The sequence below is a fragment of the Sitophilus oryzae genome, unplaced genomic scaffold (assembly GCF_002938485.1).
Source record: "Sitophilus oryzae breed Bouriz unplaced genomic scaffold, Soryzae_2.0 scaffold_806_pilon_pilon, whole genome shotgun sequence".
Classification (NCBI taxonomy): Eukaryota; Metazoa; Arthropoda; class Insecta; order Coleoptera; family Curculionidae; genus Sitophilus; species Sitophilus oryzae.
This window is the reverse complement of record NW_022147424.1, coordinates 300,791-360,999: the sequence shown is the minus strand read 5'-3', so window position 1 is coordinate 360,999 and position 60,209 is coordinate 300,791. Positions and strand designations below refer to the sequence as shown.

The window sequence follows — 60,209 nt, the reverse complement described above, 5'->3', positions numbered from 1 at the left end:
AAAAAAAACGCATGACAAGACCTTGTAAATAAAATTAATATTGAATATGTCGATATTAATGCAATTGCTATTCTAAAATTTGTATCTTTTGTTCGTAATTTTTGGTGTTATTAAATTTTGTAAATATTCAAAGTCGGACCTGGTCATTCTTGTAAAGTTTTTGAACTGATCATAGCCCTCCTCAGACACTAAGTTGTTGCAGTAATTATATCGATTTCTAAAAATTTGGGTTTGCCACCAGCGACGATGTTTTCGATTTTTCTCCTTTTTAATAATTAAGCTGGGCATAACAATGATTGCAGCCTCGACTATTTCTTGGTCGTCCATTATTTTCGCCAACACAGCTCTGCTGTGCGCGCACAAATGGAGTTAGTAAGTTTTTAATTTGAACGGAGCCGAGAGCGCGAACGAATGCCGTGCGTGCACGCTCAGCTCGTGCCTGCTCAAGTAAGACAGTAAGACAGTGAATAAGACAGTGATGTAGACAGCTTAATGGAAAATTCTATGCGGTATTGCCGGATTTTGCATTAAAATTTCAAACCGCACAAGTAGGCGTTTACGAAAAATGTTGCATCTAGGGTTGCAATTTTATTTTTCACTATTACTTACTCATTTTACTACAGCTGTAATATATTATATTTAGTTTAGATATATCATCAATTTAGTAGTATACATGAAAGTTTTTAAAATAGCTTATATTTTTCTACACACATTTTCCTACAAACGCAAAAAAACGACAACGCTATATGCCGCTTTTGATTTTGTTTCTCTGTCTGACAAACGGTCATTTATATTATTCTCTGTCACATGCATTAAAATCCAGACCACATAAATTCGATGACCGGCAGGGTATATTAAAATTAAGTTAGATATGTACTAATTTACCATAAATACATTGTCATTGTCACAAAAAATTGTCATTGGCCACCAATAAAAATTTTCTAATGAAAATGTTTTCCAAACGGTTGCCGTTAGCACCATAAGTGCGTATATTATACACCAAAGATATTACAAATTTAATGATCAAAATAAGGTTGCTCAACAAAAAATACTAAGAAAAGTAATGCTTAGGGTGAATATTGAAAGATACTATGGTGTGCGAAACAACAGCTGAAGAGGAGTGACTAAAAATGAGAAGTCTTTGCTCTATGTGCTTTTACAAAATAAAAAGAAACATTGAGTATCTCTGTACAGTTTGTAAAAAAAACCTTTATCTATAGTGCGCAAGAAAATATGTTTAAATTGCTGCTAGTATAAATCTTTTTTATGTTTTAATACATCTTTTTTATGTTTACCACGTATTTTTTTAAAATAATGTTTGATTTCTGAATCACAATTGTTTCTATTAATGTATATATCGTAGTCACATAGTGTATTCCGTATTTTCATGAAGATCCTAGGTTACTTCATGAAGCGTCGGTTAGGTTAGCAGTTTAGTTATGTTATTAGGTTAGTTTTTTCATTAAGTGACTAGGCTCTTCATGAAAAAACGGAATACACTATGAGACTACGACATATATATTTTTAACTAACTCATGTAAACTCATAAAATTATAGAGATACAAAAACATTCTATTTTCTATTAAATTATGTAATTTAAGAGTCCATTTCACTAGTCCGAAAAAGTAGCAAAATAAGCGTTCGGCATTTAACGATTTATGTAAAACTGGCTAGGTAATTTTATACAAATGAAGAATGAAATTAAAGATAAAGGATTATACTATATTTCCGCATTGTAGCACATTTTTAGACAACTTCTTTATTTTTAAGATTTTGATGGTCAAACATCAATAAAATATTCCTTACGTTTGGACTAAATTTTCTCGAAAATAAAGACATAATTTTAAATTCCGTTACAATACAGAAATAGATTGAGGTTTTGTGATTACAGTGATATATAATTTATATGGGTTTGTAACAAATTGCTCGCTATTTTATGGCAAATGCTGAAGCTCTGTAAACCTTAATCAAGTCTTAATCAAAGTACGTATGTTTGGAATTTTGGGTGTGTTTGAAATTGGCTTTACACGACAGGATCGGGCTAAGCCTTAGGCCGATTTCTGGAATATAATATATATTTCCTTCGGCCACGCACTCGCTTTACCCGACCGCTGAGAGCGACCCGAAAGTACAGCGTAATAGACTTTTAATAGAGGGTCTACCAGACCGCTCTTTAGCGACTAAAGGAGAATTATTCAGTGTAGCGGTTAAGGGTTAAGAATTACATTTAGAACTTTTTTGAACTGTTGATTAATTGTTTGGATTTACATATTTTTTATTATTAGACGCAGACCGCTATATTATCCATCACTAGCTGACTCACCCAGTGGAAACGAATATACAGTAACCAACATCGATGCTGACGAACTTAGGAAATCGCAAAGGAAAAAGAAAACTCCCCAGATTTTAATACAGCAACCCACGACAGGAACTTACGATTCTGAAGACGATGACGATGATGTATGTTTCGGGATAAAATAAAAATTAAAACTTATTTATATATGTTACAGTGAAAGTCGGAAATTCAGCGATTGTTAACATTCACTAGGAAATGCTAGCAATTACGCATTGGGCCAGTGAATCTGGTATTTTAAAGAGATTTGTCGACTTTTCCTAGTAATTTCTAACATTCACTATAGTGAAAGTAACATTTACTAAAGGTTGCCAGTAAAAGTTATTCTATTGTACAGGGCGAGTGTGGTGAGGAAGAATGTTCGTGGAAGTTAGAACAAATAAAACTTTTAAGAATATTGGATCACCTCAATATTGAAGCTGAGAAAATAACGACATAACCTTAATAATATAAATATTAAAAGGGAAAACATAGTAAACATTTTAAAGCGTACAAAACAATTTAAAAAAGCATACATAAATATAAGATTAATTATTGGCACAAGGTTTTTTTTATTAAAATTCTTCATCGTGAACAAAATAAAGTATGCCCGAATTTTCTTCAACGGGAGTTATTCGTTTTCTCAAACCCGCTACTTCAAGCATATCGAAATGTTTAATATAGTCTATAAAATGAATAACTTTGAATTTTGACTGTTATTTTTTACCAACATGGTAAATATAAAATTCCTCTGTCAAAAAAGTTACTGATATTCTTTAAATTGAGTGCCTGAACGAATCAGATAGGTAACTCTTTTTACTTTCGTGAAATAGAAAGGGAAAATAATAAAACAAGTGACAGTTCTTCCTCTTCTTAAAAAATCAACACAATGTCAAAAGTAAAATGTCATCAGCTTTTGACATTTCTAAATATCAGACCAATGCCGTCTCTAATAGAACAGCCTCGGAGCGAGATTTATGACGTCACGCTAGTGAGATACTAAGGATTAATAAATATGTTGTAGAATACATGGAAAACATAATAATTCCTCGTATTTTTGGTTTGTATTTTAAAAATGATACAGTTTACATAAAATATACATAATATACAGTTAATTAATACAATATATATATACCTATTTATAGTAATAAATACCTTGGCAAATTAACTATGAACCATACAAATGCAGCAAATGTTTTACAATATACAAATAATAAATGGGTAAAATGTAAAATATATTTTAAATTTTGGGGTTTGGAAATCGATCTAATTTAACAAAAAAACATTCAATATCTACTAATAGTGATGTATTATTATTTGCATTCACAAAATGTATATGTATATTTTGCAAGTATCAATGTTCGACATATTATATTTGCAAATAATACAATATCATAGAAAAAAGGCGTCAGCGATGGCTATGAAATAAAGATCATAGATAAAGCTGTCATTTTATCTGTAAAATTATTCTAAAATTTTTGATTTTCATGGGATTTAGGTTCGGGAAAAACGTTGATTAAGTTTTTATTTGTTTTTTCATTATTTTTTTTTTGGTTTAAAAGAAAGTGGTTTAAAAAAAACATCATAGCCTTTATCAGTGTTGTCATATGAAAAAAATAATGTCGAATATAATCCAAAAAAATTACATATAAAATCACCACACACCACATAATGTTTACTGCAATTAATAAACTAATATAAACTTGTCAAAAGATGACCTCGTATTTTTTAAATTATTATTCTTAACACTAAAAACTATCTACATTGACTATGGAATACGATTTCAGCCATAGTAAGTAGTAGATATTGAATGTTGTTTGTTAAATTAGAATCGCTTTTCAAACCCCAAAATTTAAAATATATTTTACATTTACCGATGCTATGTACCTATTCGTGTTTGTGCTGTTAATAAGAGCATTGCATTCATGCTCAGTTCATAGACTGATTGCGAGAAGTGTTATTACTATAAATGGTATATTGTATTTAATGCTGTATTTCCTTAAACACAACCAAAAATACGAGGAATTATTATGTTTTTCATGTATTCTACAACATATTTATTAATCCGTAGTATTTAGCCAGCGTGACGTCATAAATCTCGCTTCGAGGCTGTTCTATTAGAGACGGCATTGCGTCAGCATGGCCGCAAGTTGCTAACCTAATAAAATTAACACTAGAAAAGCCCGCGGAAACTGTCAAATTCAAAGTTATTCGTTTCACAGACTATAGTCACTAGGTTCCCGCGCTAACTGAATCTTTCAAACTTACTGCTATCGTCCAGGGAATGCTAGCATTCACTAGTAAAAGTTGGTTTCAAAAATAGCTGTTGAACTTTTACTGGCGTAGTCTTAGCAAATCAGTGAAGCTTTTACTAGTAATTGTATATTTACTAGTAATTTCCAACTTTTACTGTAACATACATATATATTCTTTTCTCCAGGCGTCAACTCCAAGCGGTGAAAATACTGACAGAAATCCAATGTCTCTGTTCTCTGTTAGTTCAGAGTCTCTGGACCAATTGGTGAATAGAGAAAGGTATCTTCAGTCGACTTTTGAGAGTATGTCTGGAGCTGAAACTGAACATCACACACCCTGTAAGTACTTGTATGTATAATCTTTATATAGGGTGATTCACGGCGATGGCACGTTTGAGGTTTATGGAGAACCGGTGATTTAGATTTTTACATAAAGGTACCTGCTCCATCTTTCTAAAAAATTATCAGCGTTACAATGTTGTCGGTTCGTTTGAAAAGTATTAGCATCTTTGTTATTTTAAATGGAACACCCAGTATATTATTACGTTTTTGGAAACTACTTTCATGTCTCATAATCTTTCTATTATACTAATCTATACCTATCTCTAACAGTTTTCGAGATAAAAAATAAAAGATGTGTAACATTGACAAAAACATGTTCATGAATACATTGGTAAAATCACGAATTCAACATTTTTAAAGTAGCAATTTGGGGTATAAGTTACGAAAGTCGGCATATTCGATCTGACTAAATCAACTAATTGGATATTACACAGGAATAGACAAACAAACAGTAGTTATTTCCGTTTGTTATAAAATTGCGAATTCTTTGTTATTTTAAATTCAACTCTACGTATATTTTGTAAAAAATCAAGAGACTATAAAATTGCTTTTCAACGATATATCATGTTCCTATACCTAAACCTTCCAGTTTTTTAAGTAGAGCTGTGTAAAAATGAATAACTATTATTATAGTTTCATTTCAAGAATTTTGTTACCGTGAAACAATGTTTAAATAAATCGAAAATTCTTCCTGTTTTGTGAGACTGATTTTAAATATTTATTTCTAGCTAATAAATCGTCGTTTTCATCTAAATTTTTAACAAATAGCGGAAACAAAAATATCGAAGCTATTAACGCTGTGAAAATGACCAAATCCGACCCTGAAGCGATAAAGAAACGGCAAGAATTGAACAAAAGGATAGCAGAAACCAAAAAGAAGTTAGAGAGTGTAAGAAATAAATTTAAAATTCAATACAAAGAAGTTATATAATATGTGTTTTTTTATTTACAGTTTGGACATGTTAGCCCACTGAAATACAGCCAGTCCATACATGATTTGAGTCATATACCTGAGAGAGACAAGTGGTCAAAGAAACAAGGTACGTCATGTAGTGTTGTATATTCTGGCATTAAAGTGTTTTGATTTTTTTTAATTTAATATTTTAACATATTTCCCATATATATTGTCATAATTGCAGGAGAAAGTTTCTAAATTTTGATAACAATAGCTGTGCCTAATTTAATTATATATGAAAAACGTGCATCCTAAAATTTTGATGTATCTTAAAATTTAATATATCTTGTTGTATTGGACCGATTTTGATGCATTTTTAAGCAATTTCTAGCTAAATTATTTGACTTTTTAGTATCTCTTCCTAAATTAAAAATGAACGTTCCCATCTGTCAATTATACCAGGGCAAGCAAAATGTTGTTATTTTGGTCAAAGTTTGAAACACCCTGTGGAATATGTTAAGACAGCAAGTAATATAAAAATAATTTTATCATCTAGGTACATCCTTTCTTGATAGTTTGTTTTTTGGTTCATCTCAATAGCTTTATTTTTGTTGGAGATATTCGCTTTCGAAGAAGACAAACATTTTTTCGCCATTTTTACATTAAAATGTATTTAGAAACTTTCTTCGAACTTCTTAGAGTTAATCTGGTATACTAACACTAACTGTAATCTCACCCCCACTAAACAGCAGACATTGATAGTGCTAACGCTTCCTCAACTAACACTACAATCAATAAAACCGACCCATGCAGCGTTTGCACATCTATAAGTACTTCTTTCACCGATTTTGTACCGTCTAGCAAAAGCGTTCCAGTCGATCTACAATTGTGCGGTTGTTTCATGAGTGACATCGAAAAAAACACCACTCAGTTGAGTCAAATACTCAACTTGAGTCGAGATAACGATAAAACTTGCTCAAAATCGCGTCCTTTGAGTTTGAGTGGGTTAAATACGGTGAATTTTGATGCGGAGAGTATAAGTTTTCGTGAAAGCCTGGAGAAAGCAACAAAAAGTCCAGAAAGGAGTCTGGAATCACTTGTTAGACCCAGAAAATTAAAGTTAGACAAGACTTTGACTAAGTACAAAATGCACAAGAGCCTTCCTGTCAGTCCTGTCAGTGAGGAAAGACAGTTTGCTGACTTTGTCGATCAGCAAAAATGCAGTGATTTGCAACAGAGACAAAGTTTCAGGTAGGTAGAATTTGTTTTTTTTTGTCTTTTATTTTAACTGGATTATGGAATTTTCGAATACACATATTAAATAAGAAGCATTTTAATAAAATTTCAAATCAAATTCAAATGTGTCAAAAATCTGGGGATTCAAGATATCAATTTTGTTTCTAATGCGTGATTACATGGATAACATTATACTCCTTTCTTTTTATCTCAGAGGATGAAGTGAAGAAATGCGACTGTCATCTGACAGACTAAGTCATGTTACGTCGCTTTAAAAAGGGCGGAGCGTAACATCGTGACGTCAGACTTAGAATTCTATTGCAAATACTATATGTAATGTCGTGGATATATTGTCATACATTTTTTTCACGTAAAAACAAAAAAAGAATCGTTTCCCTCCGGTTTTATCACGTGAAAGAGAGATAGTACGCCAATATATTATGACATCACGTCGAGATATATTCGTACAAACTATATTTATTGTAGTTATTTTCTGGATCTCGATCCCAAATCGACAGACGAAGGTTTCAGACAAGTTTGCAGCGATATAGAGAAATTTAGTGTGGATTTTAACAAAAAATACGATCAAATTGAGAAAAATTTCCCTGTCAAAAGTGCCAAAAACGAAGAAAATAATCCAGAAGATGAAGATGGCAATTTTAGCTCGGATTCGTTAGAGGACTATAACTTTTTTTCTTATAGCATTAAAAAGGGTAAAAAGAACGTACCACCGAGGAGATGTGTGTCAAATAACGAAATATATCGGTATCAAGAAGAATATATTGGTTAGTTTATGTTTATTTTATTCATGTAATAAAGTAATATTCCTAATAAGGGTAGTATACCTACAGCAATTGATAGGTTGATTTTAATATCCTCCATCTATCATTGTTTATAGTATTCTTCATGTTGTTACCGGCGTACCTTCTTGGTGACTGTTTGAAGTCTTTACTAGCCTTCTAGGACTATTACTTATATGATTTTATGACACTCTGCTATATTCTTTTAATCTTCCAGAGGAAATTCCAAAAAGCGAATCATTTTACTTGAATCAAAATTACTCGATACAAGGTAGCCAAGAAAGTATTCTTTCGGACGAGAATAACCTCGATTACAACGACTTCTACAGGGGGGAAGCAAAAAGTTATTGTAACAGTTTGGAAAGCGTCATTTCTAACGATTCTGATTGCAAGAGTGCTCTCCTTGAGATATTGTTTGAAGATAAAAGAAAAGAACTTATATCCGAGGTAATAAAAATATCGTTTGTTATTTTTTATCCCACCCTGTATACATGTTATATATACGTTTTAGGGGAACTGCAAAATGCCTCATTCGCAAAGCCTGCCAAAAAATATATCGTGCAAGTACGACACAGAATTATCGTCTAGCCTTCCTAAAAATTTTATTGAACATCATTATACTGCATCTCAGCCAATACAAGCATCATCAGGTTTTGAAATAGATACTTTTAAAAGCCAAGTTTCTAATTAATCTTTATATTTAGGGAAAAAAAGTAAAGGCGGTTTGAAAACTTGCCAGACTCAGACAGATTTTGAGACACCTCAGCAAATTGTGGCAAAGAAAGCAGGAAGAGGTTCAGAAGATTTTCAGAAAAAATTGCTCAAGTTTGAAAGTACTATTGCTCAAAGCACTCATAAAAAACCGGTTAGTTGAATAGTAAAAAGATATGGCAACCATGTGTGATTGTATATATTTAATATTACCATCAATATTTCTTATTATTTCACTTATAGGTCGCATTTTTTGTCGAAACAAACACTAGCAGAGGCAAATCAAACACAAAACTAAGCAAAGAAAACGTCCCTATTAATTTACCAAAAAATAGTCAAAAAACAAAACACGAAAACTCAGAAATGTACATACCAACTCTAGCTTCGAAGAACAAACAATACAAAAGCAAATTTTGCAATGTGTTGAACAATAAGCCTGATCAGAACTTGGATATGTTTGAAGAAAGAGCCAATGGCAAAAATAATGGCAATAATTTTACTTTGTCCACTATCAATTTTGAGAGAAACGGAAATAGAAACAATATTCAGGTATTAATAATAGCTTCAATATACAGAACACATTGTATTTTCTGCCATTTTTTTGGATGTCGTCTGTCTAAAGCGTGATCCACACGAAACGGCTTACCGTACGAAGTTTTGTCGTACGGTAAGTCTTGGCGTGTGGTCTGCGCTTTAATATTACTTGACGCGTTGTGGTGTCTCTTATTTTAATGTTATTATTATTGAAGGAAACATCTAGTCTGGACAGGCATTTATTTGCCAAAGGCTTACTAAATGCTAACGAAAAAATAACTCACAAACCGCCAAAAGCTGTTCGAAGACATAGCTCTAAAAATAGAAAAAGTAAAACTACTTACGAGTATATACGAAAAGAGGATTTTTTCAAAAACAACACTAATGTCAAAGGAGAACAAAATTTATCTACAGGTGATAAATTATTTTTTTTTATAAAAAATTTAAGGAAGGACTATATCAAGAAACTTAGATTGAACGGCATGGGGGATTAACATGGCTTAAGACTTAAATTCCTGTTCATCTGTACAGGGTGAGTCAACGATAGGGTAAAGTCCATTATCTCATTTGTTTCGAGGTTTACAAAAAAAAAATTAAATACAAAAGTTATAGGGAAGGTTAAGATACACATTTTAAAATTATTCTAAAGTATACAAGGTGCTTCAAAAAAGTGTGGCGGATATAACATATGCTTTTTTAAATGCAACACCCTATTTTTCGTTTTATTTTTAGATTCTGCGTAAAATTTCATAACCTTTTTATATATAATGGTATATACTTAAAATTAATACTTTTTGTATAGTCTATAAAATGAATAACTTTGAATTTTGACCGTTATTTTTTACCAACATGGTAAATATAAAATTCCTCTGTCAAAAAAGTTACTGATATTCTTTAAATTGAGTGCCTGAACGAATCAGATATGTAACTCTTTTTACTTTCGTGAAATAGAAAAGGAAAATAATAAAACAAGTGACAGATCTTCCTCTTCTTAAAAAATCAACACAATTGTCAAAAGTAAAATGTCTTCAGCTTTTTGACATTTCTAAATATCAGACCAATGCGCGTCTCTAATAGGAACAGCCTCGGGCGGATTTATGACGTCACGCTAGTTAGATACGGATTAATAAAATGTTGTAGAATACATGGAAAACATAATAATTCCTCGTATTTTTGGTTTGTATTTTAAAAATTATATAGTTTACATGATATATTATATATATACCTATTTATAGTAATAAATAACTTTGGCAAATAAATTATGAACCATACAAATGCAGCAAATGTTTTTACAATATACAAATAATGAATAGAGTACATAAGATAATGGGTAAAATGTAAAATATATTTTAAATTTTAGGGTTTGAAAATCTATCTAATTTAATGAAAAAACATTCAATATCTACTAATAGTGATGTATTATTATTTGCATTCACAAATGTATATGTATATTTTTGCAGAAGTATCAATGTTCGAAATTATATTTGCCAAATAATACAATATCATATAGAAAAAGGCTGCAGCGATGGCTATGAAATAAAGATCGCTGTGATTTTATATGTAATATTATTCTAAAATTTTTTATTTTCTTGGGATTTAGGTTCTAGGGAAAAACGCTGATTAAGTTTTCATTTGTTTTTTTCATTATTTTTTGGTTAAAAAAAAAACGTTTCAATAACATCATAGCCTTTATCAGTGTTGTGTCATATGAAAAAAATAGTGTCGAATATAATCCAAAAATTACATATAAAATATTCATACCACATATGTTTACTGCAATTAATAAACTAATATAAACTTGTCAAAGATGACCACGTATTTTTAAATTATTATTCTTAACACTGGAAACTATCTACATGGACTATGGAATACGATTTCAGCCATAGTAAGTAGTAGATATTGAATGTTGTTTGTTAAATTAGATTGATTTTCAAACCCCAAAATTTAAAAATATATTTTAAGCATTTTACCCATTATCTTATGTACCTATTCATTATTTGTATATTGTAAAACATTTTGCATTTGTATGGTTCATAGTTTATTGGTTTTATTTGCGAAAGTTATTTATTACTATAAAAATAGGTATATATATTGTATTTATTAACTGTATATTATGTATATTTCATGTAAACTATATCATTTTTAAAATACAAACCAAAAATACGAGGAACTATTATGTTTTCCATGTATTCTACAACATATTTATTAATCCGTAGTATTTAACTATCCTGACGTCATAAATCCCGCTTCGAGGCTGTTCTACTAGAGACGGCATTGCGTCAGCATGGCCGCAAGTTGCTAACCTAATAAAATTAACACTAGAAAAGCCCGCGGGAACTGTCAAATTCAAAGTTATTCGTTTCACAGACTATACTTGGTGTATACCTAAAATTAATATTTCAATTTGTTTAAACAAATGTTCAATTGCAGTGTGGTAAAAATTGTCAGTGGTGCCATTGTTTCTGAAATTGGAGTACCAAAATTTGGTAGGAGAGTTTTATAGAGATGAAAAAAAAGATATAAATGTTAAGATATTTTAGTTAAATGATACAGGGTGTTCAAAATATATTTATGAATTTCAACTACTTAAAATTAAAAAATCTCAAATTTTTTAAATGGGACACCCTATATATTATTTTTTTTTTCTGATAGATTTTACAAAACTTTTATTAAGTATATCATATACGTATTTTTAATAGTTTGCGATTTATTCCAATTTTTTCTATTTTTACCCATATTTTTAATACAATTACCCTATAAAATCATAGTTGCCATGACAAAACAAACGATTTATTACTTATCTTTAACAAGTACCTTAATAATTGGTTACAATTGCTGGTATTAGTTAAGGTTAATTAACTTTACTCAAATAAACTAAAATCGCAGTCGTGAATTTCTTGGTGTATTTCTATATTATGAAAGATGACACTTGGATTTTCTGTCGGGGCGAATAGCCACAGATTAGGGTAACACTGGATTACCTAATTGTTGAAGACTACTGATATAGGAATTTTCTTCGACATACAGTAAAGTTTTTTTTTCTCGTAGTAATGCTGGTTTATAATTTCATTTGGTAAAGCCAATATTACTACGAAATAACGAAACCGTCCCATTACACACCGAAGATGTTTTCTAGATAATCTTCATCTATTCTTATAGTACTTAGCAAAGTACTATATAATATATAGTACTGAACCAAAAATATGTTTTTCTTGGCTTGTTCGTGTGTATCAGTCACATTGACTAATTCATTTCAGGAAAGTCTGTAACTATTATCTCTACCATTTATACTTATTACAAGAAATTAAACTAAAATTCAAATTTTGTTCTTAACTTGCTTAACAGACAAGAAATTTTGATAATTATTACTTTTTGTGATGGTAACTGTGATATTATAGCGTAATTCTATTAAAAATAGGTATAAGACATACTTAATAAAAGTTGAAGTGTTTTGTAAAATTTATCAGAAAAAATGATAATATATAGGGTGTACCATTTAAAAAATTTGAAGTTTCTTAAGTTTAAGTAGTTGAAATTCATAAATATATTTTGAACACCCTGTAGCATCTAACTAAAATATCTTTACATAGGTCGTTTTCTATATCTCTATTAAATTCTCCTACCAAATTTTAGTTGTCCAAATTCAGAAACAATGCCATCACTGACAATTTTTTATCACACTGCAATCTACCATTTGTTTAAACAAATTTAAATATTACAAAAACTATTAGTTTTAGGTATATAACATTATATATAAAAAAAGTTATAGAATTTTACGCAGAATCTAAAAATAAAATAAGAAACGGGGAGTTGCATTTTAAAAAACATATGTTATATTGGCCACACTTTTTTGAAGCACCCTGTATACTGTATAATAATTTTAAAATGTGTATCTTAACCATTCCTATAACTTTTATATTTCATATTTTTTTGAAAACCTCGAAACAAATGAGATAATGGACTTTACTCTATCGTTGACTCACCCTGTACAGTATGGAAATTTGGAAAAGTATAAACGGGATTAACCATTTTAGAATAAGCAACATGTTTATGAAGAATGCATTTTTCTCAAACTGTCGATATGAAAAAAGTTTTTCCTCTTGTAAAGACAATCCAGGGACATACTGTATATATATTTTTCTAGGATCACTGAAAAATTCATCGAGGGTATAACAGGGAACAGTGATTTCCCATCACAATGTTCCCTAGCAATTAAATATTTTTACAATAGAAACTTTAACATTTTTCTGAGTATAGGAGAAGTTGCATAATTGCATACTAATTATATAATAACAAAAATATCAAATACCCTACTGAAACACCTGAAGTCAAAAAGAAGCGTCTCTAATGCATAAATAAATTGATAATTATACTCCTTCCTTAATATTTTTTTTATTCAAAGCCTTTTTTATTGACCAATCGTATTTCAGATGAAATTAAAGGCAGTGCAAGTGTTCTAAATAACAGAACGAAAGATTTAGTAATAACTGGTGAAAATACCATAGAATTAAGGTTTAAAGAGAAAAATATTGAATGCGATGTGGAAGCTGGGTCTTGTAGATCTAGAAATAACGTGTTAAACGTAAAAATTGCAGAAGGGTATCTATTTTATGATATGTGTAAGCTTTATTTAGAACCCTCGAAATTAGTGGAATAAATTAGTGGTTTCAGTTAGCCTAGAAGTTTGTTCCTCTAATTTCAATGTAAGCATTCAGAACGTCAAAATTAGCGGTGGTAATTTTCAGTTAGTAGAAAAAGTTTACAAACGTAACTTTTTTCACTATTATGCTTCAAAATTTGTTAGTAATGTCATTTTGGACCTTTGATTATCATCCCTCAAGAGAAATCTTGATTAGACTTAATCTATAAAATGAATAACTTTGAATTTTGACCGTTATTTTTGACCAAAATGGCAAATATAAAATCCCTATACCAAAAAAGTTACTGATATTCTTTAAATTGAGTCCCTGAACGAATCAGATAGGTAACTCTTTTTACTTTCGTGAAATAGAAAAGGAAAATAATAAAACAAGTGACAGTTCTTCCTCTTCTTCCAAAAATCAACACGAAATGTCATTATTGTCAAAAGTAAAATGTCATCAGCTTTTGACATTTCTAAATATCAGACCAATTCCGTCTCTAATAGAACAGCCTCGGAGCGAGATTTATGACGTCACGCTAGTTAGATACTACGGATTAATAAATATGTTGTAGAATACATGGAAAACATAATTATTCCTCGTATTTTTGGTTTGTATTTTAAAAATGATATAGTTTACATGAAATATACATAATATACAGTTAATAAATACCATATATATATATATATATATATATATATATATATATATATATATATATATATATATATATATATATATATATATATATATATATGGTATTTATTAACTATATTGCTAATATATTTCATAAACTATAACATTATTTATAGTTTATGAAAATATACATAATATACAGTTAATAAATACCATATATATATATATATATATATATATATATATATATATATATATATATATATATATGGTATTTATTAACTGTATAATATATTATATTTCATAAAAACTATATATATATATATATATATATATATATATATATATATATATATATATATATATATATATATATATATATATATATATATATATATATATATATATACCTATTTATATTAATAAAAATACTTTGGCAAATAAACTATGAACTATACAAATGCAGCAAATGTTTTACAATATACAAATAATGAATAGGTACGTAAGATAATGGGTAAAATGTAAAATATATTTTAAATTTTGAGGTTTGAAAATCGATTTCATTTAACAAAAAAAAAACATTCAATACCTACTAGTGATGTATTTATTATTAATTATTTAATAATATTAATTTTTTAGTAGGTTGTGATTTTTATGATACAAACCAAAAATACGAGGAATAAGTATGTTTTCCATGTATTCTACAACATATTTATTAATATTTATTAATCCGTAGTATCTAACTAGCGTGACGTTATAAGTCTCGCTCCGAGGCTGTTCTATTAGAGACGGCATTGCGTCAGCATGGCCGCAAGTTGCTAACCTAATAAAATTAACACTAGAAAAGCCCGCGGGAACTGTCAAATTCAAAGTTATTCGTTTCACAGACTATATTAAAAATTTTATAAAGTATAATAAGCAAATTATTAGGCTATCTCTATGGATACAACTGACTACCGTAAGTTGTTGCTAGGATATTCTATTAATTTTAATTGTATCTTTTTTGACATTGTGAATGATTGTAATAGTCTAAGAGCTAGCAACGTTTTCGAGAAAGTATTTTAAGACGTCTGGCTCTTTGATATCTTTTACTATGCTCTCTGGAACAGCATGCGGCCCAACGTCTGGCTGCCGGTAAACGTTGCGTTCCCTACTGCGCATTGAAAGAAGATCCTATATTTTTATTAGTCCTTTAAATTCTAGTATTGAATATAAATCGAACATGTCTCCATAGCGCAGTGCGTAGAATTTCTGACCACGAACCGAAGATTCAGAGTTCGAATCCGAGTCAGGGCAAAGACTTTTTTATTTTATTTTCGTTTATATTCTGATAGTAAAGTATTAAGTAATTCTGGTAATTAAATAAAAACAAATATTTAATACTTTACTATCAGAATATAAACGAAAATAAAATAAAAAAGTCTTTGCCCCGACGGATTCGAACTCTGAATCATTGGTTTGTGGTCGAAGCTCTACGCACTGCGCTAGGCGTATGTTCGGATACTAAGAACTAAAGGACTAATCAAAATATAGAATTTTCTTCAATGCGCAGTAGGGAACAACAACGTTCCTACCGGCGCAGCCAAACGAACAGGCCGCATGCTGTTCAAACAAAAATATATCAAAAACCAGACGTCTTAAAATACTTGTTTTTCCGACGTTGCTTGCTCTCGTACTATAAGCTAATAAGTATAAAGTATAATCATTGAAACCACTAAATTCGTGGTTCTGAACGAGGCAATATATTTGAAAAAAAAATTATTATCTAGTTTAAATTCTTTTAGTGTATCAAAGTTTGATAAGAAATCAGAGCATCAGAATAATATTTTAACAGAGTTATATGATAGTTTAGATAAAAAATCGCCACCCTCTAAGATGGACCTAGATTCATTAGATATAAACTTGAATACTACCAATAATTCTGATACTGAGTCTACGAAGAATTTTTTTGGCAGTCTCGAATTAAATGTTTGGGGCAAAAGTTCTTGCGTTAGCAAAAACGCCGCTCTTCATCTAGAGAATGTCTTGATGAAGCAAAGTACCAACGTAAGTACTGAAATTCTAAGGAAATTTGAAATAAAATATTACCTAAAAACTTTATAAGCTTCTTCTAAATACAGACTGTCTGATGGGCGTTTTTTAAAAAGTGGGCCACCCTTATAATTCTAAAGTCATAGCTCTCCTTTTATAAGTAACAACTATGAAATACAATAGAGATTTTGAGTAATACTATAAAATGAAAATGGACGCGCATCTAACTACCCTAATCCTTTATTTACATCATTAATGTCACATATCATTTACAAGAGCTGTCCCAGTCACTGAAGGCATTTTTTGTATTATTTTTCTATTGAGAATGTAATTTTCAATCAAATAAATTAAAAAAATACCAGTGGTTTCATTTAAAATTCAAAAATTGTAGTCATTTCCGTTGAAACAGGAAGTGACTGAAATAAATTGAATACGCTAGATTTATGTCATACAGCACCCTACCAAATCTCGTTTTTCTTTATCTGGAAAAATAAAAAATTAAAGGGGTGGGCCACTTTTGAAAATCACCCATTATACTGATTTTACAATGATTTAGTAACCACTTTTCTATAGTTTGACCCGCGGGAAGATTCATGACAGTGATTTCGTTCGTTTTGCTGTCATTTTTTCGGGTGTAGTCTGTCGAAATCTCCCCTGTCTCGTTGGACATACTATATAAATGTAAACAAGAATAAGGATCATAAATTACTTTTAGGAAAAACCAGAAAAAAAGGTTTCCCCCCAAGACAAAATCGCTACAGCTCTTCAAAACATCAAAATCCTGAACGAAATTCAAAGAAAAATACACCAAATCAATACCCTGATCGATATATACCGAAAAAACGTGTCAAAAAGTAAAGTAAAAGCCTTATCATCGATGTACGAGAGTTTTTTAACCACCTCACAAAGCTACTACAATGATCTGACTAAACTTCAAGCAACCCCATTGAAGTATAGACGAAGAAACTTGAGTTTACCGAGTTTCGTTGAAAGAAGACTGAATTCTGACAGTAAATCTGGCAACGGTGTGCCTTCCAAGCTGGCAACACCGACGAATAATCAAGATGACAGAAATATTGAAGGTGATGCATGGAGAAAGATATTAGCTGCCTTTGTTTTCCATGTTTTTGTTGCTGAGCATAGCTGTTTATATTACAAGCATGTTATATATTGTTATGTATATATTTTAAATGTTATAAAAATAAATAAAATCGATTGTTTTTTAATGGAATTTGAGTATGTTATACACTGTGATTGAAAAGAACCCTTAAAAAGCTTCTTCATATCGCGATAGCATGGTCAATATTGCATGATCCCATTTTTTTATTGTTTAGTGTTTATACAGGGTCCGGCAATAGTGCGTCGGGCATCTGTAGCTCCTAGAATAAAAAACTTAAGAATTTTGTTTAAGTACAAATCTAAGTGTGTTCTAAGAAGTATTCCAGGAAAAGATTTTAACTTCTATAAGGTGGCTCAAAAAAGTGTGAGTGGATTGGGATGATTTTTTTTAAATGGAACACCCTGTATATTATTGCATTTTTGGCTTCTTTTCAGATCACTTTACATACTCCTAAGATATGAGTAAATATATTTTGATAGTTTCAGAGATATTAATAAATAAATAAAAAATATATTTTTTTCAGCGTTTCTTAAAAAATTATTAGAAATACAAGAGAAATGTCCTGAAATTAAAACTATTTTAGATATTTACTTTAGATGGTCTGTACTTATATTGCTATAAATATGGTAATTGTATATCATACAGGATGTTCAAAATTTTACGCCAAACTTTCTAAATTATAAAATAATTTTTCTTTGTTGTTTTTTTTTAATGGAACACCCTGTATATTATTTCTTCAATAGATGGAGAATTAAAAAATGACCATTTTTTTTATTTAGAGTATTTCAAAAAATTTAACGGTTTTGCAGATATTCCCGGTTTTATATTTCATATGGCATTTTCCATAGTAAATTTTTATCAAAGCCACCCAATGATTTTTCTCTCGTATTTTATCGTTGAGATACCGTGTATCTGCGAAACCATTAAAAATTTTGAAATACTTTAGATACAAAGAATGTTCAATTTTTAATTCTCCATCTAACAAAAAAATAATATACAGGGTGTTCCATTTGAAAAAAAAAGAAAAATTATTTTATATTTTAGGAAGTTTGGCGAAGAATTTTGAATATCCTGTATGATTCAAGATTACGATATTTATAGCAAAGTTAAGTATAGACCATCTAAAGTATATGCCTTATATAATTTTGATTTCAGGGCAGTTCTTGTATTTGTAATATCTTTTTTTATTGAAGGTTGAAAAATATAAATTTTTTATTTATTTATTAATATCTCTGAAACTATCGAAATGTATTTATTCATATCTTAGGATTATGTAAAGTGATCTGTAAGGAAGCCAAAAATGCAATAATATACAGGGTGTTCCATTTAAAAAAAAATATCCCGATCCACTCACACTTTTTTGAGCCACCCTATAGAAGTTATATTTTCCTGAAATATATCCTTGTACATACTTTAGGTTTACACTTAAACAAATTTTGCAAGCATTTTGTTCTAAGAGCTACAGATGCCCGACGCACTATTGCCGGACCCTGTATACTTTATCTATAGTTTGAAATAAATATATTATCATGGTTGAATCGTATTTTGATTTCAACTTAGCTCTAGTGTCCCATTTTCGTGTGTTCTATGAGGTTCTATGATGGTTCTATGATGGCTGTTAATCACACTCAGAAACTAGCGTGGAAGAGCCAATAACCAAAATTAGACGTCCTAATTAAAAAAAAATAAAAAATTGAATAATGCATTTTTTTAAATTAAAATAAAATTTATTTCTGTACTTCCAAACAATTATAAAATACATATTTCATTTTATCGGAAAACTTTTATAAACACATAAACAGATTGATATAATCTTGGAATTGTTCCTTTTTTGGTTCTATCAAGGCTCTCTGATTCTAAATCTTTTTCACATTTATTATGATTATTTTCAAACGAAATATACAGGGTGTCAAAAAAAATAGTGTATCTAACTTTGGTAGGTGACTCGTATAAAAATAAAACAAAAAGTTCCTGATGCCCTAAAATGCTTTGCGTGGAGAAGTTACAGCTCTCGAAAGGGTAAATAAAAATAATATATTTGGTTTATTTTTAAGAACATTGTAACTAGCGATGGGAACTATCGAATGAATTAGACTATCGAATGGTTTTATTCGAATAAAATCATTCATTCATTTGTATACTAAAGCATATGTGACAACCTCGCCGTGCGACTAAATGGTTATCGTTGAGCCACGGCTATCGAATGCTTTTGGTAAATGAAATTTAGTATTCGTTTGATTTTTGTGTGCGTCAGTGCATTATTAGTTCTTCCAAATTTTTATAACTTCGCCGTATAAATACTGTGCTATTCTTGCGTTTATTAAAATATTTAAAATACTAAAATAGTAATTTTTTTTAATTTTATTTATTGACGATTGTCTGCATGTGCAGGTGGTCAACATTTTTCTGAAAATTTGTGTGGTTTTCCGTAGTCCGATCTTTCAATTATTTAATTTTATATGGTATATGGTCTATTTTTTAATGGGAAATTTTGAGAAGTAGCAATTTTTAAGAGAGATGAGATGAACTTACAATTAATTTTAAAAATACATATTTGTACTTTAGATGTTTTAATAATATGAATTAGTTGAACTTAATAATCATATTTAAGTAATGTGGTAATGGTTATCGAACTCAAACTATGGGGTGAGAAAATTAAAATGAAAATTTTACACGTGCCAATTTAAAAAAAAGGTTAACAATGTTTGTATTTTGTTTATGCTAATTCTCTTACATGTAGGTTTTTGCGAAGAAATATTTCATTTATTTTTTAAAGTAAATGCCAGTAAAAGTAAATATAATTTTTAAATAGTAATATAAAGCACCTAATATAAATAATTTTGATTTCTAATTTTTTATTTATATTTTTATTTATTATATTATATTTTTACATTTATATTAAATGATTTTAAATTTTGTTGTTAATAGGTATAACAAATTATTACTGTTATTATTATTTATTAAACAAGTCTTTGCTTAAAAACATTAAAAATAATTTTCCTACTTCCAAAATAACAAGTATTATTGCAGTGTAACAACAGAATATTAATAAAAAAAATGCAGAATATGTAGACATACTATCCCTAACTAACTAAAGCCAAACAATAATATTCTTTGCTAATATCAACTAATACCAAAATATGGCAACAGCGCCCTTCATTATGTATTTTCTGTGTAAATACTAGCACCTTGATAAAAAAAAGAATGTGTCCATATTTTTATCTGACTCCGCAAAAAATCAAAGATGCCGGGTTCTTTCATAGCATTGCCACCGACCGCTGTCGGGTTTCTCGGAAAGAAACCTACGTCGCCGGGCGACAACTAAAATTCAGTTAATATTTTATTATAATCGATCCTGACGATTAAATGAATTTCATAAATGAATGAATTTTATAAATGAATGGTTTTTGCTGCCGAATTACTAGAATACAATGTTTCAAGGCAGATGACGGATCTATTCGATAATTTTTATTCGAATAGTTTTCAACGAATGTTTTCTTACTAACTATCGAATTATTCGAATGAATTGCAACTATCGAATGTTTCGATAGTATTCATTCGATAGTTCCCACTACTAATTGTAACCCGTTTTTCTTCAAATTTGGTACTTTAAAAATAAACAAAATATATTATTTTTTATTTAACCTTTCGAGGGATGCAACTTCTTCGGGAAGCATTTTAGGACACATGTTCATAGGAACTAGAATAAACTGTACACTATTTTTTTGACACCCTGTATAGTGGAGCAAAATTGAAAACAAAATACAATTCACCCCCTACCAAATTTTTAATTCGTTTGCGAATTCATGTTGTAAATATTGTTGTGAATTTTGTCATTACGCCCTGTCATTATCGATTTTGTTTTGCATGTTTTTTCCAGTATATTTAGACGATACCTCTAGTCCCGAGTCAAGTTTGCGCAGGTCGTGTAGCTTGTCCGATTTGAGCATGCAAAACGCATCCAATTTAGCCAAGCGCAAACCCGAACAAACAGGTAAGTCCGTGCACGTAGTTGTCCACCACTGAGCATGACAACACCTTTACTTTTCTCTATTTTGATGCTCTTTCTTCTCAGTTCTTTTTTCTGTCTTGTTAGAAATGCGATGCGGAGTTACATTTGAGTCTTTTTTTTAATATATATTAACGTTATTTTTTACTAATTCTAATATTATTAACCTTTTAATATTGTTCTCTTGTCTAAGATATATTTTTATATTTTTTTGAAATAATCTATTCTACAGGGTTATTCACCTTATTCGACACGGAGTAGTGTAGCCAAACGATTAGATTTTTACAAGTTGTCAGTTTTGGGTTCTACAATTTAAAAATATTTTTACAAGATACAGAGTGTCCCAAATAAATAAAATATATCAAAGTTGTATTTTTTAAATGGAACACCCGGTATATTTTTACATTTTTCGTTTCTACGATGAAAATAAAGGTAAATTTGATTAATGTTTACCGCACTTTAATCTTACCGTTTTTGAAATATTGACGATTTTGTGAAAATGCAGTAACAAAATTTTAATGCTTCATTTTTCTAGGCTTAAAGTTTTTAATACCAAATATTGTACTGATTTTTTTCTATTTACTAAATTTTGAAAATTAAAATAAAATTTTACCACACTGTCTAGTGTGTAGTAACACATGTAATATTCAGGTTTTTTAGTATCTGGAGCAATTATTAATCAACGCAAACAGTCAATAATAATTAATGTAGTTATAATACTGGGATCATATTAATTGGTTCTCTTTTACAAATATTTAATCAGTTTTTTTTTATTTTATAATGAAATAAGCGAAATATATCGACAATATTAGTATCTGTACGTGTATCTTTAAAAATAATCTAAAATGTCAATATTCCATGGGTATATTGATAAATGAGGTCTAAATTATAATAAAATGCATTTTCTAAAAAATGGTTTAATATAATTTGATAGACAATTAAATTGTGCATCTGATTCTCGTAAAATATATAGGGTGTTCCATTTAAATTAAACAAGTTATTGCCGTTTAAAGGTAGTAATTATTTAAAATAAATTTTTAGACACTCTGTATAAGGTGATATTATTTTTATTATTGCAAACACAAAATTTAGTAAATAGAAAAACATCTTTATTTCTCGCTTTATATCTTTCTATATCTCTCTCTTTCTCTCTTTTTATCATTTATATCCGATATACAGGGTGGTCCGAATTGTATCCGGGAAACTCGGGCAGCATACTCTGCAGATAATATTTTTGTCAATGATGACATGTATTGATTATTTCGTTTTCAAATATCTCGAGAACCATTGATCGTGGCAATTTTTAACAAGAGATCTTTTTTCCATAAAAAAACGACAGAAATGAATATTTTTTCACTCCGTAGTTTTATACAGGTACACCAGACACCGATTTTTATTCAAATATCGGCATTAGTTTAGTAATAATTTGAAAAAAATTAAAATAAAAATGAAACTTATAGACCCTGTATCTCCGAAACGAAGCATTTTAGGACATATATTTATACGAACTATATTTGGACCACTCTGTATATTTTGAATTATGGAAGTTTTACTGTATTTCTCCCTCCAAAAAATGCTTTGCTTTATCCAAAAATCTTGTTTATATTTAAAACATTTTATCTGTAGTTAAGAAACCAGCACCCCCAGCAAGAATGACACCACGTTATGTCAAAAACAACTCGATGATGCGCAGTAAATCCAGCGTCATGTTGAACCAACAGCACTCAGATTCCGAAAACGATTCTCAGGATAAGAAGATGTCAAGATTGATGAGACCTACGATCAGTTCTCATAATAAAATGAGCCAAAAGTCGTTACAGGCACGAAAGAAACAGTCCTATTCGACCAGTAAGTATAAAATCCATTTTGATTCCATTTAAAGGCGGGAAATTTGAAAATTAGGGTATATTTTTTTAAACAGCAACTTAAACACACTTTCAACAATTCTTTGCACTTTGCTATGCCTGTGCGTCTGTGTGTTTCTCCAGTGGACTGGTGATTGTTTACACATTACAAAATACTAATCGTTATTACACGTGATTTGATTTATACCGGGAGATATATTCATCATATCCCACTTCTGATGTTAGAGCAGTAAATGTGCGAATACCAACCCTGAAATATGACGGTTAACCCAAGGGATTGGGGGAAGTTAATCACCGTAATTTTATAGATGTATTGTGTCCGCCTATCTTGAGTTATAACTCATCATACAGTCTTAGGGCTTTGCAAAGCCAGTATCTGAGACGGTTTTACAGAGGTTAGTTCTCCATCTCCGATATGTCGTACCAAAGTTTATGGTACGAATGAGTGTGTTCTGGTGTTTCTCCATTTTCCCCACAGAATCTGTATTTCCCGTTGTTTCTTAGCTTCAATCGACTGAGGTGTTCAATGAAGAGACAGTGTCCTGTTAAAAACCCCGTAACAATCCGAAGATTGTTCTTACTTAAATCAATGACAATCTTAGATTTTTCTCGGTCGTAAGTTCTGAGAAATTAGAGCTGTGTATTAGTCGTTCCAAATTGTCTGTTATTATTATTTATCACAGTTTAAAACTACAAAAAACAGCAACCAGGGTAGACTATGAAGAGTAAGAATTTGAACTGAGTATTTGAATGATTTTATGAAAGTATCCATTAGATATTTTTGTCATTTTAAACCCTAGAAAAGAAGAAAAACTATGACATTTTCTTGGTTTTTAGGTAATTTGAATCAAATAGGAATAGACAACGTTTCGACGTCCGATGATGAAGAGACGATAAAGAAGCCCCAAGTTCCCCCAAGAATGAGCCGGCAACAGAGCTTCGAAAATGGACAAAGTACTAAGAGACTCATGAACAACAAGGACCAAAAGAGATGTAAGTTTATTTTCATATATCTTTTATTTTTTTATATTAACTATTAACGGTACATCAAGTTAATATAGATATATTATATATTTTTTTTAATTTTATACTAACACTACTAAAATATTAATACTTTTTGGGAACGCCATTTCAGCTTCACGACACTCAATTCATTTTGATGACACACTAACAAACGAAGATATTGACATATCAAGCGAAAGTATGGATTTTTCTTCAATTGAATGTAAGTATAATGAATAATAATCACCTTAGCGGGCGTCCTGGGCTGGTTAGGTAGAACATTTTATATTTTCTACCGTCTTTTCTACGCCAACTAAATTTTTTACATTTTTTACATGTCCAGACGTAGAAAATTAGTTTTGTATATTGTAAGCCTTTTTTGAGTTTATATTTATTTCAAATACTTCAATCACAACGATTAGTACAAAAAATAAACAATATATAACGATATCTCTAATTGTTATTTATTACAAACAAATGGATAGTATACAGGGTTGTTCACCACATACGACACGGAGTATTGTAGCTAAACGATGAGATTTTTACAAATTGTAAGTTTTGGGTTCGATGAAGGACTATTAGAGGTACAATTTAAAAATAATTTTACAAGATACAGAGTGTCCCAAATAAGTAAAAAATATCAAAGTTGTATTTTTTTAAACGGAACACCCTGTATATTATTTCATTTTTAGTTTCTACGATTAAAATAAAGGTAAATTTGATTAAGGTTTATTATATTTAAACCTTACCGTTTTTGAAATATTTTCAATTTTGTGAAATTGCAGTAAAAATTTTAAGGCTTCATTTCTCCAAGGGTATCAAAGTTTTTAATACTAAATATTTACTGAAGTTTATTTACTGATCGGTTATTGTGTTGCAATAATAAAAATAATACTACCTTATACAGAGTGTCTAAAAATTTATTTTAAATAATTATTAGCTTCAAACGGCAATAACTTGTTTAATTTAAATGGAACACCCTGTATATTTTACGAGAATCAGATGCACAATTTAATTGTCTATCAAATTATATTATACCATTTTTTACCTATCTCTTTAAGTTTCCGTAGAAAATGCATTTTCTTGTAATTTAGAACTTATTTATCAATATACCCAAGGACTATTGACATTTTAGATTATTTTTAAAGATGTACCAAATTTTTAAAGAGTACAGATACTAATATTGTCGATATAATTCGTTTATTTCATTAAAAAATAAAAAAACTGTTTAAATATTTGTTAAAGAGGACCAATTAATATGATTTCAGTATTCAAACTACATTAACTGACTGTTTGCGTTGATTAATAATAATTGCTCCAAATACTAAAAAACTGAATTTTGTATGGGCATTAGACAGTGTGATAAAAAGTAACACCTTAAAAATGATATATCATTTTTTAATAAATGCTTATTTATAACAACAAAGACTTTAATTTGATAACTTATTATTATATTGATTTCTGACTCAAAAATCCACATTTATTTATAATAATTTATTAACGAACACAATTAAGTATGTCATTAATTAGTATATGGGCGGAAATAATGGTGTTATATTTAATTAATGGTATACTCTTTTATAAAGATTTAAATAGTTTTCTTTTTGCATACAAATGGTAATATTATCGTTTTTAGCAAAACGATAATATTACTAGCCTGTACATTTTGTACATTTGTTGCTTTAAAAACAATCTAAAATGTCAATATTCCATGGGTATATTGATAAATAGGGTCTAAATTATAAGAAAATGCATTTTCTACGAAAACTTGAAGGGATAGGTAAAAAATGGTATAATACAATTTGATAGACAATTGAATTGTGCATCTGATTCTTTATTATCCGTTATTGGCGTTTAAAGCTAGAAATTATTTAAAATAAATTTTTAGACACTCTGTATAAGGTAGTATTATTTTTATTATTGCAACACAATAACTGATCAATAAATAAACTTCAGTAAATATTTAGTATTAAAAACTTTGATACCCTTGGAGAAATGAAGCCTTAAAATTTTTACTGCAATTTCCCAAAATTGAAAATATTTCAAAAACGGTAAGGATTAAGTATAATAAACCTTAATCAAATTTACCTTTATTTTAATCGTAGAAACTAAAAATGTAATAATATACAGGGTGTTCCCTTTAAAAAAATACAACTTTGATATTTTTTACTTATTTGGGACACTCTGTATCTTGTCAAATTATTTTTAAATTGTACCTCCAATAGTCCTTCATCGAACCCAAAACTTGAAATTTGTAAAAATATAATCGTTTAGCTACAATACTCCGTGTCGTATGTGGTGAACAACCCTGTATATAGTGAAATATTTTTTTTGTATTTAAATGCTTCATATTAAGCATGGTTCTTTTGTTTTCAGTCTCCAATCAGTTATGCGAAGATGTCAGCAAACACCTAGTCAGGACCGCAGACAATGTTGTCAAAATCTATGAAAAACTTAAAGAAAATGAAGAAGCAGGGGAATCACAGGCTGAAGCTATGGATTGTATTAAAATGTCCCTCATCAGAACGCATAAGGTAAAAAAAAATTATATAGTTTGTTCAACAATTGTTGAATGATCCTGATTCTACAGATAAAACTGAAGAATAACCCACCAAAGTTAGATACACTATTTTTTTGACTGTATATAACTCTTTTTATTGATTTATACATGTTTATACAGGTTGTCCACGATTGTATCTTCAACGAATTTAAGCAGAACAACGGCAACATCGATGTAAACCAAACTGACGCTATTAAGAAACTAAATGATTTAGTTTCAAAGGGTGCTTCAGGGTCAGGGTCAGTCATAGACCTGATGCAGCAATATTCGGACATTTTGCTAGACATGATGCAGCAAAAAATACATTCGAGCAACATTTGATGTCTACCCGGAATTTTTTTCGAACTCAATGTATAGAAGGACTTAAAATTATTGTTATAATACGTCCCAGATATAGAGATAGAGATATACCGGGTGATGCATTGTCTCAGGACATATAGGAAACCTCATGTAAATTTTAAGAGTGTTGTCAAGTTCAAATTTTTTTTTATTTTTAGCCCTATTTCCTTGATTTTTTTATCAAATTTATCAACTTCGTAAATTCAGTTTATTATTTAGTTTTTGGCAGGATGCTGTATGGCTATAAGACGTACATTTTGCCTAGGGTAAGAAATGCGATACCTCATAGACGTACGTTTTGATGGGGTTTAATATTTTTCGAGTCAAGGGTAAAGTACCCTTGGGACAGTATTTATTTCAAATCTAATAAATTATATTGAATCCTCCTTACCCAAGATACTTAAGTTCTAATTTTGATAAATATTGATACAGGGTGTGTTATTAAAATAAGACATTTTTATTTTTATTATTATTTTTTAAGTACTTTCGACGCCACTGGATAAACAACTACTGGTTTATTATCAATAACCAATTATAACTAATTATCAATTAATAATCGATTTAATATTTTCAATTTATTTTGTTTACTTTAAAAAATTGTTTTTTAAGTTTGCTAATACAAATGAATAAAATGAGTTACAAAATAATTTAAAACCCCAGTTTTCAATGGAATCTGCAATATGATTTTGATTCGTTTTATTGAGAAATATTTTAAAAAATATATTAATTTATTGTATTAGCAAACGTAAAAATCAATTTTTTAAAGTAATCGAAATCGTATCTTAATTATTATGGAAGCTATATGAAAACTTAAATCGATTATTAATTGATAATTGGTTATAATTGGTTATTGATAATTAACCAGTTGTTTATCCAGTGGCGTCGTAAGTACTTAAAAAAAATAATAATAAAAAACCAAGGCATGTGTTAACATGAGTCAGAAAAGAAAATGTTCAGGAGACATGGCTCTGTCGAAAAAAAAAAATGTTTTAGAATAAGTTACTCCCGAAATTATTGCACAGGGTATTTTAAAGTTAGGATAAAAAACAATCCTTCAATTAACCCTTATAATAAGCCAAATACTAAAGTTTAAAAAATATATAATTTTCAACTTGTCGACGCCCTTAACATTTACAAGAGATTTCGTATATGTCCTGATACGATGCATCACCCGGTATGTAGATGAGAATGATATAAAACTAATAATACTGTGATTTAACTTAACAATTAATTAAATAATTATAAGTGTAATATTGCTTAAAAAGTAATTATCAATCTTTTTAATTATTAAGTGCAACGTTTTTTGGCTTTAACTTTTTAGTAGTTAGTATCTGTTTTTATATAAGGTCTAAACATATATGCCAAGTTATACTAAGAAGTTTTTTATTTTGTCGATTGAGTGTAAGATAATAAAAAAAGAAATACACATCACCTTAGAATAATGTTACGTCGATAACAAAATATAAGAGAATGAGATTGAGTAGAGTCAGGTTTTAATGTGTAATAGAACTAGCCTAAAGTCGTTACGTCACATTAGTAGTCGTAAACTTGAAACATTTTAAACAAAGCGGTAAATACAGGGTTGTTCACCACATACGACACGGAGTATTGTAGCTAAACAATTAGATTTTTACAAATTGTAAGTTTTGGGTTCGTTGAAGGACTATTAGAGCTACAATTTAAAAATATTTTTACAAGATACAGAGTGTCCCAAATAAGTAAAAAATATTATAGTTGTATTTTTTTAAATGGAACACCCTGTATATTATTCTATTTTTGGATTCTACTATTGAAATAAAGGTAAATTTAATTAAGGTTTATAACACTTAAACCTTGCCGTTTTTGAAATATTTTCAATTTTATGAAATTGCAGTAAAAATTTTAAGGCTTCATTTCTCCAAGGGTTTCAAAGTTTTTAAAACTAAATATTTACTGAAGATTATTTATTGATCAGATATTATGTAGCAATAATAAAATTTTTACTACCTTATACAGAGTGTCCAAAAATTTATTTTATATAATTACTAGCTTTAAACGACAATAACTTGTTTAATTTAAATGGAACACCCTGTATATTTTAGGAGAATTAGATGTACAATTTAATTGTCTATCAAATTATATTATACCATTTTTTACCTATCTCTTTAAGTTTTCGTAGAAAATGCATTTTCTTATAATTTAGACCTCATTTATCACTATACCTGGAATATTGGTGGTAAATATTGCAAGCCTATTGGTATACAAAAAAGCTATTTAAATCTTTGTAAAACAGTATACCAAAATAAATATACCACCATTATTTTCGACCAAAAATTAGTTAGTTACATACTTTTAAATTATTTTAGTTAATAAAGTATTCTAAATAAATGTGGATTTGGCTCAGAAATCAATATAATAATAAGTTTTGAAAATGAACGTCTCTGTTTTTATAAATTAGCATTGGTCAAAAAATGAAATAAAATTTATAAGGTGTTACTTTTTACTGCAGTGTCTAATATACACACAAAATTCAATTTTTCAGTTTTGGAGCAATTATTATTAATCAACGTAAACAGTCAATTAATGTAGTTTGAATACTGGGATCATATTAATTGGTCCTCTTTAACAAAAAATATTTACAATTACAACAGTTTTTTTTTTATATTTTTTAATGAAATAAGCGAACTATATCGACAATATTAGTGTCTGTACTCTTTGAAAATTTGTTACATCTTTAAAAATAATCTAAAATGTCAATATTCCATGGGTATAGTGATTAATGAGGTGTAAATTATAAGAAAATGCATTTTCTACGAAAACTTGAAGAGAAGGGTAAAAAATGGTATAATACAATTTGATAGAGAATTAAATTATGCTATGCATATGATTCACGTAAAATATACAGGGTGTTCCATTTAAATTAAACAAGTTATTGCCGTTTAAAGCTAGTAATTATTTAATATAATTTTGTGGACACTCTGTATAAAGTAGTAGAATTTTAATTATTGCAACACAATATCTGATCAATAAATAATCTTTAGTAAATATTTAGTTTTAAAACTTTGATACCCTTGAAGAAATGAAGCCTTAAAATGTTTACTGCAATTTCATAAAATTGAAAGTATTTCAAAAAACAGTAAGGTTTAAGTATGATAAACCTTAATCAAATTCATCTTTATTTTAATCGTAGAATCTAAAAATAGAATAATATACAGGGTGTTCCATTTAAAAAAATACAACTATAATATTTTTTACTTATTTGGGACACTCTGTATCTTGTAAAAATATTTTTAAATTGTAGCTCTAATAGTCCTTCAATGAACCCAAAACTTACAATTTGTAAAAATCTAATCGTTTAGCTACAATACTCCGTGTCGTATGTGGTGAACAACCCTGTATAGGGTGTTCAAAAAACGTGTGTTTCATGAGGAGATTTCTCACGTAAAAATAAGATTTATTTTATAAACCAACATAGGTCCGATTCTGCTTTGTTTCGTAGCTACATTATAATTTTCTTCCAAGTGCTTCTAGCGATTCGAATGAAATTCTTATTGCAAAAGATAAGTGTTTACACGTTTTAGTGCTAAAAATGTGTCCGCAGATTAATCAGGAACGTGCCTTCAAGTTATCACAGGAATATTTTTCTAAAAAAAAACATGGGCGCCATTGACTTTATTCTCTTGTTAGCAAAATTATCTACACCAAGATTTTAACGCCCTGTAGCTACGAAACAAAGCAGAATCGGAACTATGTTGATTTAAACAATAAAAATCTTATTCTTCTGCGAAGAACCTCCCCACGAGAGATGGCACATGTTTTTTGAAAGATCCTGTATACGTAAAAGAACATTAATCATTTTTGCGATTTTATTTATTAATTTCATAAAAATATTTGAATTTTTAAAAGTATCTAGAAGTTTTTTTACCTGGCATAGAATTAAATGTATTTTTTTTATTGTATCATAAATGAACTGTTATGGAATTTTACCTTGTTTTTTAAGGCATTTTTTGGAACCGCAACATTTATTCCTTGTATCAATGTACTTATTGACATTTTTATCTGAGGCACCCTGTAGGTGCTTTTGACTTAATGTTAAGTGTTGTATTCGCCATGTTGGCCAATCTCTTATGATAAATAAATAATTAGTAGGTATTTTTTAAATAAAATCTAATGAAATAATAGTAATAATAATCATTCCCTTTTCCAATGACTTATTGATAGTAATAATTGATAGTAAAATTAAGAAAAAAAAATACAGCAAAATGACATAAGTTTAGATAGATACTTAGACTTTTTATTGAAGTGATCTGTATGAAAGGGCCAAAATAGAAAATAATAGGTATTGAAAAATGTGAAAAAATGTTGTAGAAATTGGTGTGCTTCCATAATTTTTTGTTAGTCTCCATATTCATTACAGGGCGTCCCATTTTCGTGTGTTTTACAAAGATGCTGTGTTATTTTACAAAACTAAAGATGGTACACACAGGTTTGTCCTAACTTTCTTAAAAAAATTTCCTGAAATACAGGGCGAATTTGAAATTGTTGCATTTTTTTTTGTTATGATTTTTGTCTTAAAAAGTTAAATAATCCATTTTTACCTTATTTAAGAAAATTAGTATAGAGTATATCTTTAGAAAGCTCATAATAAAGCAAATAAAATAAAAATATAATATACTGGATGTCTCATTTAAAAAACAACATAATTTTGCGTCATATTTCGAAAATGACAGCTCCCAGCGAAAAACTAGTTACGCCACTGAATTCTACGTGAAAAACTCTACCGAACTCAGTTTTTAAATTTTCAATATCTATGAAGGCTAGGACAAATCATAAAACACACGAAAATAGGACACCCTATACAGTTTAATGTAATTTCGAAGACATCTTCCCTTGATATTATATAAAGTATACTATTATTCAACAATTCAAAAACCCTTTCGTGTTTTCTTTTAGTTTTACCATGAATGAAGTATATTTTATTATCACTATTACCTGAAATGTACTATATATACACAAACATACGGGGTGTTCACAAAAAACGCACGGCGAAAAATTCGTCATCAAATCATATGAAAAGAAGTTCTTATAAACATGTTTTATGTTTATATGAACTATGTTATGACATTGATGTTCAATGCTACCTACAGAAAATTAAAAAAAAATAATTGTATTTAAGATAATTACAAAAAAATAGTTTTTAAAAGTTTTAACATCCTCTATTTTTAAAACTCTGCATTTCTGGACCCATGTTAATAGAAATTGTTTTTGAACACCCCGTATGCAAATGATTTTTAAACTAATATTAAATTACACGTTTTTACTTTTATTTAATTTTTTTTTAAATATTTTTTTCTTGTTTCTACAATTATTTTTTTTTTTAATTAAAATCTTTTTATTTGTACACGTGTATTTGCGTGTTTTAACATATTGAGTCATTTTAAGCCAAACTTTTTGTAACCTCATTTCGTAATATTTTTTAATAAACATTTTTTTTTTGTTTACTTATAACTTTGTAAATTATAATACTTTTAATTTTTATTATGTACAGTTCATGTTTGTAACATCCCAGATATTGTAAAAGTTTTTTTCTTTATAATGAAAAATACGTCAATTGTATTAATAAATAACATCTATGTAATGTAGGATAAAACTGTTGTTATCTATAATCTTCCATATATTGTAATTTCATAAAACGTAGTTTCAATGAAAATGTGTTAATATTGCATCAAATGTTGTTTTATTTTTTCTACAAATCATGACCCAAGTAGCAAATTTTATTTTATAAAAGCTTTATAAACAGCTATGTGATAATTTTTATAGGATACCTCAATTCATATAACGTGCTATATGACCGTAATATGATAGCTTTACAACCAAAAAAGGCCCATTTTTATACAACCGTTTAGTAGTATAGAAGTTCTATAAAAAGGGTATACAACTCTTATGCAACTATTTTACACAGCGTTATATGACTATTATAAAACTAGTTTTATTGTGTATTACGTGGTCACATCTAAGAAACAGAACAATAAAAACATTTGATCATTTAGCGAGGTACAAGAGTATTTTATTATTTACCGAAGAATATTAGGAGCAAATTATATTTTAAGCGTGTCGTAAAATGAATCGAGAGGATGTGGATTGTTAAAAAGGAGACTTTACTCGACAATGAAAATGGCGGGTAGACCCAGAAGGTACAACAAATATGTAATATAAAAAATCATTAATAGGGTTTGAAAAGTAGGGACAATTTTTGTTGCGCCGAAAATTTTACTGGTAGATTATAGGTATGTATTTGGCAAAAAATTAAAGCGCTTTAATTTCGATTCAGGTTTACATATAAATTTAAACAATAAAATAAAATAAAATTTTCAAAAATTCTTGTTTTTAATTTAATTAAACACTTTATTACTGTTATGTGGGAATCTTATCACAAAATAGTTCTGAAAAATAGCATTTTACAATTTATTTTGATGTTTTTAATTTTGCTTCATATAATGGCGGCCATAAGCCATAAAAAATTCTGCCTTAAACATGGCGAATTATAATGCAACCATTTTATTACAAATGAATCCCTTAAATAAGTCTTTGTTGTAAAATAAAACGGTATAGGATAAATATCTATCATTACGCATAATTTCCAGGCACTATAGAACTATTTTGGACATATTGAGATTTGTGACAAATAGATGTTGCCAAATTTCATTTTATTGGTATTTAAACTAAAAACATGATCAGATTTTCATGGATTCATGCACGCAATGCATTTCATGCGCGCCCGAGTGAGCGGCTACCTAAGGACTTGGAAAAACAACAATAAAACAATACAAACATTGCTACAGTAAAACTTTTACATCAACGTGGCAACAATGCTTTGAGGAAGCCAGAGAACCCGAGAGATTTTGGCTTTTGAGAACCCAGGGAATTCTCGGGATTATTTGCCGTAATTTCGAGGAGTTTTTTCTTACATGCTCTTTATAACTACCACTGCCTTTGTTAACTTTTTCCAACTTTGTCCAGAATTCATAATAGCTGTGATTGATTATACTCATACGTAGATATTACTTTGGCAACAACAACAATAACAAAATAAATAACTAGGTATACCGTTTAATTTAAAATGAGGTTATATTATACATTACCAGTTTTATAATGCAGATATAACAGCGAATTTTTTTTCTTAATCACAATTTTATCATATAAGGCTATATAACTGGTGTTGTATACAGCACCGTAGTTTAACGCAATAAAACATTCTGTCATACAACGTAATACAACTTTAATTAGACACGTTTAAGTAACTACTATATGATCTTGTGTCTACTAGTTATATGAATATTATAGAACTCTTACATGGTGGGTATAAGAGTCTAATAAAATAATATGTTTGTTATCATATAGCATTGTCTTATTAAGTGTTATATCATACTAAAAGAAATTATCGTTTAATGCGTTATAGGATACGTTGTAAAAACCACTAGAAAATAGTTTAATATGACAACTTTTATTAAAAAACAGAATGATCGAAACCAAACGCTTAATAAAATCAAGCAGTCCTTAAGACAACGCTATTCGACTGTTATAAAATAATTCAATCCTTTTAGAATTTCTTTTTGCTACTTGGGGAGTGATTTTAGTCTTAGATTAAGTCAACATTTTTGTTTGCGTTTCCAGTATTTTACCAAACCGTTCCGTACCAAACCGATGTTTTTCAGGAACCGCTCTTTACCGTAGTTTACCAGTCTAGTTCGCCTGGTTTTGCAACGGAATACAGCCTTAAGTTTTCTGTGAGTTTGAATCTCTGACCACATGTAAATATAACATTGGTTAACGATATTTCCGTCGACTAAAGTTATTTTATAAATCAATTGAAACGCATATCTACTATAATACATATTTATTTTACATATGAATCACTAACCCCATTAAAACGGAAATTGCACATTCAGTATATCTTTGGCATTTCTATATTATCTTAATTTTTATTCTAATTCAAAATTAATCCTATGCTATGTACAATATTACAGTTCCAACTTCTACTTACTATACATTCCTCGACTAATAATAATAATAATAGATATTATTACAATTTTTTACAAGTTCTTTATTATAAATTTCAAAATTAAATACACTTGCCAGAATATCTCTATAATTTGTGTAGAATAACTTCATTAACTCCAGTTTAAGCTTTTTTCTTGTCGAAAACGATACTATATGTCAACACAGCACTATTTTTTACCTGAAAAAAATAGATATACCGGGTGCGTCAGAAAAGTGGCTCACCCCCTATAACTTTTTTATTTTTTCAGATAAAAAAACGAGATTTGGTATGTTAGTATATGACATAAATGAGGATTGATTGACGTATTCAATTATTTCCGGTCACTTCCTGTTTCACCGGAAATGACTACAACTTTTGATTTGACACTCTGAATAGAATGACATATCATATGTCAACTTTTGACATTTTCGAATATGGTTTGAAATTGTAATATGCGGTTCATAACGACAATTTGACTCGAAATACCAAGTGTGTGGTACCAAATTATTCGTAAAAAAATGCTTTTTTCAAATATGCTAATGAGCCACCCTCGTTCCATTTGAAAAAATTGAGATACGATTATAAATACGATTTGGTCATCTTTTAACCAGCCAGGAGAAGACACGAAAAACATTAAACGATAGAATGTATTTTTCCGAGGCTCCTTGATTAAAAATTACTGCTTTTAACACAGCCATGGCACTCTAGATTGAAATTTAAAATACGATTTTTTTAAGCGAGAATATTAAAAGTTGACATATCTTATGTCATTCTATTCGGAGTGTAATTTTCTATTGAATAAAGTCAAAAATACCGAAGGTGCCATTTAGAAAACAAAAGCTGTAGTGATTTCCGGTGAAACAGGAAGTGACCGAAAGCAATTGAATACGTCAATCAATCCTAATTTATGTCATATACTAACATACCAAATATCTTGGTTTTTCGGGTTATTAGGCCGTCGTCGGTTAGAATTGCTTCCTAACGTTTCGCTAGCACGAGTGGCTAGCATCTTCAGAGGTGTGTTTGCTCCGATTGCTCACACTAGACTGATGCCTCCGCGTCGGCGTAGCGCGTATTTATGCGTCGGCGGAGGGGGCGTGGCTTGTTCGGGTGGTAGTTCTTCCGGAACTGGTCTACTTCTCTGTGCTGCTACTTTGGTCCTAGATATAGCTGGATGCCAAATTCTGTTAAGGTAGAAAGTTTCTTCCTTCCTGTTGAAATTATTTGGATGTTTGTGAATTTCAACAGCTTCCCTGACCAGACGAGGATGATATCCAGATGTTGTGGCAATGACTTGGGTGTCTTCGAATTGGATTTTGTGGTCACCATCTCTTAGAGCATGTTCTGCTACGGCTGACTTCTCTGTTTGCCCTAATCTGCAGTTTCTCTTGTGTTCCGTAACCTGACGCCAATGAACAGGAAAACATCATTAATAAGGCCTTCCTTCCATATGTTTCCCAGGTCACCGATAGGATTGGTAAAGTTCTCAAGAAGCATAACATCAAAACCATATACAAACCTACCCGAAAAATAAGGGACTGCTTAAGACCAGCAAAAGACAAAAGAGAACCATTATCCTCTGCAGGGATCTACCGTATACCTTGTTCCTGCGGTAGCGTATATATTGGAACTACCAAACGCTCAGTAGGAACGAGACTTACGGAACACAAGAGAAACTGCAGATTAGGGCAAACAGAGAAGTCAGCCGTAGCAGAACATGCTCTAAGAGATGGTGACCACAAAATCCAATTCGAAGACACCCAAGTCATTGCCACAACATCTGGATATCATCCTCGTCTGGTCAGGGAAGCTGTTGAAATTCACAAACATCCAAATAATTTCAACAGGAAGGAAGAAACTTTCTACCTTAACAGAATTTGGCATCCAGCTATATCTAGGACCAAAGTAGCAGCACAGAGAAGTAGACCAGTTCCGGAAGAACTACCACCCGAACAAGCCACGCCCCCTCCGCCGACGCATAAATACGCGCTACGCCGACGCGGAGGCATCAGTCTAGTGTGAGCAATCGGAGCAAACACACCTCTGAAGATGCTAGCCACTCGTGCTAGCGAAACGTTAGGAAGCAATTCTAACCGACGACGGCCTAATAACCCGAAAAACCAAAATTCTTCAAACGATGGCCGCGAAAGCCTAAACTACTACATTATACCAAATATCGTTTTTTTTTTATCTGAAAAAATAAAAAAATATATACTTTTGAGATGCACCCAGTATAAAACACTCATAGCTAGAAAGGGGGAGTTATATAATAGAGGAGGGGCTCCAATGTCCTGTTTAGACAAATGTTAGATTTAAGTGTGGTAAAATATTGTCAGTGTTGGCTATTGTTTCTGATGCTGGACTACTAAAATTTCGTAAAAGAGTTTTATAGAGATGAAAATCTCAAACTTTTTAAATGGCACATTTGTAGCAAAAATAAAAATGTTTACCTGTGAAACATTGTCTATGTTCCTTTAAAAGAGTACCCCATTTGTTTATTCGAATCTCCAACTATGTCTATGTCACTTTCACAGTCGCTGACGTCTGAGTTGGTTTCTGCTTCCGACATGCCGGAACTACTTGGTGGATTTTCGCTTAGAGGCAGTGTGGAGGCATCCTGTTGGCCTGAAGTACCTAGAAGAAAAAAAGATGTATTAAAATACAATCTAACTGATCTTAAAAACTGGAAAATAATTGTTGAATTTATTTTTATAAAGTAATATATAATTTTTAACGAAAGAATTCTCGTTAACGCATCCAGTGTAACCTCTGCCTTAAACTCTGTAGCCTGATAATTCTCCTCAATTTGACTTTAATTGGCCTAACTTCGTTAGGAGAACAACCCCTCGGCAATAGGCAAGTCAGCGCCATCTAAGGAGGCATCGCCAATTTGCAGTCTTTGTCGAAAGAGAACGTCAACGTCTTGGCCCAGTGCCGTCCTTCAATAAGGGCACTTGTGGACGGTTCTGGTCCAGTTAGTGGAGTGTTTGCTCCTTTTTTAGCTAGATCGTTTGATTATTCATTACCTTTTATCCCTTGGTGGGCTGGCACTAGGGAATGCAATCCAGCACCAAAATCTCAATCCCGCAAACCCGCGGGATTAAAGCAATCAATCCCGCGGATCCGCAAAATTGCGGGACTGTAAACAATAGTCATACATTTGGTCCTAGATGGTACAAAAGACACTGTACATTTATTTAATATTAAATAAACTTAAATTATATTATAATTTATCTACTTATTTTATAAATAAAAATATTATTCTGATGTTGAAGTTTTTTTTTATTACAATAATTTTTTGGCATATGCAGAATGTACAAAGCTTTTTGTACCATTTAGGACAATACGTATGACTAAAAATTGTAAAAATGCATATTTTTCGAAAAAATATCGTATTTTCCTTAGAACAAAAAAAATCAAAAAACCGATCAAATTGTTTTTTTTTGTCATTTCAATACAGATTAGTCGTACTTGGTAAAAATTTCGATTTTTAAAAAATTGTAAATTTGCGGTAAAAAAGAATCTTGACCAAATTTTCACACTCTTATAAAACACCCTGTATACGAGAACTCACTAAATATATTTTCGAGAACCATATATCATCTTAATCACAATATATGCATCTAAAACCTGGTCCAAACCGCATCCCAAAATCTTTTTTAGTTCAAGAGATATTCAACTTTAAATTTACCCTAAAATTTTGCTTGTCCCGATAATTATGTCCGGCAGTTTATTTGACGAAATTGTCCACAAATACTAGTTGACCGCTTTTCTTCACTTACGCACATACGCCAGAAAGAGAAAGAGATCTAACAACTAACCTGTTTGTTTCACTTATTTTTAATAGTAGCCAAGCCGTAAGGGGAATCCCCCGGGTTCCGATCGTCGACGCATCGGCCCGGAACGAAGAGCTTTGATCTCGATTGAGTTCGATTCGGTTACCCAGTAGTAACGTGCGATCCCGCAGATCCCGCACGGTAAATCCCGCAGTTTGATCCCGCGGAATCTCAGAGGGATCCCGCATTTGCGGGATTTCATTCCCTAGCTGGGGGGGGAGGGGGGGGGCACGCAGAGTAGGAGATATAGGTGAGAACTCTAGTTCCTTGGGAGGAACTAGTTTCTTAGTTCCAGTTCCTCCAGAGGAATATTTCCTTGAACTAGTTCTTTAGTTCAAAATAGTTCCCGACTAACATTGACATCCCCGTTTCCTGCTAATGGGTTTCGTTGTCAGTCAGAACTATTTACATTATTCACAGTATGGTCTGTATAATTTTTATAATGTACGAAATATACAGAGACGTGTAATTGCGTATGTTAAAAATATATTATAGGTAAGTTTTATTGCAGATAAAAAAAAGAAAGTCAAATCAGAGCTAAACGAAAATTTTACGAAAAATTGTATTTTTCCCCACTTCAAGCTTTTTGTTTTTATCTAAAAATTCAGAATGTCTACTTCGTTTTATCAGATATTTCTTAATATTAGTGATCCCAAGTGAAACATTCCCATAAAATATTCAAACAGCAAACACTAAAAATCAAAAACAGTATCCACGACAATAATTTTCAGTATCCACGTGGTAATTAAGCCGCCTGTGGCAATAGACAAAGCCGAATTCATTCGTCGTCGCCTTGTATTATATCTCTGCCGACTGAATAGATTCCCGTGAACTAGTCTTTTATTTAGTTCCTCTAGTTGCTCTAGGTCCGGATCCGATAATATACGGCTGACACTCCCCACTCCTGCCTAGCATCAGGTAACGATCGCGCTGGCCGATCCGTCGCCGTGGCATATTATTATATATCGGTCACAGTCTCGATCCCGGAATAGGTGATGAGGAACTAGTTTTTTTGAGAAATCGGGAACTAGTTCCTTTCGTTCCGGGGTCGGAATAGTTCATGGGAACTAGTTCGTTCACAAACTACACACCTCTAGTAGGAGGCTTTATGTTTTTGCCTAATTTGGCTGAACATTTAAGACAATGAATTTTAGTACCTAGTGTGAACCTTTAATTAAGATCCTTTTTTCCATAACAACTGTTAAAATTGCCTTATATAAATCAAAAATAGTAGATAAAATGGTACTTTAACCGCAAACTTAATTTTTTCTCGCACGTTTTTTAATTGCTTCCATTTTTGAAAATGTTTGTATTCCTTTTCATAAGTTATTCGGGATTTAAATGGAAGTAGTTTGGATATGGCGTTTGTCGCCTCAGCCTGAATATCTGTTGGTAATTTACTTATTTCGTTTTGAGCCATTTCTGGCTCCAATTCAATCAACAATCGACACGAAAGAGAATTAAAAAATATTGACTCAAAACTGACAACTAAAGAGACAGCTTTATTTATTTGTCAAATTAAATAGAAACCAACGCCAACCCAGCACAATATTTTTTCTAGTCGTAATAAATGCCTTGAAATAATAATTCCTGAATATTTTTTAAAACGTAACTCGCTATGGAAATTTTATGCTCTTTATAAAGTCGTGAAATATGTCCCGCCACTGCGTACTCCATCTTGGCCCTTAATTGATGTTTAAGATGCTGTGCAGCCCTGCCAAGAAATTTACCAAGTTCACAAAGTTAGGGTTAATTGGCCTTTGATTGGCCCCCAGATCGCTCAGATCTCGAGACGCTGCGTTAAGGGAAAGCCAAGGGGGGTGGGTTAAGTAAAAGGAACAATTTGAAAAAGGCAATTTTCAAGTTTTTTTTTATCTACAGGCTTTAGGCTCGACTTTATATAATAACAAAAACACGCGTCACACGACAAATAAGCGGGTGTGTATTTCAGAAATCTGCCTAAGGCTTAGCCCGATCCAAACACACGTGCTTTGATTAAGGCTTGATTAAGGTTTGCAGAGCTTCAACATTTGCTGTAAAATAGCAAGCAATTTGTTACAAAACCATGTAAATTATATATCACTGTAATCACAAAACTTCAATCTATTTCTGTATTGTAACAAAATTTTAAATTATGTCTTTTTTTTTCGAGAAAATTTAGTCCAAACATAAGGAATATTTTATTGATGTTTGACCATCAAAATCTTGAAAATAAAGAAGTTGTCTAAAAATGTGCTACAATACGGATATAGTAAAATCCTTTATCTTTAATTTTCCTCTTCATTTGTGTAAAAATACTTAGTTTTACATATAAACGTTAAATGCTGAATGCCTATTTTGCTAAATTGTTCGGACTACTGAAATGGACTCTTAAGTCAGCTTCTTAAATCAAATGAGTTTTAAGTCATTAAAATGGTTTAAATAAATAAAGACTTAAGCTTTCTGTGAGCTTGCAGCTACAGTCAGAGAGTAGTATTTTTAGTTATTTTTACAAAATATCTGGTTTCAAATTAAACCATATCCGCGAACGACGTTTCAACACAATCGGCTTAAAACTCTCCTATTTCTTGGCCACTATTCCCGGATCCTGTTTCTAACAAGTCCCTGGGGACCCCATTAAAATAGTATTAGAAGACAACTCGGCAAGTCGTCACTCTGAGCGTTTAGCTCCAATTAAACAAGGGTGATTTTTTTCGTAGCGATTATATACAGCATGGTCCGAAACTTCGGCAACATATTCTGCAGATAAAAAAGTTCGTATAAATGTATGTCCTAAAATGCTTATTTTCGGAGATACAGGGTGTAGTTTCATTTTTATTTCGATTTTTTCCTAATAATTTCTGAAGTAAAGTTAATATTTGGATGAAAATTGGCGTCCGGAGTTTTTTGACAGAGAAATTTGATTATGATGTCAATATGACTGCTACTTGTAGGGGGCGCCACCTACATATTTTTTAACTGGTTTGAAAAGTAATAACTTTTCGTCTGTACCTGTATAAAACTACTGAGTGAAAAATATATATTTACGATGTTTTTTTACGTAAAAAAGGTTTCTTGGTAAAAATCGCTACGAGTAATGGTTCTCGAGATATTTGGAATCGAAATTATCAATACCTGTCGTCAATGACATAAATTAAACATGTTGACCAGATGTTGACTAAATAGTTATTAGACTGAAATCATTAATTTGAAATGTTTTTGTGCCAAACTTTCAACAGAAACTGTTTTATTAAAATTTTTCTCATGATTAATTTAAAAAAATAAAAAGTTCCCAAATTTAAAATGTATCCTTTCAGTCAAATAACTATCAACTGATATGTTTATTTTTTGTCAATAATGACATGTATTGACCATTTCCATTCTAAATATCCTGAGGTTGCTAGAAGCGATTTTTATCAAGAGACATTTTTTACGTAAAATATCACGGAAATGTTTATTTTTTTACTCAGTAATTTTATACAGGTACGGACGAAAAGTTATTAGACTTCAAACCGGTTAAAACCTTTGAATAAGAAGACTAAAGCTACATTCGCAATCAATTCGCTGGCCGAGTGGTACTTTGGCACGCAAGCTTATCATATGTACTTCAGTGTAATCATTCACAACAAAATTCGACGCCAGAGTGCAAGTTGAAGTTGGATTGAAAGCTTGCAAGCTGCAAACTTCCACTTCAGCACGGAATTTTCGTTTGACAATTATGACAATTTTGACATTTAAATTTTAATAATTATTTTGTTTGTGTTGTTGTTACAAGCCATTTTCCTGTGAAAAGTAAATATTTATTATTAAAAGAAAATGAGTGAAGTGGACGCTATTCCTATTTTATCAGGACTTGTGGCTTTGCTGTTAAAAACGGCAATTATTGTTGCAGCTCAATAATTCGCTTGATCGTAAACCAAGGAGTTTACCAAAATCTAAAAATGGGGCGTCCGACCCATATTAATGGCGAGAAAAAGTTTTGGGTGCTACGAAAATATTTTACAAGAAGCTCGCTTAAGCAATCCCATAATTGAGACACATTTTAGAAAAAATCATCACTAAATGACGTTCTTGTTTCCATTTTTCTAAACATAAAAACTTGGAAAACTTAATTAACAACTGTTCCGGATTTTGCCTCTTCCATATGCTCACAGCATATGCTCTTCCAAAATAAAAACAAACAACTGACCTAAAAAAATGTGAGGAGACGTTTAAACACGCGTGCGCAAAATTCGTCTTGAAATTTGTTGTGAATGGTTAATTTTGTGCCGACTTTAATGTCGAATTGCCACTTGGCCAGCGAATTGATTTCGAATGTAGCTTAAGGAAGGAGCATAATGCTATCCATAGATAAAAGACTTATACTATTATGCTATCCATGTATTCATGCATGGTGGGCGGAAAAAGCACTCTAGGGTGGAGATCCTTGACAGTTCTGTTTGACGATTCATTTGACACATTTGAATTTGATTTGAAATTTTGTGGATTTGTCAGTCTTTACGGAGCTTATTTTATGTTATTTATTATTTATTCTACTACTGATAGTTGTATAAAGGTAGTAAATCTAGATGGAAATTGTGGCGGAACTTAAATTAACAGTGACACTATCGAAAAAGACTCTAAAATAGGTGGTTGTGTAGCGTGCGGTAGATCTCGGCAAAAATTGAGTGAAATAATGGAACAACTTTTCGCTAGTAAATGGCTATATAATATACATACGTGTAATAAACCGATCATTTATGAAATTCACTTAAATTAACTAAATTATATATTTTTCCTGCATTTTAGCTTTTATTTATTACTTGTCAAAGATTAGATGTCAAAGAATTTAGATACGTTAATTTGACTTACCTGCTTCAGTAGCGTATCGGATGTTTGTGTTAATAAATACTTATTATAACTTATCTATTTTTATTAGAATTATATATTTTTATAACAATTTTAATAACTACCAACATTTATTCACAACGTAAAATAAAACAACAAATTATTGAGTCTACCCCACGTCTACCCTACATCATAGTTTTACAATTTTTAACTAAAATTAGAACGACACTGATAAACCGGAATTTAAGTCGGCCATATTTGAGACCCATCGCGGTGTACCTAAGATTTTTGATATGCTCCTTCCTTAGTCTTCTTATTCAAAGGTTAAAAGACATGTAGGTGGCACCCCCTACAAATAGGAGTCATATTGACATCAAAATCAATTTTATCATCGGAGTCATATTGACATCAAAATCAATCATATCAAAAACTAAGCCTTTTTAGGACATACATTTATAGGAACTTTTTCACTTATTTTTATCTGCAGAATATGCTGCCGGAGTTTCCGTAATACAGTTCGGACCACCCTGTAGATTGTAAATTGTATGGGAGATTACATATAGGGTCAATCTTAAATAAGAGCAAATACTTTTAGGGATAATTTCGACACCAGAAACACGATTATGAGTTTGTTTTTTGCGAATTTTTTTTTTAAATCTGGAATTTTTTGAAAAAATTTTGATTTTTTTTTAGTTTTTAGTTAAAAACATAATTTGTTGATAACATAGATAGTAGAAATATATAAGAACGAACATCCAGAAAAGATGCAGTGGTTAAGAGATTATTATTGGAAAGTTCAAGGAGGTGGACCTAATCAAAAATCATGACTTACTTGATAAATTCGTTCTATTCTTGTCCGAACTATCTGACGACTTCTTCGTTTTGTCGTCCTGCATCTTCCTCATCTGCTTTTTGTGCTTCATTCTTCGGTTCTGAAACCAAGTTTTCACCTGAGTCTCGCTCAAACTTAGTGCGCTGGCAAGTTCAACTCGTTCTGGGGTTGAGAGATACCTTTGCGCAGAAAATCGCTTCTCCAGACCTATTTGGACAAATAAATGCCATCAGAAACATAAAATGTAAAAAAATGCCAAGTCTTACAATGAGGAAGATGCATATATTTTATTTTTCGCCAGAAACTGTTCAATTTATTAGAATAAATATGTATAAAGGCAAAAAAAAACTTTTTTCTTGAAAGCAGTACCACAATTTTATAAAATGGGCCATTAAAATACTATGGACAACGCAAACGACGCCTCGCGAATTGAAACGATATTCTATTGGTCTGACGTCACCCGCCGTTCTCGTAGATGCGCGATGGCCAGCAGCAGCCAGACGTGTTCCGTTTATGTACGTATTTAGATGGCGTACTAAGGCATTTTTGTTGCTTTTAGCGTTGATTGAAGGAGTTTTTTATGCTTTTTTGTGCAGTTAGTATTTGTATGTGTTGTGTGTTCTGAGAATTTTTTAAGTAATGGCAGATTCCGGGTTTGTAAAAGCACAATCAGATAACTTGCCAAAAGTCGATGCTTTTATGTTGGCTGCTTTCATAAATACAAATTCCCAATTTATTGGTGCTGAATTACGAGGAAAAAAAACAGAGAGGTATGTAACATTTATTCTTTGTAGTACTGAGGTATATTTAAGTATAAGTAGGTACCTACTGTTACGAACTTTTATATAGTTATAAATTAATGTTATAAACTTATTTTTCAGATCAGGTAGGGAGACGTATGGAGATAATGCTGTAGGTTATGTAGAAGTGAAAAGAGACAAAAATATTTCTTTAGTACGTGGGAAAATAACTCCAGAGCATAGCGTGAAAAAGAAAGTTTTTTTTATGTATTGACACCCCCTTACCCTTGTTATTTTTAAAGATTGTTTTTTTTTACAAAATTATAGGAAATAAATTGTGTAATTGTGTAATATTATAAAAGGTGTCCCATAAGCAAACGCCAAAATTAAGTTTTTTTTAAGTGAAACACCCTATATATTTTTGGATTCTTCGGAAATTTGTAGATATTCTAGATATATTTCATGTATAATATCCTATACCTATCTTCAAATGTTTATTCAAATGTTTTATAAATATTGACAGTTGAAAAGCGAAAAATACCTACAATTTTCTGGACCACCTTTTTTGAGACACCCTGTATAACAAGAATTAATTTTAAAAGAGAGTATATGAAAAACCATGCAACTTTTCTATTTAATGTTTTCTTCTAAAACTTGCAGTTAAGGCTGTATATGGGTGTCAAAATATAATGAATAACCCTGTACATTCAAATTTCATATATCTATGTAAGACAATATACATAAATATATGAACTTACATCAAAATGATCTTCACAACAATAAATCGTAAAAATAGAGGATAATTTAACGTTTTTCTTTTCATCTCTTCTGATGGCCTTGGAGCATTTTTTTCTGTTTTCGCTCATCCATTACTATTTATAAATATCACTAATTACTCTAATTATGTATTAATTAACACAAATAACTAAAATTTTGACACGGATTCAACAGCGTTTAAAAGCAAACTGTGTAAAATAAACACGCGTCTGGCACCACTCAACCAGAAGAACGGCGGGTGCCTGGCCATTTAAATTAACAATATTTAATTATTTTATATTAGAGGCATTTCTTAACCGACATCAACGATTTTTTTTTGTTCAATTTGTAATTATATGAACTATTTTTTAAAACCATTATTTAAAAACATGCATTTTCCTCATTACTACAGAAAGTTGTGAAATCTCACGTAAAGTATGTGGTATCAAATTATTCGTTAAAAATGCTTTTTCCAAATATACTAATGAACCACCCTCGTTCCATTTGAGAAAATTGAGTTATGATTAAAAGTACGATTGGGGTATCTTTTAAATGGCCATCAGAAAAAGTCACAAAAAGCATTAGACGATCAAATCTATTTTTCCAAGACCACTTAATACGAATAAAAAAATAGTGGTTTTAACACAGTCATGGCACTCTAGATTGAAATTTAAATGCTATATTTTAAGCGAAAATGTCCTATTTGACATTTTAACTGTAAACATTTTTTGGCAATGAATTATAGTACCTGTTAATTGGGGATCACTAAACACTGTCCTAGCTTTTCTCCTTCGACAGTGTTTCAAAGCGTTCAAAGATATTTCACTGGCAGAACTTCCAAACAGTGTCGGGTGAAAAGGAATACCTAAAAAAATCATTATTTATATACCTAAATGATTACTCTTTTTGGATATCGTCTGAAAAAAATTCCTTAACTTGATGGAGAGACTTTATATTAATACCATACAATCGAAAAAAAGGGCGTCAAAGACGGCTGGAGAAAGACAATCGATGATAATTTTGGCGAGGTCAAGCCTTAGTCTTCAGCCATTTACTTGGCCCGTACTCTATCTATCCTCTTTTAATCTTTGTATAATTAGTGTTACTTTTTGACAAATTTTCTGTCAATTTTTTTGTAAATGACGTCTAGAGATTGACCTCTCCAGAATTATCATTTTTTGCCATTCCCAAGCCCTTTTTGACGCCGTTTTTTTTTGATTATACGATATTATTTTTTATGTTTAATTCTTCATGTACTTATTTTATTATTTATTTGTTAATCTATACTAATATATAAAATCCTTAAGTGACATACTGATTAATCACGATCCTGCTCAAACCACTCAACGTAAGAAGCTCAATTTTGGCATACATGTTGATTCTAGGATGTAGAGGTTCGATAAGAAGGGATTTTTCGAAATTCCAGTTCCAAGAGGGTGAAACCACCCCTCAAATATTACAATATTTTTTATTTAAAAAACGGGCAAGTTTCCGAAAAAACGCTTAAACACGTATATTTTATTTTGTTTTTTTAATTATTTTAAGATTTTTTAAAAATGTATACAGGGTGTTTCGAAAAATCTGGTCATTGATTAATCACGATCCTGCTTAAAGCACTTGACGCAAAAAGCTGATTTTTGGAAAACAGATTGACTTTAGGATGTAGAGGTTCGATAAGAAGGGATTTTTCGAAACTCGATTTCTAAGGGGGTGAAACTATCCCTCAAATAATAAAATATTTTTTTAACATAAACGTTTTTTTAACATAACAAACCAAACCAAACCGGTGAGTTTTTCGGAAAAACTCATAAACACGTATATTTTATTTCGTTGTTTTACATATTGTAAGATTTTTTAAAAATTTATACAGGGTGTTTCATAAAATATGACCATTGATTAATCACGATTCTGCTTAAACTGCTTGACGTTTAAAGCTGATTTTTGGCAAACGGATTGACTGTGGGGTGTAGAGGTTCGATAAGGAGGGGTTTCTCGAATCTCAAATTCCGAGAGGGTGAAAACGCCCCTCAAATATTACCAAGTTATATAATAATATCGCCATATTGTTTTTTCTCATGCTAACATAAATATGAGAAAATTTTATCCAGTTTGTATGTTGATGGAAATTCTTGCTTTGCTTTATCATCACCATTACAAATGATTATTTCGACGCGAACGAAGTCGCTGGTACACGCTAGTATATGTATATTTTGATTAATATGTCGATTACACTACCCGATTGCTAACTGATTAATAAGTAACTAGTAACTATCTGATTTGCGAGTAAAGTTAAATGTGTAAAAGTACAATATTTAATCAGGTATAACGGGTGGGTCTTAAATAAGCGCAAATATTCTCAGGGCTGGTAAGATCACGATAAAAGAAACATATTTTCTCTTTACCGTTTTTCAAATAAGTCGAAAATAACCGAGTTATTTTTACATTGAAAAATTCCCAAAAAAATGATATCTTGCTTAAGTTTTGAGAATCAGTGGATCTTTTCTGGGTTTTCTTTCTTGTATATTTAATTTACTACCTTTGTGTTGCCATATTATCAAGAAATTATATTTTTTAACTAAAAAACTAAAAAAAATCCAAATCCAAATTTTCAAGAAAAAAATTTCTCGAAAAAAAAACATAATCGTGTTACTGTGGTCAAAATATACTACCCCAAAAATAATAAACTAAAATACTGCACCTATTTACGACTCACCCTGTATAGTATAATTTTGTTTAGTGGAATGATAACAAAGTGCTAAAAATTACTAATATTTACACGAAGTTATATTTATGAAATTATCATTATCACGATATTAATCATATTTGACTATTAACTCAATGAATCATGTTGATATCTGATACGTTGATCTGTATGAAATTTCAATTTTATTTATTTCTTACTCAATAATTAATATGAGATTATATCGTCTTGGTTACGCTAACCAAAAATAGAGTCATAACTCCAATACTCCAATCCCTTAGGACTAAGATGCCACAAATCGGGAATTAAGCCACGAATCGGGAATTAAGATGCCACAAATCCCTCTATTTTTTATACGTAACAACCATGAAATACAAAAGAGATTTTGAGTAATAATATAAAATTAAAATGGACACTCATCTAACTAAACTCTAATAATTTCTTTACATCGTTAATGTCACATATAATAAATTTAGAAGAGAACAGTTTCATCGACATCCTCTGCCTCAACATTTTTCTATCCTAGCCATTGGAGATATTTATACTAATATACAATAAAATCCTTAAGTGACTGACATACTGATTAATCACGATCCTGCTCAAACCACTCAACGTAAGAAGCTCAATTTTGGCATACAGGTTGATTCTAGGGTGTAGAGGTTGTGGTAGAGGTTTGATAAGAAGGGATTTTTCGAAATTCCAGTTCCAAGAGGGTGAAACCACCCCTCAAATATTACAATATTTTTTATTTAACAAACGGTCAAGTTTCCGAAAAAACGCTTAAACACGTATATTTTATTTTGTTTTTTTACATGTTTTAAGATTTTTTAAAAATGTATACAGGTAGTATCGTAATAATTGTATACCGGCAATTAGTAGTAGAAATGGATTTTACATATTTACTCATATGACATCCAAATTATTATTTTTCCCATATTTCTCATCAAAAAATAATTGGGATATTAAAACACCCCACGCGAGTACTTCACGGGAGTTTAATAGGTTAATGCCAGTAGCGTAGCGTCGCGTCAATACAAGGGGATTTAATAAGTAACTGTAATTAACATTTTTCCAACACAATAAAGTTTTTTTCTTTTTTATATTAGAGTTTTTAATTTTGAAATAACAAAAATAAAATATAGAAAAAATGTAACAGGTTAAAAAAATAATCAAACCAATTTAAAAAAATAACTAAATTTAGGTAAAAAAACAAAGCTGTGAACGTATCTGTTAAGGTGCGTCCACATTGCTCGTGATCCTGCTCGCGCTCTTGCTTCTGATTGTGCTTGCGCATCCTGTTTGTCGTGTTTCTCAAAATCTTTCGGCTCGCAAGCAACGGCGTCCACATTGTAATATAGTGCTTGCGTTCGTGCTGTTCGGACATGGATGATACCGAAATATTTTTAATAGCGGCTGCTAATGCGATCATTATTGCAAGACGAAGGAGACAAAGAGAAAAAAAGACGGTTTTGGATGTCTAATAATTTCAAAAGTAGATCCCAGCACAGTGAAAGTAAACTTCTACGCGATTTAGAATGTTTTTTTAATATTTTTTTATCGCGTGTCCGCTACTGATTTTAAAAAAAATTATTAACTTAATTGGCCCTGTATAGAAAGAAAAATTATATCTTTTAGGAAGTGTATTCCGGTTAAAGAAAGAGTTAATAATAAAGATTGGCCATAACATTAAGATTAGTTGCAACTAGAGACTCAAATACCAGTTTAGGTTATTTATTCAAATTTTCATAAATAATAAGCAAATCATTTCAAAAATAATACGAGGCATATGCCAAAACATAAATAAAGTTCTCAAAAATCAGATTAAGATAAGTAGATAAAATAAGTATATAGAGTTATATTTTATTAAATGTATATTTGATATTATTAATCCAAGAACAAAAAACAAATGTACACTCACCCTGTGTTAGAAAATACGGATCCCCCATATTTTTATACGGAGAACCCAGGTAAGCACCCAAAGCTCCCATAACCTGGATATATCCAGTTTCCGGAGCTTGGAACCCTGGAACCATCCCACCAGTGGGTACAATACTAGGCTGGATATATCCAGCAGAAGTCCCGTTATATTCCTTACTAACACAAACTCGATTTTCCTGTATTTTTGCAACGGAATCCATAGATTTGATCGGAGCATGAAAAGCTCTAGGATGATTACTGGCATTATCCTGAATTTTTATTGTATTATTTGGTTTGGTCATATTGTAATTGTTGTAGATATTTTCGCTAGTTTGGTTTATTTCACCATTTTTTTGCCGGTACAGGATATCTTCTATCAGAAAACTAGTACGACCCTGTTGAGTTAAACTTGTCGGTTCTTGGCCATTGTACTCCTTACGACTCATATTTTTAATAAAAAAACACTATTAAAAAACTCACTCACAAAAACAAACAAACATAAATTCAAATTCAACAAATATAAGTTAAACTGTTTTCCTTTTGGCTCTCCCGATTGACGGGATCGTTTAAAACAAGCGCAAAACGTAACTGGAGGCGATTTAGGCAAAGCCAACTATGATCGCATAAAGTTACCGCCCCGTTTTGCTAGTTTGCTACCCCTAAACGAGGGGAAGTAAGTTTTGATGATGTTCGAGGAACGGGAAGAGACGATTTAGCCCTGATTTTGTCGTTTTGGGGTGGATTTCAGTCGGTGTATATCGCGGCACGAGCCGCGGAGGGATCTTCCGCATCAAGTTGGCTGCCGTATTGTGTACGAGGTGACAGTGTTGCCGAATTTTTCGAGAAATTGTTTCAATTAACTATTTTATTTCCCTTTCTTGAGTTATAACTCATCATACAGTCTCAGGGCTTCGATAAAAGCCAGTATCAGAGACGGTTTTACAGAGCCTAGTTCTCCATCTCCAATATCAGTCGTACCAAGGTTTATGGTACGAATGGTTGTCGTCTCGGCGAACTCAGTGATTAAGTGTTCTGGTGTTTCCTCATTGTGCCCACAGAATCTGCATTCGCCATTGTTTGCTAGCTTGCTAATATATTGAGGTGTTCATTGAAGAGGCAATGTTCTGTTAAAAAACCCCATGACAGTCCAAAGATTTTTTTTATTTAGGTTAATGAAAATCCTTGATTTTTCTCAGTCATAAGTCCTGAGAAATTGCTTTGAGCGTCTTAGACTGTTGGAGGATTCCCCAAAGTTGTACAATCTTGGTATGTCGTCTGCTGGAAGTTGAAGGAATGGAGTTTTCTTTTTGAGGTTGTTCCAAACCGTTGACCTAAAAATTCGCCCAGTATTGTTTTTGTCAATGACCATTCTAATCATTGTTGCATTACCATATCTACCGACAAAAATGTGCAGTGGTATTAGGTCTAGAATGAATTGCAGCTGTTGGGCATGTTCTCATGGTACCTGTGATGCAGATGCATGCCAATATCTGCACTTTCCACAGGTTTTGCCTTGCTGTACATTGTTCTAGTTTAGTGTACCAAGCAACTGCTCCATAGGTAATCATGGGTCTTACTATCATGGTACACATTCAGCGCAAAATGTTAGCATCTGTTTTCCGCCAGTCTTCTGCATATCATGAGAGCCTTTGTGGCTTTGCTGGTAATGTTCTTAATATGCTTGTTCCATAGAAGTTTACTATCCAGGGTTATTACCAGATATTTGACTTCCTGTGATGGCAGTATTTCCTTTCCATCTATTGATGGATTTTTTCCCGCCCATACTAAAATCTGTTAATAAAAAGTTGGTAGGCAGTTCTTTTATTCTGGGGCCACTTTTATTTTCGTTATATGTAGCTGATATGGATAAGGAATTACAGTTTTCTAAATTGCAGCAATATGCGGATGATTCTCAAATTTATTGCAGAATAGATACTAATAATTTAGCACAATTTCAGTTAAATTTTAACGACGATCTTAATAAAATTAATAAAAATGCTCTAGATCATAATTTGAAATTAAATGCCGGTAAATCTTGTGTTATAGTATTTGGTAGTGATATAAACAAAATTACAAATACGGCTGGTAACATGAATATCCATATAGATAATGTTGCGATACCCATTGTTACAGAGACTAAAAATCTTGGAGTTTATTTTGATTCGAAGCTTTCATTTCAGGCACATATAACTACTAAATTAAAGGCTGCTTATATACGGTTGAAGAATTTTTCGTCTCTTAAGAAATATATACCATCAAAGACTAAGTATCAATTATGTGACACACTTATTTTATCTTTATTTGATTATGGCGATGTTGTTTATGGTACATCCATAAACGCTAGATTCTCTAGAAAAATCCAAATACTTCAAAACTCGTGTCTACGGTTTTCTTTTAACATTCCTTTTAGAGATCATATAACGCCACATCTTAAAAATTTATATATTTTATCCATGACTAACAGACGACAATTTTATTTAATGACATTCATTTATCGAATTTTAACTACAGAGCAGCCTCCCTATTTGTTCTCATTGTTTCACTACGTTGACCATGATCATTCGACTAGACAAGTGCATTATTTTAAAATTCCTCAACACCAAACAGCTAACTTCCAAAAATCTTTCAGTTTCATGGCGCCACATTTGTGGAATAATATTTCTAATAACTTTAAATTTCAATCATTTACAGATTATAAAAAACAAATTAAAAATGATTTACTAAATTCGTAAATATTATAATTTCTTCGACTGATTTGTGAGATCTTGTTCTTCTGAAATGCCCGTCATTGGTTGCTGTTCCGGTTTTTACACTGTTTCATTATGCCTCTCTGCTTATCTCCGCTCATCCCTGATAAAATTATATTTTCACTTTTTTTATATAATTTTAATTTTTTTAATTCTGTTTCTTTTTGTAATTTAATTTATTTCTATTTTGTATTTGGGGTCGCACCACTCTAGCACTTTGTGCCATTGTATCGGTGGCAGTTAGGCATCGGACAACGTTGCAAGACGTTCTAAGCCGATATATTATTAACACAGATTATAATCTTTGTTTTTTCTTTATTGTTTTTCGTGGTTCCAATTTTCGGAATCGGGCACTAGTTATATAGGTTACTAGTTTGCGCACATAGCACGCCCACTTATGGCCGCTAAAATTGTGCACAGCGCCTGACTGGCACAGTTATTAGAGAGATATCGGAAAACCGAATAGCGTCATCCAGTATTTACGCGTACCTTATCATGACTACGATATGCGCGAATCAATTTTTAACGCAACACCCGCTAATAACGTTACCGCCTGACGTAATTTGCGGATCAATTACACCAAGCGCTCTTTCTAAATAACCTCTGATAACGTTTAAAAATTGCTTAAATGGGCATGTGCGGGTATTTGACAACCGGAGCCGACCGGCGAGATCTTTTATTTTAGGTTATGTTTGAATTGTTTTGAATTATTGCTTTAGTTGTATTAGGTAATTTGATATTTAAGTAGCTGGGATTAGTTTTAATTAAATAAATATGGCCCAAAATATAGATTCCACCTCTTCCAATACTGAAGAACCTATAAAGAGTCTTAGGTTTACAGCAGATGACGACTTAGTCCTTCTAAGAGAATTTGTTGCTTGTTGCCCTAAACGCACTGGCAGACGTTGAACAATAAAGCACTGGAAATAAGCACTTTAGCTCTTTAGTTTTAAAATACCTAGTAAACAAAACAATTTCAAAGTTAGGTTAAGTTTAAATAGCGGACGCGACGCGATCAGAATTCTTTCCGATCCGATAACTATAAATGAAGAGAGTTTTTACCACCTCACGTAAAGGAAATAACACCTGGCCTTATTAACGTACTTGCACGCTATTCGGTTTAGCGATATCTCTCTATTACGCTGTTTATTGTTATTTTACGGGAGTTTATTTTTGCGCACAGGAAATTTGACTCGTTTGCTCATCGTCATAAAGAACAATTTTCGTACCATGAATTAGGGACAAGATATTTATCTGTATACTTATAGGATACCTAATCTGTGTTATTAATACTAGTTATTAATACTTCTTGTCACTGAGGAAACTTTAGATATGGCAACAGCGGTCCACGGAGGGCGAAATCTGAGCATTAGCGAGGTTTATTAAGGATAATTCTGTTTCGCAGATAACTTGATTAGTCCGGGGCATCACTATTGTGCTTCGAGCAGCGTGGGGTTGTTTTCGATAAAGGCGCAGGGTGGTGAAAGCTTGCTTTGATCGCAGTCAACCCTGATTTACTGGATAATTAATTTAGAATAGATGAACGCCTAGCCGGTTGCGTTTAAGGAAGGTATGTTTTCATTAAGAGGGCAAACTATCGAATGAACGCATATTGAATAGAGATATACAGAGAGATATACCTAGTGCTCTGTGTTAAGAGTCCATTTCACTAAGTCCGAAAAAGTAGCAAAATAAGCGTTCGGCATTTAACGTTTTATGTAAAACTAGCTAGGTATTTTTACACAAATGAAGAAGAAAATTAAAGATAAAGGATGCTAAAATGATGATGGTGAAACATCAACAAAATATTCCTTATGTTTGGACTAAATTTTCTCGAAAATAAAGACATAATTTAAAATTCCGTTACAATATGGAAATAGATTGACGAAAAAAAAATCAAAGAGATTGAATCTGACGGGACTAGACTGGACTGTGTTGGTGCGAAATGGCCCTTACGGATAAATTCTTCCAGGTTCTAGAGTTCTGCTTTAATTCGCTCTTTTTCACTTTTTCACCGCAGAACGGTTCTGGTCCAGTTAATGGAGTTTTCGCTCCTTTTCTAGCTAGATTGTTTGCTTTTTCATTACATTCTATCCTCCTTAATAAAACATATTTATTAACCTTAAATATAAGGACCTATCGATCCAGTTTTCTCCATACGTATCCAGACTTCTTCCTCCTTTCTACCCTCCATCTTCCTCCTTTTTACCTCTAAATCTGTCCGGATTCACCTTAGCCCCCAAAGAGCTTTCTTAACGAGGAAGCTTCCCCTACAGATTACGGTTGCCTAGCGACCGCCGAGGGGTGTGGTCTGCTCGGGCCAATCGAACGGGGTCTAGCTTGCATCCCTCCGGGTCGCGAACAGGGTGGTAAACGGGATTTAGGGGTGAAATTGCCCGTTTAGCTGACAATATGCGGTGTATTAGGGGAAGGTAGTTTTGATACGGACGGAGTCCGGGGGATGATACACGGGTGTCGGACCGCCTGCACCAATTAACCGGAATTATTAGTGATAGGGAATAGTTGGATGTTTTCATTCCTTGTATGAGTATTAATCAAAAACATCTAAATGGGTAGACAGAACTCCATTCATAAAACTCCATTTTTTAGAATCATACATGGTTTGACACTTGCATGAGAGTTAAAAAGGGATGGGTACATAAATATGACAAAACACGGTTCAGTTTCGTCTATCTTTCTGTCATTTGGCTCTATCAGTGGCGTGACGGTGGCGTGATGTTTTTTTTTTATCAAAAATTGATGAATTTTATCAAAAATTGACTAGTTTTGCCTGAGGTCTAACTGAGTGTAACTCTAATTTCACAATTGAAAGCGCCAACAAATAAGAAAATATACGTATTTTGTAATAATCTACTTATAGCTAAAAGTATCTAAATACGCTACTGTAAGCATCCCAAATAGCATTTTCACGACTTGCGACCACATGTTTACTAAACACAACGTTGGATTAGTTACAAAAAATAGTTAGCTCCGTACCTTGGGTATTAAAATAAATGTAAACGTTGTTGTAACGTTATGCCGACGTTAAACTAGTACTACAACAAAGTAAAAGCTTTTGCGACGTCGAATAAACGTTGTCTTGAAACCTTTTTTGCTTAAGTGATCTTTATGTGATTCGGTCAACGTAGTTACAATGTTGGGCAATAAAGAGTTTTCCGACGTCACTTTCAGGACCTATTCCAACGTTATACAAACGTCGTCTGTTTTACTAATTCCAACGTTGTTTAGATTTCCTTATTCTTACGTTGGTAGGACGTCGAGCCACTACCTTTTTGCAACTCTATTGAACCATAACCTTAAATCTTAAATTTTCACTTCATTGTTCTGTTCAGTCAGACAGTTCAGTTTGTTTTTATAAAAAAAAATAATTAAAATGGGACGTAAGGAAGGCACATATAAAACTAAATTTAAATATACATCATATTACCGATATTTTATCCACTCCCTCGTTTATTTAGAATATAGAAGGCGGCACAATCTAGACTCTAGGATGACTAAATTAAGCAATCTTGCGACTAGTATACTACCTGCTAAGGCTGAACTGCGACTTTATTAGTCCAGGTATGCGACTACTCGAACTACTCCATCTTAATCTCCAAAACAACAAAGTGAATGCCGCCATGTTGTTAAATAAGAAAATGTTTTGTTCCTAAAATAGCAATTCCTGCTTTTTGAATACATTAACTTGAAATATTTGACCCTAAACAACACGCGGAAACAATTTTTTTTCGACTGCGAATAAATCGTCCCATTGCTGCCAAAAGTCACTAACTTACTTTTTATTACTTCCGAGAAAAACGCGTTTAAAGATGAATTGCATTGCATAAAGATGTTATAGTTAGTAACTATTCGGTATTAAAATAAAACATAAATAGCCAGAAATCGTAGTTAATGACTTTTCAATCGATTCTCTCCGCTTTAAAATATAGTTAGTGATTGAATTTGGCTGTTCGGAAAAATGTTAGTTAGTGACTTTTGGAAGCAATAGGACGAAATTATTCTCATTTTACTAAAAAAAAATTGAAGAAATTTTTTAAAACTTCTTTAATTTTAAGGCCCATTAGTATTTTTCAAAGTAGAAACAATACATTTATCAATAAAGTTGTTTGCGTTTAACTTTTTTGCCTTGGGTAACGAATTACAGAGTTGGTTAAAGTGTTTCAATAATTATGATCCTCAAACATCCTCCACACTTAAATATTTTTTGTTTTGTTTTCCTTTACTGCCATCTGGCATATGTCTCTAACTAAATCATAAAAATAATATTTTTACTATAATTATCCCAATTTAGGATAAAACGCGATTTAGACGCCATATTATTATAGTTTTGTATTTCTGTGAATTAGGACTTTAAACAACGTTGCAGTTTGTACTAAATTAGGTTACTAGCCAAACGTTGGTATCCAACGTCGTTTCGACCCAAAAATTATTCTCCAAACTAGTGCAGACTAGGGTTGGCACGAGGTTGTGCCGACGTTGCGCCTCGACGCACAGTGCTTCGTCCCATGGACAAAAATCAAAAAATAAGTTAAAATTTACTAATATCTGAATATATAATGACATTTACCGTCAAATATCAATTCCAGATTAGAATAGTCCACCTTTTATACTTATAGCAATGTTCAACCATCCTGTATATTATTTTTCATAAACAGCGTTTTTTTGTTAGCAAATATTTTCACTAAAAATAAATTATGCGATCAGTATCTTATATCAATGAAAAGAATAACATTCATAGTAGTTCTGTATATGGAGTTAAACGGTACGTACTTAATTGAAAGCCACTATGGATATTGTTAATCAAGGTATGTACTTTAAATTTATTTCTAAACAAGTTCGTGATTGTTTAGTTTTTATTTATTTTTTAAAACGATTCTTAAATGGGCATAAAAATTTTACGTTTTCAAACTTTAAAAAGGCATTTAAAAAAAACATATCAAAACATATCGTATTTATTGAATATTTTTATTGTCATATTCATACACTTTTAATTTTTGTATAGTTCACCTGCGTCTGCTTGCGACGAACTTTATTTTATAATACTTTTCAGATGGAGTAAAATTGATAAGCAATGCCGATCTGGTTAATACTTGGCTTAATCATAAGGACAAGAACTCAAAATTATTTATATTTCAAAAAATGTGTTCTTTATTAGATATTGATGAACCTTCCAGTCCAATTTTATAACCACTTGTGCCTGAGCTCACTATGTTGGAGCGAAATGTGGCATAAAAAATGTTTCCATCTTTCAATTTATTATAAAACCTCATACCAAAGAAAACGAAAAAATAATATATGGATATGGTCTATTAAAGAGGTAACTATTAACATCCGAACCCCTCATACCAACAAAAAGAACAGTAACAACGCGAAAAAGTAACATATTAGAAAATGATGTACAGAAATATCGTATATGTGAGGATATTTCATCTACCTGTGATTTGGATACTATAAATTTGGAAGGTTCTGTCAGCAATGATTCTTCTGAATCAGAGTAGTTACGATCTATGCATTTTGTTGTCCTAAAGTAAATTTATAGTATCTTAGTTTTTTTAATTAAATATAACATTAATGTTTCTTCATAAAAAGAAAAACATTTTTATCACTATATTAGGCTTATATTGCGGAACCTACTGTTCTAATGTTATTTCATGACTAAAAATAACATCATCATTTAGTACAATGAGAGTACTCATCATTTGTGTCAAATAAACCTAGTTTGAATAAATTACTTGACATTTACTGTCGAAATATCAATTCCGGATTAGAATAGTCCACCTTTTTACAAACTATGCACTGGCGAACCATCGTAGATAGTTAAAAACTACTTTAAATAGTTTTCTTTGCAATAAATACTTATAATTATTAGAAAGTTGTTCAAAAGCTACAAAAACTTTCAACTACCGCAGAAAACTCACAACCGCGCGTTGTCAAATATAAGTTGAATGAAAACAAATGAAAACGTCAAATGTCAGCGTAGTTCCTACAGATTTCGACAATTTCGTAGTAAAGATGAATCCACAGCGATGCTACTAGTTGTCATTGTAATTTCCCTAATATAATTTAATTAGAAAACTAAAAATAATTTCAACGGTATAATCCTGGCACAATCTATGTATATTAATTATATAGTCTAAGGGCTGGCTACATAAAAAACCTTATCATCGTTACATGGCTAATTTTTTGTGTGAAGTATCCTTTTGTGTAGCCATTGTGAAATAGTCATGTCTGCCAGCGCGATCCCGGGGCTTAAAGCGGGGGGCAGCTAATCGAGAAATTGGGTGAAATTTTTAACACTGACAAAATATTATAAGATACATGAGTTTATAACTTTGCGAAAATAGCTTTTAGTTATTATTAAAAAACGGGGGAAAAATGGTAGCAGACATTTTTCTTAGTCGCTAAAAACGCCCACACACAACGCGGAAGAGGCATAAAATTTTTAAAAAATTATTAAAAAATGAAATTTGGAGAATGAAAAAATTATTGCATATTTGCCGCATATTTTTTCGATTGGCCGTCCCCG

The 60,209-nt window shown here is 31.2% G+C and overlaps 3 protein-coding genes across 3 annotated transcripts in view; 2 read left to right on the top strand and 1 right to left on the bottom strand.

Moving 5' to 3' along the window:
* Positions 1 to 27,561, top strand: part of LOC115888674 — a 181,839-nt gene extending 154,278 nt beyond the window's left edge. The window contains exons 32-52 of the mRNA XM_030908455.1: positions 1,394 to 1,424; positions 2,286 to 2,460; positions 4,773 to 4,926; positions 5,658 to 5,818; positions 5,882 to 5,969; positions 6,574 to 7,075; positions 7,547 to 7,845; positions 8,078 to 8,307; positions 8,372 to 8,510; positions 8,565 to 8,725; positions 8,815 to 9,120; positions 9,321 to 9,519; positions 13,536 to 13,704; positions 16,166 to 16,427; positions 17,128 to 17,629; positions 21,413 to 21,526; positions 23,168 to 23,389; positions 24,244 to 24,399; positions 24,542 to 24,631; positions 26,785 to 26,942; positions 27,089 to 27,561. Coding sequence (XP_030764315.1) covers positions 1,394 to 1,424; positions 2,286 to 2,460; positions 4,773 to 4,926; positions 5,658 to 5,818; positions 5,882 to 5,969; positions 6,574 to 7,075; positions 7,547 to 7,845; positions 8,078 to 8,307; positions 8,372 to 8,510; positions 8,565 to 8,725; positions 8,815 to 9,120; positions 9,321 to 9,519; positions 13,536 to 13,704; positions 16,166 to 16,427; positions 17,128 to 17,629; positions 21,413 to 21,526; positions 23,168 to 23,389; positions 24,244 to 24,399; positions 24,542 to 24,631; positions 26,785 to 26,942; positions 27,089 to 27,289 — 4,319 coding nt within the window. The 3' untranslated portion in view covers positions 27,290 to 27,561. The remainder of the gene's footprint in view (positions 1 to 1,393; positions 1,425 to 2,285; positions 2,461 to 4,772; positions 4,927 to 5,657; positions 5,819 to 5,881; positions 5,970 to 6,573; positions 7,076 to 7,546; positions 7,846 to 8,077; positions 8,308 to 8,371; positions 8,511 to 8,564; positions 8,726 to 8,814; positions 9,121 to 9,320; positions 9,520 to 13,535; positions 13,705 to 16,165; positions 16,428 to 17,127; positions 17,630 to 21,412; positions 21,527 to 23,167; positions 23,390 to 24,243; positions 24,400 to 24,541; positions 24,632 to 26,784; positions 26,943 to 27,088) is intronic.
* Positions 27,562 to 35,252: 7,691 nt separating this feature from the next.
* LOC115888699 (brain-specific homeobox protein-like) lies at positions 35,253 to 51,477 on the bottom strand. The gene is made up of 5 exons (XM_030908491.1): positions 50,917 to 51,477; positions 47,046 to 47,162; positions 44,802 to 45,008; positions 37,778 to 37,961; positions 35,253 to 35,525 (listed from the first exon to the last, which is right to left on the bottom strand). The coding sequence occupies exons 1-4, from the start codon at positions 51,359 to 51,361 to the stop codon at positions 37,792 to 37,794; spliced, it is 939 nt and encodes a 312-aa protein (XP_030764351.1). The 5' UTR covers positions 51,362 to 51,477; the 3' UTR covers positions 35,253 to 35,525; positions 37,778 to 37,791.
* Positions 36,617 to 37,349, top strand: LOC115888673. Its single transcript, XM_030908454.1, has 2 exons — positions 36,617 to 36,724; positions 36,789 to 37,349. The coding sequence occupies exons 1-2, from the start codon at positions 36,617 to 36,619 to the stop codon at positions 37,347 to 37,349; spliced, it is 669 nt and encodes a 222-aa protein (XP_030764314.1).
* Positions 51,478 to 60,209: the final 8,732 nt, after the last annotated feature.

Excerpts from the sequence above, each read along its gene's own strand:
- LOC115888673 (XM_030908454.1), top strand. The coding sequence starts at position 36,617 with ATGACTTGGGTGTCTTCGAATTGGATTTTGTGGTCACCATCTCTTAGA. Across the intron at positions 36,725-36,788 it reads TGCAGTTTCTCTTGTGTTCC|GTCACCGATAGGATTGGTAA; the intron begins GTAACCTGACGC and ends TATGTTTCCCAG.
- LOC115888699 (XM_030908491.1), bottom strand. The coding sequence starts at position 51,361 with ATGAGTCGTAAGGAGTACAATGGCCAAGAACCGACAAGTTTAACTCAA. Across the intron at positions 45,009-47,045 it reads TAGTGATCCCCAATTAACAG|GTCTGGAGAAGCGATTTTCT; the intron begins GTACTATAATTC and ends TTGTCCAAATAG. Across the intron at positions 37,962-44,801 it reads GAATAGAACGAATTTATCAA|GTACTTCAGGCCAACAGGAT; the intron begins GTAAGTCATGAT and ends TTTTTCTTCTAG.